Here is a 72,089-nt window from a genome sequence, read left to right on the forward strand (position 1 = left end):
ACGGTGTCTAGTTTATGTCATCATGATTAGTACGTTAGAGGTACACCCGATATGGCGCCATTTTATGTTTTCCCCTGTGGAGGACGTACCTTGCAGCCTTAGGCATATCGTTAGTATATGATGGATTAGGATCATAGCCATGAATGCGGTGGAAGTAAGAGAAGATCCAGCTCGGAAACACAAATACCAAAATATGTAAGTACAAATTAATAAATAATAGATTAAATGTAATACAATTGAAATGAAAGGTACCGTGAGGAGTGTGCAAGAGCCAGTCAACTGTCTTGTCCTCTAATTTGATGCTTCATTTAGCTTCCGGTATATGTATACCAAAATGGCGGCCCCCCATTTCCATTCATGAATTGTACTCAAATCCATAAAATACTGGAGGTATGTCACGTCCACGTTGGTTGCACTTTTGTCCATAAAGAGTGACGTGTCAACCAAGAACATGAACCAACACCGCAAAGCACAACCACGGTGGTACTCAACGAAAATCTCATCACCTTTATCCTCGGCCCCATGTGCTTCCACCAAGTGGTGTTCATATAGCACTTTCAAGGTGGAGAATCTGACATGCGCCTCGTTGGTTGTTCTACACTCTTTTACTATCGTATATAGATCCATACCCAAATAATCTACCATCCACTCAACCGACTCAACTTATTGTATTTGGGAGCGGTTGAGTAACCTCTCTCTGATAGGTAGGTGGAGCACACAAGCGACGTCATGAAAGGTGATTGTCAACTCTCTAATAGGAAAGTGGAAATACCACGTCTCCTTGTGCTATCTTTCGGAAAATGCCCACTGCATGTCGTGGCTTATAGTAACATAATCGGCACAACATAAGCCACCAAATTCGGATCCAACAACAACATCATTAAACCAATTCGTCTGCTGTTTAAATAGATTAAAGATTTTTCGCGAGTGGTTCACAAACTTAATGGGAAACCGTTCTTGTAACAAAAAATGAATAAACTCAATGTTAGTTGTTAAACTTATATTTGTGAGTAAACCGTTTAAATGAAAAAGTGCAAAAAAAAAAGTAATCTCTCCATCCCAAATATGCCGAACGACATGCTCATTATAGTATATCAAGAGGGAAGTGTTAGAAGGCCCTCTTGGGTAGCTGAGGTTCGCCTGCTCCATTGCTGCACCGATTTTGGTTGTATCCTAAACCTCCTCTTGAGGTACCTCAACATGCTCTGGTTGAACCTCCTCCTTAGGTACCTCAACATGCTCTGGTACCTCCTCTTCTTGAGGTACCTCAACATGCTCATGAGCACGAGAGGATGACGTCTGAGACAGTCGACTCCTCAATGGAGATGTGGACCCTCAAGGCATTTCCTTCTACCGGACTCGACCCTGTCCCCGAGTCATTTCTTGCTACGCAACTCTCTCCACCGAGTAGATGTTATCTGGCTTGGCCTGCCTTGTCTTAATCGGTTGTTTGGGCCCTGGTTGTCAGCCATTTTCTTAAAAAAATGTGACAAGTTAATAAATCAACTCATGGATGATTTTGCATGTGCATATTTGAAACTCGTTAAAGGGGATTTCAAATATAAACATTGGAAACCACATGCGAACTACCAATTTTGCAGAGCTTCTACTTCTTGCCCTAACTCATCCAAAATCTTATTTTTAACATCCAAACACTAACATTTAACTACTCTAACATCAACCTACACATTGTCCTTGATTCTAATAACAAGTTTGAGGATGAGTTGGAATGAATAGATAAAACTTACATAATTTTGGAGCTTTGAGGATGAGTTGGAATGAATAGGAAATGCTTCAATGGAGATTTTAAATCTTCAATGTCAATGTAGTATGAGTTGAAATGAGTAAAAATGGGTTATTTTAGTTTTGGTGTGTTTTGAGAGAATAAAAAGAGTGAGGGGAAGATTGTTCGCGCACAGTTTAAGTGGAACGACTTTGGATACGCATATCCGAAGTCATCTTTTTTTAAAAGAATTCAGTGACTTCGCATGTGCATATTTGAACGCACCTTTTGTCTGAAGAAAAAAAATGTGACTTCGGATATGCACATGCAAAATCATTTTTTTTTCCAGAAAAAAGACGTGTTCATATACGCACATGCGAAGTCCAGGAATATTTTGGTTTTTTTGCCAGAGACTCCTAAGAAGGTATATGGGTGTACTAAGAAATTTCCAAACAATTCTCATGTATTAAGCGTCTTAATGAGAGTATTTATATTGAGAGAACATTTGGGCAATTTTTCCACCTTTATATCTTCTTAGAATTTTTGGCGAAAATCTAAAAATATTTTCAGGTTTTAGAGATGTGTCTCTGGACACGTACTCATTTCTCACAAAATTGAACGCAAATGAGTGAGACACCGTATTATATTCGAAAACACCTTTTTTTTTACGAAAAATGATGTTTTCGGATATGCATTTCCGTAAGTGCCATGTTGTGTTTATTTGTAAATTTTAGTATTTATGTATCCGGATATGCAAACCTAGTATTCATGTATCAACAATGCAACCCATATGTATATATCAACAATGTTCCTAATGAGAAAAACAATTGGAAAATAGAAAAAAACGATTAAAATAAAATTATAAAAGTTTGAAAATAAAAATCAAATAAAATCAAATTAAGAGTCTACAAGTTTTTTCAAAAAAAATAATACAATAAAATAGAAAAACAAGAAATTTAGGGTTTTTAGGGTGATGTCCCTCATTTTTTCAGTGCACTTAGGAATACGTGGACAAAAAAATTTGAAATCTTGTCGAGCACAATAATAAAAAACCTAAAAGGAAACCCTTTCGTTTCTTTTGTAAATATTTGCAATAAGTATAAGACCGCAAGTATACATCACGCTAACACTCATTCGCGGAACTAACTAAATGAGTCCCGTTGAGTACAACATATGTGAGGGGTGCTAATACCTTTTCCTTAAATAACGGTCTCCCGAACCCGATATGATTGCGATGACCGTTTTCTTTTCTTTCGAGTGTTTTATCGATATTTCCCCTTTCCTTTTTGAATGAATAAAGTTCGGTGGAGACTTTGTTGTATTTCGAATGTGCAATAGGCTCGGTTATTTTTTGCGCCCAGACAGTGTGCTTTGAGCCGTTGTAATTAGATTTGGTTATAGTGAAATTCTCTTAGAAGTGCAAGCAGACTGTACTACTTCTAATTTGTGGGAGGAACCGGGATATATCTTTAGTGTTCTTCTTCTTTACCTCTGAACATTTATTCCACTGCATACTTCAGAATTTGATAAGATACTTGGTTGAGTAAAAGAAGAAAAAGTAAACACAATTCAACCTCCCTTCTTGTATTTTCTCCTCCTCCATCCACATCTCCTACTGCATGATTCTTATGTATGTTTTCTTTTCTAATTATGGTTATGAACAACTCCAACATGAGCTATAACACTATCAACTTCAACATCTTCATGGACATGATCATTATTACACACAAAATTATTCTCAGAGATCACATTATTATTCTTATTAAGAATTTAAGACATTGTCTCCAACATGTTGAACAGGATGTCAGACACATCTATATCAGCACTTAATTTCCCATATTAGTTTTCTGGGTCTCCTCGGAAAAATAATTTTGAATGAGATGATGGTTTCTTATAGTCCCATACATGAGTGGGACATCAAGAAAAATATGGAATTTTGTGGAGAGAAATATTTGAAACACACATCTCATGACTAAGATTCAACAAACTAAGAGAAACACCAATATTAGTTTCAACAAATCATGTTTTTGAATAGTGAAAATTCTATAAATATGAGAAGGAACCCCGATAGGGAGAGTTATGCCATAATCACTAATCTCTTTTAGCTTATTCTTTTGAACCTATGTTGGTTGTTCAATGTTGGGAGGACCATTAGCCTTCCCTTCAATGGCAACTCCTTACATGAGTATCATAAAACCCATAAGTGGTAATTCAGAACCATGAGTAAGATGTTGAAACATATTGGTTTGCTTCCCAACTTGACATTCCTCATAAATTTTATCTTATTCAATTTTGAGGTTAGACATACATATGATGTATTTCTCTATAACAAAGCTACTTGTACTCCCAAGCTTAGCCTCTTTTTCTAACATGTCATCCACGATGTCTGAAACATGATCTTCAACTTTCTACTCTACAGTGGAAGCAACCATCTTCATCTTTACAAATTCTTTTCCCATATGGTTATCACAAAGTGTAACATAATTTCTTTCTCCTATGAAGTGTTTATTGCAACTACTCTCAAAATGACAATCTTCACAAGAAAATACCTCGTGGGAGGTACAAGCAATATCAAAAAGAATATTACGCTTGCCATGCCAACGTTATTGATGACGCCTTTCATACTTCTCATACATATGATTATGATGTGATTGTCTACCATACAAATTATAATAGTATAGTGGAATGGAGTAGACAAAATTAGTGCACTAGTAATCGTGTGTGATAGAATGTTGAGACATGTTACTTGGCATTCTGCATTTTGTTTTCTGGTAAGCATGTTAGATAGGATGTTGAGATATGTTACGTGACATTCTACATTTTGTTTTCTGGTAAACATGTTCGACAGGATATTGAGACTTGCTTCCTGACATTCTGCAATTTGTTTTCTGATTAGGAGTGATACACATTTTCTTTGAATTTGATGGCTCATTAGTATTATAATATATTTCATGTCTTTGAAAGTCACAACATTGTTTTCTTGATTAAATATGCCTTCTTCATCTATCTAATCATTAGTCACATGGTAAAAAAATTGTTTCCTTGAAAAACTTGAGCATTTAGCTTGAATATGTCCAAAATCTTTGCACTCAGTACATTGTATCCATTTAAGATTTTGTCTTTCACCATCTTTTCCTTTACGTTAAAAATTACCCTTATTGAAGTTTAGAGGCTGATTGTTCTTGACATTGATAGGATAATTCCCATATCATATATCTAGTTTTCTTATGACTTTACTAAAGATCTTTGCAAACTTGAGATTTTCTTCAGAATCATAATCTACCTGGTCTTCACAATCTTCGTAATTACCTTTGGCTTTATTCTTTGGAGGATTCTTAATACCATATACAATATTTGGTTGATGAACTGCTCCTCCTTCATTGAAATTCTCCATCTTGAACAGAATAAGAGCCTTGAAACTCGCTGAAACAGAACAGGGTGCTTGCTATAATACCAATTGAAATTATGTTTGAAAAGATGGAACAACTAAACACAAACCAGTCATTTGTTCTCAAACTTATAGAATTAGTATCTAGGAATAAATTATTACAACTCAACTAACAAACCAATCTCTAAGCCTTTATATATGAAACTTTGGTGCTTAGAGTGATGCAAAAACAATAATAAAAACAAAGACTCAAAGTAGAAACCTTAACACTCGAATATTCAATACATGCACACCTCAAACGTAAGGTTTGAATCTCCTTAAATAACAATGCTTCTTCGGTGCTTTTTCCAATGGGCATAAGTAACTTTGATGTCGTCCAGAAATACAGCAGATTCTATTTTGATTTGTTTCTTAACAACCTCCAAAAAGATTTGATTAAAATTTAAATCTCCATTTAAATTGATTTGATCATGTCCAACCTAATCAGACAAATTTACATAAATGCATTCCTAAAAGATAGCAACAAATCTCATTGAAACCCAACCAGAAATATGTTCAGAATAATAATAATAATAATCATGACATATTGTCAAAGGTCTGATGTTGCACACGCGCTAGAACATTCAGTTCAACATCTGTCCTCGTGACAGAGTTCTGAATCTTGAACAAATCACATAAAATATTTACTTGATATAAATCACAATTCCAACTTCTCAAATAAATAATTTAGAATAAATCTCTGGCTAAAACTGAACCTCACTTCTAAATCTTGGATTGAAGATCTTCTCATCAAGTGCAAATCCATATCATGTAATTAAAATAAATCTCATTAGATATTTGTTTAATTAAATCTTTAGCACAATCTTGGATAAAACTGTACCAAATCCATCTTCAAAGCATATCCAATTAAATCTTTTTTCAATGCACATCCAATCAAATCTTCCAATTCTAAATCTTTTTAATTAATCCATATCTAATTAAGTTTTCTTCAAAATTATGGATTAATAAAATCTTTTGAGAAAATCTTAGTAAATAATATTTTCTAAAAGATACATCAACAAATCTTCCAGGAATCAAATATTAAAATGCACAGATCACTCACAAGCTTTGGTTTGCAGTCTAATGCCAGATTCTGGAACGCATGCTGAAATATCTTATCCCACAGATTGGCTCTATACAAAATACATATTTCATCTATAATGTGTTATCTAATACAGTCAATCAAAAGCAATAACAAAACACCATAATTTTATTGAATAATGAAGTGTCTTAATGGCACAATACTGCTAAAGCAAATACAATACAACTCATATTGCAAAAGAGATACAAACACGCAGATAATTGAATAATAAACAAATTACAAATAAGTGAAAAGACTATAAAATGTACATCCAAATTAACAAAAACATCAAAACAAATAAACTATATGATACAATAACGTGACCTCACTTTCAGAAAACCCGTTAGGGTGTGTTTGTTTCAAGTTATGAAATAACATTTTTTGGAATCATATTTCCAAAAATTTTATTCCTATGAATAATATTCCTATCCATGTGTTTGGATAAAATTAAAATTTCTCAGGAACATTTACACATTTTATTTAATTTAAAAATTATAAAAAATAAAAATAAACATCAATGTGAATACTAATGAGAAGTTGTAGTTAGTTAGCTTTATTCCTATGGGAATGTTGGATTCCCACCTTTTAGACATGAATAAGGGCCCATTTATTTTGTTTTTTTTAAATGATTTTTATAGTGTTACATAATTTTGTGCAAAAAAATTTGAGAATTTCTCAACCATCCTCAGACCCTTCTTACGCACCACCGAATTGGCCATTTTACCCTCGAGCTTCCGTAGATGCATCTTCGAAAAATCTTTTTGTTTAACGTTGTTATGTCCCGTAGATGCATCTACGGAAGACTTCCGTAGATGCATCTATGAAATCAGCCTAGCCCTAGAATACCATAACAGAAGCATTTTTCACCTTAAAAGACATTGAATTGATTCATTGATTAATCGGCATTACAGAGAAAATTAAGAAAACTAAGAGATATAAGAAATTATAACGGTTGAGACAATGTCATATGTTCCATGCATCATTTGAATGGAATCAATGTCGTATTTCACTTCATCCCGCCAACGTTCCGGTTTCCGGTTTCAAACGAGGTCCTTGTTCTAAGCCTCTGGATCCTTTTGATTTCTTCTCCGGATTTGTACTCCCCCTCTAAAAAATACATGATAGTCCTCTTGAGTTGGTCGAAGGAATGGATATTCCAAAATTTCACCGGCACGGGGGGTTTGACGTGAGAGAAAATGACATGCCCATCCCTTATGTGGTATTCCGATTCAGGATTGGGATGCTTCATTGATGTTCGGTGACATCCATCTGGCTTAATGCGAGACATTTTTGGGTTTGTGTTTAGGGTTTGTGCTTGTGTGTAATGCAAACCTAGAAACCCCAAATTTATAGAAGCCTTTGGAGACTATGGACCACACAATGTCTGTCATAGAACGTTCCGTAGATATATTGAACGAGGATTGTATTTCATTGTGTTGGTTCAAAATCATGTGATTTATGGTGTCTCATGCTTTACACAAATCACCCTTGCTATCACACAACCAATTTTTCAAAGTAGCATGTCCGATTCAACTCTATTGGTGGTTGTATTCCCAAGATGTCGGACCTTATCAGTCCACGCACAAACAAACTTCTCCTTCACTTTGTCAAGAATGGTGCTTTTAATGTATTTCAATAAATCAGGATATTTTTCACATATTTTCTGAAATTGCAATACGCCATCGGCATACAATTCTTTTATCGAAGAACTTGCAATGCGAGCCATGCATCCATTACTTGGTCAACAATCACTCCGGGCTTCACCGCTTTCCCACCTTAGGTCGCTACTTGTTTCATCCCCACAGCGGGTTTAACCTTATTTCTCACATTACATGATATGTGATATCGACAAAGTAATGCATCAGAAGAAGGAAATACCTTTGCAACCGCATTCATCAAAGCGGGGTCGCGGTCCGTAACAATCGCCTTAGGCATCTCGACTTGTTTTTTCAAAAGTGAGCGACACACCTCCAAGGCCCATCTAAAACTACCCTTTTTTTCACACTCCAAAAAATTAAAACCAACGGCAAATGTCTTCTCGGTGGATGTAACACCGACCATCTCGAATAATGGGAGTTAATACTTGTTGGTCTTGTAGGTAGAATCGAGAAGGAGCATCGTCGAGAAAGTGTTGAATAACTTTATGGAATCCGAATGAGTCCAAAAAATATCTCGGACCGTAACCTTGTCATCACAATTTATGTACCGCACCACGTATTTGTTATCATCCAACTTTTTCAATAAATGTTGCATCTCGCTCCTATCTACCATACTCGCCTTTTTATTGCGGTACCGTTTAATTATACACTTGCCTTATATTTGATATGTTGTCGGATTCCTTTCTTTTCAACGTGGCAAGTATATTTTTCAGTTAGACAAAATTCAAGGACATGTCTTTAATAGATGCCTTCTCAACCGGATTGAGCCGACATGCAATAGGATGGCCTTGTAATTTTGCGCAAAAATCATGGTTATGCAAACTACAAACAACAGAGCATCTCCACTTCGTGCTAGCCAACATGTAACAACGGATTTTAAATGGACACTCGCATTTTCTAGTACCCGTGTCATCTCTTTAAAAATTCTTTAGAGGAGGATGGTATTTTCCGCTTCTTTCGCACAATATTGTTACAAACGGATTTCTTCTTGTCGTACCATTATCCGATCTTCCTATCACCACATCAAAACCAAGGTTAGTTGAGTTCCTACGAATCCATGTTAGCATGCTTTCACGATCATCAAAGTCTTGCTTGCTACGAAATTCACCTCCGACATCTATCACAATTGCGACTACCTCATCGATACTCGTACAAGCATCGACTAAAGTAGCTAATTCTCTTGAAATATTATCTGGTGCACCATACCTATTTGCAAATAGCTGCCAAAATAACAAAAAATTACATAACTGCTGGAAAAAAACAACTCAGTGATTGTTCCGTAGATGCACCTACAGAAGTGTTCATCTTCAACACATTCCGTAAATGCATCTACGAAAGCAGTGTAACTTTTTTCAGAAAAATTAGATGCATAATGTGAACAATGTAGTGGTTGAAGATGGATATTTACTTGAAATTCAGACTCCTCTTGCTCCCTTTGATTTGTTGCACCAAAAAGTTTGAATGTTGGAGTGAAATAGGGTATTGATGATGTAGGGTTTTTAGGGTGTGGAGTATGAAAAGTTTGAAGAAATGAAACAATGGAGGGAGTGATCATTCTAGTTCAAACTATATCAGACACTTCCGTAGATGCATCTACGGAACAATGTGGTGCTAAGCGTTTCCGTAGATGCAACTACAGAAGCTTCCCTTAACTGATTTTTATGGGCATTTTCCCCCATATATACTAGTTTATTACGCTTCCGTAGATGCATCTACGGAAGGAATAAAAAATTTTCAAAATATGGGGTGCTTCCAGATGTGCATCTACGGAAGGAATAAAAAATTTTCAAAATATGGGGTGCTTCCAGATGTGCATCTACGGAATCTAGGGGCAAAATTGGAATTTTGCGTGGTGTGTAAGATAACCATGGGGTGGTTGAGAAACCTTCAAAAATTTTACAAAGAAACTTTTTATAAAGCTTCAAATGAAAAATTTGTTTGAATAGTTATTCTTAAAATGTGATTTTAGGTATTTCATCTATTTATGGAAAAAATTGAATATCAAAATTTCAAAAAATCACTTAATTTTGAAGCTATTTCAAATAGATTTTCATAAAAATTATTTTTAAATACAACTTCTTAAAAAAGTTGTGGTTTTGATTAAGTTTTGGTCTTCAATAATATATATTTATATTATAGGATGTCAAAATTAGTGTTTTATGTTTAAAAAATTGAATAAAAAAATTTATAATATTTTAAAAAACAATTTTGTAAAATCTATTTTTAAAAGTACAAAAAAAATAATTTTTTTAAAGCTGAAACAAACATGTGAAAAAAATCATATATAAAATAATTTCTAGAAATAAGAAGTCGCGAAAAACAATTTTGAAAAACTTGAAACAAACATTTATTGTATTTCCCACGTCACATTCCCAAAAATATATTTTCTATCAATAAAACAAACACACCCTCCTTATTTATGAAAGACATCAGCAGGATCTGGAAAGGCCACTTTGATACTCATCATTCAACCTATCAAAAATTGAATAATTTTGTCTTTTAATTTGAAAGAGGTGGTGCTCCTCATAGCCACACAAGTATAAATAAGGATGTAAACAATTACAATGCGGCAAAGGTCCATATTGCTTCAATTCTTCCCATAATGCTCTTATTCAGTAAATACTCAGATATTTTGCGGTTATCTTGTTTCAAATTCATTCTATCTTATTATGTTTAATCCTTAATTTTCATTCCATCCAATTTTTTTATGAAATGGAATAATGTTCTAAAGTATCTGGTGGTGTACAACTAATAATGTTCTTTTCCCTCCCCTACACTTCATTCTGTAATTGTCTCTTTTGTAATGTAAAACCCCAACAGTTCTTCTGCCACTACTCCAAAACGACAATGGATTCGCTCCGATCAAACCTTTCTCTGTTTTGGGATCCCGACCCCACCAATCGCTTCTACAACCAACAATGCTACTTCTCTTTTCATACTCCTGTAAATTCTTCTTTCCCTAAATCCCATCACTTTTTTTTCAGTTCAAGAACATGCAAGTTCACATTGTTTTTTTTTTTTTTTACTATATTGTTCTCCATTCTTGTAATTTATATGCTGGTCGATTTTTCAAAGTTTCTGTTAAAGTATATCCAACTCGCTTCTCTCTAGCCAATGGGTAGAGACAAATCTTATCTGTGGTTTTCAATGCAACCAGCAACAGCTCTATTGCAAGATTTTGAAGGATTGGATTGTTTGGTAATCAAGGTATTGTAGTGAATATTCCTGGGTCGGTCATTGTTAAAATCTCATAATAAGATAATTGGAAAAGCTTGTATGTGTACCGAATGAGACACTTTTTTCTAAAGTTGCACAGAGCACTCAAATTCCCAGAAATCACCTTTATTGTATTAAGCAAAGTCAACCATGCTATCTAATTGCAGTGGTAGAGATGCATATCAATTTTTACTATATATCATAATACAAGTATTTATTCAGAAGAAAGTCCCTTAGGACTCTTAATATCAGATTTTATTCAGAAGAAAGTCCATGGCAGCTTTTAGTTGGCAAACAGCAGCTCTAATGCCAATGCGATCATGTGGATTGTCTGTAGTGCAGGACATGCCAACTCCCATAATTGCATCCACACACTGAATTTGTAGATTGGTGTCTCTAGCAGAGTCCTCATCATAAATGAGGGATAGAAGCTGAGGGTCAACGACGTGAACAGTCTTGTTTTTGAATGCTGATTGCACCCATTTTGCTATGCTCAGGCCTCCACTGAAGCAATCATCTTGTGGACTCTTCCCAGAGAAGAGCTCTAGTATCACTATCCCAAAACTATATACATCTCCTGCTGCAGACGCTTTCTCTCCCCATCCATACTCTACATAGTGAGAAAAAGTACTTTATTAATTATAGTTAAACAAAGCATGAGAAAATACTGATTTCTGTCTTAAGAATGTACACTCGAATGCGTTAAAACATTTTTGAAACAAGGAAGTTAACGGAGTACTAACCTGGAGGTATGTAACCGATTGAACCTCTAAGGACATTAGTGGAACTAATGGAAAATTGATTGTTTGATCTTTGAATCAGTAACCTAGCCAAACCAAAGTCTCCAACCTTTGCAGTCATATCTTCATTCAGGAGAATGTTACTCGGCTTAATATCACAGTGCACAATTGGAGTTTCACTGTCATTGTGCAGGTAATCTAATGCAGAAGCAACATCTATAGCTATATTTAGTCTCTCCATAAGGTTCAAACCGTTTCCATTTCCATGCTTTCTCCTCTCCTTAATCCAATCTTCCAAGCTCCCGTTACTTAAGTACTCGTAGATCAAAGCCAGAAAATCATTATTTCTAAAATCAACACTAGAGCATGATGTGATTAGCTTAACAAGATTTCTGTGCCTTGAGTTCTTCATAGCCTCACACTCTGCAAAGAAACTCTTTAAAGAACCTGTTCTTAGTGTGTCAAGTACTTTCACTGCTATAATGTTTCCCTGACATAGCTGTCCTTTATAAACTGACCCAAAACTCCCAGTTCCTAATAATTTTTCTTCCCTGAACTCCTCAGTTGCCAAGCGAAGCTCGTCATAAGAGACCAATGGAGCCCGTGGCTTTAGCTGTTTAGATGCTTCTATTGCTGTTATCTTCACCTTTCGGTAATTCATATATAGTAGTAGCAAGCCAATTGTGAGACATAGTACAACAAATATTACCACTGTAGCTATGATGATATAAAGTCTGACATGTCCTCTTCTATGGACTTGAGGCACACATGCAAATTTCAAGCATAGCTTTTTATTGCCTTCTAAGTGGACAGCAGAGAGAATTTGGAAAACTCCACCACTAGGAATGGCTCCTTCTAAATCATTGTAAGAGAGGTTTAAAAGCTGAAGGGCATGCAGATTTTGAAGTTCAATAGGAATGAGTCCAAAGAGTTGGTTGGAGGACAAGTCCAAAGATTCCAAGGCTCTCACATCTCCAAGTTCTTTTGGAATGGAACCTGAAAGCATATTCCTAGCCAAAAACAATTTCTCCAAGCTCAAGCAACTGCCTATTGAGCTGGAGATGGTGCCATACAATTGGTTGTTTGAAAAGTCAATGGAGGCAATGCTAGTTAATTTCCCAAATTGAGGTATTGGTCCACTCAAAAAATTGTTTGATAAGTTTAAGACAATGCTTAAAGTTGGGAGGTTGAGGATTTCCGCAGGTATGTTTCCATTGAGTTTGTTACTAGATAAGTCCATGTAGAGCAGGTTTTGAAAATTTTGAAAACTGAATGGTATTTTACCAACAAGTTCATTTCTTGACAAATCAATCTTGTTTAACTTTATTAAGTTACCAAGGGGGATTGGAATAGCTCCTGATATCTTATTTCCAGTCAGATATAACTCTTGTAGTTCCTCTAACTTTCCTAACTCCTTTGGAATCTCTCCACTAATTGAATTGTAGCTCAAGTTAAACGACTTCAAGCCACTAAGACGACCAATGGAAGAGGGAATACTTCCATTGAAACGATTCCCTCCCATGTATAAAATTGAGAGATCCTTGGAGAGATTGCCAATGGTTCCAGGAATGTCACCTTCTAGCATATTGCCATTAATGTTTAGAAAGTTCAAATGAGTGCTGTTTGCCAATGATGTGATGAACTCCAAGCCTTTGATTCCTGAGCTGACTATCCTGTTATGGCCAATATTATACAGTTGAAGAAATGGGAGATTTCCCAAACCAGGCGGAACCGTTCCTTCCAAAAGGTTAGAGAGCATGCGAATGACCCTAATATTTGTAAGGTTGTGCAAAGACCCTGGAATTCTACCTGTGAATTTATTGTAGCAAAAATTGAACACTAGTAGTTTGGGAAGTTTATGACCAACATCATACGGAATATCACCCCAAAAGGAGTTTGCAGCTAAGGCCAAATTAACTAGAGAAGACAAATTATATACAACAGATGGAACAGTCCCAGTAAGATTGTTAATAGTGAGATCAAGCTCAATTAGATTGTGTAGCCTACCTAAGTCACTAGGAATCCAGCCACTAAGAGAGTTGGTGCCTAAACTTATATTTCTCAGAGATGAAATATTTCCTAGAGCTGCTGGAATTGTACCATGGAGGCTATTCTTTCCAAGTTTTAAGACCTGCAGCTTTTTCAAGCTGCTGATGTCTTCAGGAATTCTGCTTACAATCTTGTTTGAGGACAAATCAAGAATCTCGAGCTTATTTAAGCAGGTAAGGTTTAAAGGAAGCATTCCTTCTAATCTGTTAGAATTCATATTTAGAACTCTCAAACTGTCCAGATTGGTAATTTGGTTAGGAATGAATCCTGTGAGCTGGTTATTCTGCAATTGTAGGGACTGAAGAGAGGAGATGTTACCTATATAAGGGCTCAAGTTACCCGAGAGTCCAAAGCCTGAAAGATCTAAGGAAATCACTCTTCGGCTATGCTTGTCACATAGGACTCCGGTCCAATTGCAAGGAGATGAATTATGGCTCCAAGAGGATAATGGATGAGAACTAGTACTAGAACTAGAAGTGTCATTGGTAGTACTCAATTGAGACATTAATGAGATTAAGGCTTCTTTGTCTGTGGTGATGCTAAGAGTGGTTGATGATACACCAATCAAAAGGTTGTTGAAATCAAAGGGCACAATTAGGATCATTACTAAGGCATAAATATGAAGAAGTGAATGAGAAAACAAAGCCATGCTTGCTTCTTTGCTTTTTGGTTTGCATGCAGGTTTATGATATTCATATTATGCTGAGAAGATGTGTATTTATAGCAGCACCTTGTGGCAAGTGTAGCAGACACTGTTTACTTAGTTATGAAGCCTCTTCTTTTATCAGTTGAGTCATATCACAGGTGTCATTTTCATGTATGTATCTCAGTTAGACCCAGTTTTATGGTTATATAGTCCACTGATATAGCATTTCAACACCAAAATTAACGTTAGAAGTATTTTATTTACACGACAGGAAGAAAAAAGTGTGTTTTTTAAATTTTATTTTATAATAAGGCATCACTTTAGTTTCTAAATAATTAGTCATTAAAATTATTAAAATTTGTTCAATAAATATGATTTTTAAACTCTATAATAAAACTTGTTGGTGATTTTAGTATCATCAATCTATTTTGGTAGTAATGTGATTTACTATAGGCCGATGCAATTATGCGTTAAGTTTGAAACGAGTTAGGGTAGTGCGGAGTGCACGCTCGTCGAGCCAAACGTATAATTGAATACGAATAATTGAAACCGGATTCCAAAGAGCGTAACCTCTGGCGGGGTGCGGTGCAGTGCCCCGTCGGGGTCCAAGGGGCAGGGCAGTAGGGATGGCAATTTGGCCCATCCCCAATGGGTACCCACAAAAATATCCACAATGGGCAGGGTAAAAACCCACATAAATGGGTACGGGCACGGGCTCGGGTAATTACCCACTTAAATAAGCGGGTATGGATGCGGGTATGGGCAACTTAGTACCCAACCCGCTCCATACCCGCACAACATATATATTTATATATTTTGATTTATATTATTGTATTTAAATAAATGTCTATCAATTTTCAAAAATATATCGATGTTAAACCATTACATATGTAACATAAATGTTTGTTTATTTCATAATTTAACAATAAGTTTTTTGAAAATATTTAAATGATACTAAAAACTTAAAATGATATGATATTTTATAGTTGATATACTTATTTTTTATTAGAAATGCAGGTAACGGGTACGGGTATGGGTACATACATACCCAGAGGACACGGGTACGGGTGCTAAAGTTGTTATCCAAACGGGTATGGGCTCGGGTAAGGGGATTTTTTCTAACCGCGGGTATGGGGATGGGTACTATAGTACCCTACCCATACCCTGCCCATTGCCATCCCTAGCGGGCAGGGTGCGGAGCAGTGCCCTGTTCGAAAAATTTCTCTGATCGTTGTACCCTTTCCCAACAGACATGACCGTTTTCAGTTTCCGAACAGGTGTGTCTTTTCGTTTTTGTTATTGATCTCCTATATAAGGAGTCATTTGGCCTCAATTTTGGTTACACGAAATTAATACTTCCTCTCTACATTCTTGATCTGTTCTCTATTGTCAGAAACAGATTGCTCTTCGAGAATTATCCCCACAAAAATTTCGTGAACCCAGATAAGAATAGGGTCGAAATACTTTGTTCGGAAAGTGTACGAACACGATTTTTCGAAGTTATCCAAGATTATCATACCGAATTTCTAACAAAACTATATAATATTCATATTATTTAATATTTTTTCTCAAATTCACGAAATATTTACATGCAACATTGAGAGTCTGGCAATCAAAACACGATAATTTTAATAGAATGCATCTTTGTGAACAAACAGCTACCATTTACAAAGTCAGCATGAAATTAAAGGGCAATTGAATGCTGAACAATTTTTCTACCAAACCAACAAGACTAGCAGCTTGCTGAAAGGCATAGCAGAGAAAGACCGAGTCAACAATATGGTGAACATCTATTATTATATATAGGATTAAATAAGTTTTTGGTCCCTATAAATATTCCTAATTTCGTTTATAGTCCCTTAAAATTTTTATTTCAAATAATGATCCTCATCAAGTTTTCCATCTACAATTTTGGTTCTTGCCGTCAATCTTCATTAACGGAAGCTGAAGTGGCAAAGGCAGCTTTCAAAAATTTTAAAAATATCCTAGATTGCGAGGGTTACAAGCCTCTTCTTACAATCCCAGAAAATATTCTAAGAGCCGTTTAATCAAACACCTTTGTTGCAACCTTCAAAATTACAACATTGTTCTAAATCACAACTGTTTCATCAACAACAGTGAAGACAATTGTGGAGACATCTTCTTGTTTTCATGCATACAGTGAAGACAATTGAAGCTAATTTAATATGTTTAAGAATCTATGTTATCTAGTTGGTAAAAATAGTTGGCTATTGTTTGTTTGGTTGGCTTGTATTACCGGGGAATGAATATTCTATCAGTAGATGGTGTAGGTTATGCCTTTCCTAATAGAACTTATGAAAAAAATTCTAACTTTCGAGCATATAATTCAGTGAAAATTCTACAATCCTTCATAAAATTCCACAATGTAATCTAAAAGCTCCATCCAAAACATTCCTAAGCCTCCAAAAGATACACCCATGGTTTGTTAGTTAAAGGATTAGATGTGAAGCTTGTGTTGTCGGTGAGACATTAAAATAAATAAAAAATAAAAACATTATGGGAAGGGGAGGTTGGTGCTGCAAGACATGTGTTGTTGTTGTTGGTGAAACAGATGTGATGGAGAACAATGTTGCAATTTTGAATGATGCAGTTAAGGTGTTTGATGAAATGTTTCTAAGGAAATTTTCTGGATTTGTTAAAGGGGTTTGTAACTACTGCAATTTTAATTTTTTAAAAATTTTTCATAGGTGTCTTTGCCACGTCAGCTTCAGTTAATCAAAGTTGGCGACAAGGAAAATTTTAAAGGGACTAAAAACAAAATTATGTATGTTTATAGGAAACAAAAACTTATTTAACCCTTATATATATTAAATCGGACCCCAACATATTTGCACAAAAAATCATTTCTGCCACATAAAATTATTTTTGTCACATCATTTATAATTTTACGTGGCATCTTTTAAAATATATCTTCACTTTTTACAAAAGATGAAAAAAATATATATTAACTTAATAACTACTTACACATTGTAATAAAACTTATAAAATAATAATTTTACTTTTCTTGCAATTAATCTTTAATTATTAAATTAAAAAATAAAAATATATATTAACCTAATAAACTACTTACATATTCTCATAAAAATTATAAAACAATATTTCTATTTTTCTTTCAATTATTTTTTAATTAATAAAATTAAAATATTTGTTTTTGCTATTGTCTTCCATATAATATATCTAAAATAATTTTAACTTATTTAAAAAAAAAAGGTTATACTACTCTTTGATCATACCATTTACAACAACAAAAAATACTCTTATGACAAGCCAATCGTTAGTTTAACATTTGATATTAAAACTACTTTACAATAACTTAAATACAATATAATACATTTTTTTTTCTTATATTCCAAAAACTTGCTTGAGATTCAACTCATTACAACATTAGATATGGATTTAAAACTCATTTTGAACTAAAGATTCTAACAACACAATAATCAATCCGACTAATATACTTAGTTAACTGAGTATATTTCCTAAATTCATCGTCTCTCAATATATTTGCCACATATAGTCGTTTCTGCCACATCACTCCTATTCTTATGTGTCATCTTCTTAAATTTATCTGCACTTTTTAAAAATTAAAATCACATAAAGTCTCTACTTGAAGTTATAAGTTTGAATTCTTAAAAATGTAATATATATATATATATATATATATATATATATATATATATATATATATATATATATACACACACACATTAACCTAATAACTACTTTCATATTTTCGTGAATCTTATAAAACAATATTTTTATTTGTCTTGCAATAATTTTTTAATTATTAAATAAAAATAAAATTATATATTAACCTAATAACTACTTATATATTTTTATAAAATTTATAAAATAATATTTCTATTTTTCTTGCAATTATTTTTTAACGAATAAATTATTTTTACATATCCTTTTCATATAATATATCTAAAATATTTTTTTAAATAAAAAATAAAAATATTATACAACTCTTTCATTATACTATTTACAATAAATAAAACTCTTATGACAAATCAATTGTTAGTTTTAACATTTGATATTCAAATTACTTTGCAAAAGCTCAAATACAATATAATACATATATCATTTTCTTATAGTATATCCGTAACATATTCATGATTCAACTCATTACAATATTTTATTCTTACTATAAGAAATATTTTGAAAAATATAACTTTAAAACTCATTTTGAACTAAAAACTAGTAACAAACCCGTGCGTTCGCACGGGTTCTGGTATGAAACGCGCATTTGTTTCAGATGTATATTTTTTAATGGAAAAATGTCTGGTTACCCGTGAAAAAATAATAATTGAATATATAATTAATAAAACAATATTTTGATCAATAACTTCATGTTCCCGTGTACAAATATTATTTTTGTTTAGTGTAACTCGGTGAACTGACTTTTATTTGAAATGTGCAACCAATGTTGCGGTAAGCATGAGTCGCCACCGACTTTTATTTTGTCCAATGTTAGGAAAGGTAAAAAGTACAGAAAAATACCTTTTTAAAAGAAAACGGGCTCGAGGGGTAAGTTATGAAAAGGGAAGGTGCAAGCACCCTTTTCATCCGTAGTTATCTACGGGCTCTTAACTTGCTTAGCTCATGTTTGTTTGTTTGTTTTGAAAGGAGACATAAGGACTTTAGCGTAAATGCGTAGCCTTAGTTTTTCGAAAATATTGAAAAGATATTTTTACTGAGCTAGGCAGGTTAAGAGCACTACCCTAACTAATTGGTCTTTTTTCTGTAATTTTTACGGTTCCTAGGATTATCCATACTATATAGAAGTAGGAAATCCTTGTTTATATTGGACGTGTGGGTCATCGAAGGGTCATCGAGGTCGTTGAAGGCAACATGATAGAGGTACCTTTAGCAAATTCGAAGGGACAATCATCTTTTCGTAGGCAACAGTTCGAGGGACTAGATCATGTATTCGTAGGCAACATCGAGGGTCATCGAGGGACCATGATCTTTGATGATTTTAATCGAGGGACGTGTTGCTATTGGGTACCCCTATATTCGAGGGACACGACCATATAATCAAAGGCAACCAAGAGGGGCGTACCCTAGGGGTGAGTGTGTGCATCAATCACGTGAGTTGAATTCAGTTATGTTATATTGAATTAGGTGAGCTAACGTTCAATTATTTAGTCTTTTCATACAATCCTAATTACTAGCAGTTAAATATGTACAAAAAATAAAAGCGAGAAAATAAAACCTACGCTATTACATGGCTTCGGGGCGGGGATTACAATTTTCCGAGTGGGGATAAAAAATAATAGGCTAAATACTCTTTTTGGTCCCTTATGTTAACCTCATGGTTCATTTTGATCCCTTAATTTTAAAAAGTGTCATATTGGTCCCTTAACCCTTCAAAAGGTGTCATTTTAGTCCTTTTTGTCACATTAGCGACGGAAAAACTCAGAAATCAGTCGCTAAATCCGTCGCTAATATGACAAAAAGGACTAAAATGACACATTTTGAAGAGTTAAGGGACCAATATGACACTTTTTGAAGTTAAGGGACCAAAATGAACCCCGAGGTTAACATAAAGGACCAAAAAGGGTATTTTGCCAAAATAATATTACAAACTTAAATGAAAATTAAAATGGAAATAACACGATTAAATGTACAAAATTATGTAGTTTGCAAGTGTCCACGAAATTGTCCAAGGGCTCAATGATGGTACCTCACATCAAAATGAAATGTTAGTACGGATATAAATAAAATAATAAAGAGAAATGATAAAATATTAACAACTATTAATTAAAAGAAAAAAAATTAAAATAGCCTTATTAAATTATAAAATTAAACAAAACTATTTTTTTTGTATTTTATATATATATATATATATATATATATATATATATATATATATAACAAAATAAAAATCAAGCATTAAAGAAACACAATAGAAACGTAGAGCTTGGCCTTGATAAAAGAAATAAATATAATAGCCCGAGTCCCATATCAAATAACCTTAATTCAATTCACTAAAATAGTTAGTTAACTAAACATAATTAACTTATTTATTAAAAAAAAAAAAATTAAGTGAGATAAACAAAAATAGCCAAGGAACGTCCCGCTGTAAGTTTGTAGTTTATTGTATCATTAATTTTCTAAAAAAAATGATAATAACCAAAATAAAGAAATAAATTAGTGCTTTGACTTTTCAACCTAAGATAAGGACCATTTGATTTATGACACATGGCAATTCTTTTAATTAAAAAAAAAAGTTATAACAAAAAAGAATCCAACTTCTCTTTCTCACGATTACATCCACAGCAAAGTAACTGGTTTTCAATATTATATCCATTCATCATGAACAAAATACTTATTAGTTACAATACACATCAAAGATCGAGATTTTGAACAAGAGAAATACCGTTAATGGCGGATCTGGAACCAAAGCGATTTCGCGGTGCGGCCGGTTGAAGGAGAACACGCGGCTGACGGCGAACATCCGGCGCCGTGAATAGCAGCCTCGCGTCGGTGTTGTGCTAGCCTTGGAAGCGGTGATGGCGCAACCATGATGGCTGCTCCGTGGTAAAGAAGGTTCAGTCCGCTGCGGTTGGAATTTCGTCGGCGTGGCTTATCGCAAATTCGACTCCTCCTCTTTTTATTTGTGTTTTAGATGATGCAATAGCTGCAAAAGAAAATAGACATTGCAAATAGAAAATGTAAGTAATGAATTGATTGGATTTATGATTAATGTTGTTGGAATTTTATGTAATGGTGAATGTGTTTAAGAGTTTTGATGGTGATGATATGAATAGTATTTTGGTTGGAGATTTCGATTTGGGTAGTTATTGTGTTTGAAATTGGTGGTATATATCAACTATTAGTGAATGGAGATTTTATGCAGATGGTACGTATGTGAGAAGATAAAAGGTTTTTGGGTGTTAGAATTTTTGGTTTGTTGTATATGTGTTGTGTATGTGGGTGGATGGAGATTTATGGTGACTGTTTCTACTCGTGACGTGAGAGATAAAAGAAGGGTTAGAAAAGTAGTGTAAAAGGTGTACGTGAAAGCTGTGGAATCAGGGTTTATCCTTGGTTTGGTCGTGAGTGTCCTCTCTTATAGAATTGGACAGAATTGGACAAGTCAATCTACTCACATTAAGACCTTTGTCTACCCAATTAATTTCTTTCAATTTTTTATGATTCTTTGTCTTGAGCTTGTTTTGAAATACTAATGATTTTGTCGTGTAAGTGTTCGGAAGTGATGGAGAGGTTTGATTTTTTTTTTAGTATCATAATAACTATAAAACTAAAATAAGAAATAACATCTAATAATAATTTTTTGGGCTTTTTATGCTTTTTTTGAATAAAAAATGGATAAAAGTGAATAAATATTTTTTTTACAATAATAAATAAATACGAAAATAATACCTAAATATAAAAACTTATTTTTGTGGTTTTTTTTAGTAATAAGTGAAAATAAAATTAAAACTAAAGTTAGAAATAAATAAAAAGGGAAAACGTCAGAAATGAGATTCAAACCCGGGACCTCTCACTCTTATACCTCTTACTCTCAAATCCTTACCAACTGGACTATGTCACTTATTCGAAATAAAAATGACATTTGCAAATATATGAGGGCAAATTTTGGGGTATGACATTTAGGTATCGTTATAAAAAATATTTGAATCAATAGTAAATTTTCGTATATAAAAATATTTAGATCAATAATATATTTGTTCCCGTATACCATTTTTTGATTTAGATCATAAATACATTTTTTATATATGAAACACGCATTTAGTTTAGATTTATATTTTTTAATAATTTTTTTTTATTTTTCGTAATTAATAAAAAATATTTTGATCAGTAACTTTATGTCTCGTTAATAATCAATATTTTGATCAATAACTTTATAAATTATTAATAAAACTATATTTTCACATATTTTTATAAAAATATACTTAATTAATTTATAAGAGACAAACTTTTTTTCGTTAGAAGCAAAAAGTATATTTTATTAATCATTAAATAACAAAATGAAGATGAAAATATATGTATTTATTTGTGGCTAAAAAAATAAGGAAAAAAGTTCAAAGAACCAAAATCAAATAAATCAATAGTTTGCATTAAAATTAACATAAGGATACATAGTAAAATAAATTTGCTAGGATTATATAATTATTAAATTGGTATAATAAATATGTTTATTTGTCAATCTATCATTTTAATAAAGAGGAAGTAAAATGGGCTTCAATTATCAGACAAGTTCATTGGCTAATGGTTCAAAGTCAATTGATATTATGTGCGTTCGGAAATACATCTCCGATTAAGTTCATTGGCTAATGGTTCAAAGTCAATTGATATTATATGCGTTCGGAGATACATCTCCGAATACCATTGACAATATAAACTTTTCACAGTAGTGTGAGAGCATCTGTAAAAATAAAAGAGCATCACCTTTTTTACTACTTCAAACTAGGGCTGGACAAGATTTTTCGAACCGGTCCAAACCGCCCAACCCAAGTGATCCGTAAGCAAGTTGGTTGACCCATGCGGGTTATTCGGGTTAGTCGGATTGGCCAAAATGGATATTGTTGGTTAATGCCGGTCGGTTTCGGATGGATGAAACTAATCCACGGTAATCCAATTATAACCGATGTATAGGAAAAGATATAATTATACTACTATTAAGCTACTGCACCAAGAAAAAAATTAATTACAATACTGCTACTAAGCTAGTGGATAGAGAAAAAACAAATGCATAGTACTTTTTCTGCTTTTTTTTCCTATTATAATTATTAATTAAAGTAAATTATGAGCATTCTTTTCATACGTCAAATCTTTCTGCTTTTTCTGAGCAAGCATTAATATATAATTAAAAATAATTTATTAATTTCATTTAATCAAAATGATCACATTTTTCTCTGAGTTCTCCTTTGCTTCTACCCTTTCACTCACACTCTCTCTCTCTGTTATTGAACTTTTGTCTTTCATCTTCTCCCTTAGAAATCTCATCTTCTTTCATCATTTTCTTTCACCAGCACTTTCATATATTTCAATAAAGAAAATATTGTTCTATTGTTGGACTTGAGTTGTGGTTAATCTCTTTTCTTTCTCATATGCTGTCATTTAATGGGTTTTCACATCTAAGTTGTAAAGTTTAGTTTTTTCTGAATTTTTTCATCTCTCAAAAGTTCAAAGTTTAGTTTTTTCTAAATTATTTCATCTCTCAAACGTTCAAAAGGTAGATTGTTTCTAACCCGTTTGAAACCACCCAGCTAAACCGAAATCCGATAAAACCGTAATCCGACTTAACCGAAAACAAAAACGGGCGGAAATGGTCTCTTATCTTCCATCCGTGGTTTTCTTCGGATGAACTATTTGTAATCCGAAACCGATCCTAACCGACCGATGTCCAGCTTTCAAACTGAAGATTAATCGTGGCCTATTGGTTGTTTTTTCTAATAAGTGGCAGTGTGGCACGAAAAGATTAACAACTTACATCTACTTAATGGTGAGGGAACACTGACATTTAATAGCATGTCATGTCTGTTGCATCTGCCTGCCCCCAGAATCGTCTACTATTGCATCTGCTTATGTTCAAGTTTGATTTATTTGAAATCATTTGATAAAAGCGCACATGCATGGTAGAATTCAATGTACACATAAAAAAAAACATATAACTTCCAAAAGTGCATTTTCAAGAAAAATATATCATAAGACATACTTCAAAAAGATTGTGATTATTTAAAACATATGGTGGAAAGTTTTTGATAGATTTGTGTTCAATAACCCTAGATCTAAAATTGCATAAAGAGACAATAAGATAAAACAACTTTTCTTCTTCATAAAAAGAGGCAGCATACAATGATTATATAGTAGGGTTTTGACTTACTAAATGGGCCAAGACTAAATAACCCATAAAATAGAAAAAGACTTAATAAATAAACCTTGACTAATAACACCCCTCTTGGGGTCACACGAACTCTTTGAGCCAATTGGGCCTTCTTATAATTCTGCTGGCCTTTTTCCTAACATTACTCCCAGGCCCATTAGGAACCTTGTCCTCAAGGTTCAAGGGTAAAGAAGGCCCATTAGTAATTACTAAGCTGTCACTTGGCGGTAGAGGACAAATTGGCAAGCTATCACACACAACTGGTGGTGGGGACACACCCACGTGCTTTGGAGAAAAAGTGCCCGTTGGAAGATAAGGGCGAATCTGAGCCTTGGATTCTGATTGGTGGAGAGGGATTACATTATCGCCTCGGGCAGAGGAAGTAGCTGGCTGTGGGAAAGCGTGTTCATGTTTCCAAGGAAAAGTACCATTAGGATTAAATGCATAGTCAATAAAAGAAGACTCCACCGAGTCATTTCTGTTTGTCACATTCGGTGGATCTAGCAACTCGTTGCACTCTTCACCTTTCTTAACACTTTTGTACTCTTGTTTTTGTTTCACTTCCTCCACTCTTCTCTGATCTACATTTGAGCAGCTCCTTTTCTTTTGATGGTGTGTTTCCAAATCGCTCTGCACGCTGACCATGTCGACACCCTTCTCTTTATCACTTGCATGCACTCTTTGCGGGGAAGACAACACAGGTAAAACCTCCTTCTTCTTGGAATCCGGTTTGCTTGATGTTTGAATGCTAACGTCTGACTCTGTTTGTGGTTGACAGGTATCGTGTGGGTTATCCTCAAACACAACAAGGTCGGGTAAAGGAAACTGATGACAGTCTTTCTGAGGTTGGGTTCCATAATAAGCCTTTAACAGCGACACATGAACAATGGGGTGGATTCGTGACGAAGAAGGTAGATCCAGCAGATAGTTGACGATACCAGTGCGCTTGATGATACGGAAGGGGCCGAAATACCGTTGAGCTAGCTTCTGAGATACACGTCGGTGTACGGTCGTTTGACGATACGGTTGTAACTTTAGTAAGACCCAGTCACCTTCCCTAAAGGTAACGTGTTTGCGTTTCACATTAGCTTGTTTCTCCATGGTGATTCTGCTTTTTCTTAAGTGCTGTTTTAACTTAGCCAAGACTTCTTGCTGTTGTTGTAGCGCTGATTCCAGATCTACTTCAGAAGAGGAGTGTTGGACATAGTCCATGAGATTTGGTGGGTCACGACCGTAAAGAGCCTTAAACGGAGTCATCTGGATCGCTGAGTGAAAGGACGTATTATACCAGTATTCTGCTAGATGTAGAAACTTGTGCCATGTTTTCGGATGATCTCCAGCAAAACAGCGTAAGTAAGTTTCTAACGATCGATTTACCACTTCTGTCTGGCCGTCGGTCTCTGGATGATATGATGTGCTGTATTGCAGGATTGTGCCGTGATTTTTGAAGAACTCTTTCCAGAACTTGCTTAAAAATATAGGGTCCCGATCTGATACAATGGTTTTGGGGCTGCCATGGAGACGAAATATTTCGACTGTGAAACGGTTGGCCAGATCCTTTGCTGTAAAATGAGTTGGTAAAGGGATGAAGTGAACAAATTTGGATAGCCGATCGCAGATAACCCATATTGCAGTGTGGCCACTTGAACTTGGTAAGTGTGTGATGAAGTCCATTGTAATCTCTTCCCATACTTGTTTAGGAATAGGTAGAGGTTGCAGTAATCCTTTCTTTTTCTGAGTATCATATTTGTTATGTTGACATGTGAGACAATGCCTAACCATATTTTTTACTTCGAGGTGCACTCCTGGCCAACAAAAAGAAGCACGCAATCTTGCCAATGTTGCCTTGACACCAGAATGGCCTGCTGTAGGTGTTTGATGGTGCTCGAGAAGAATGTTCTGACGCAGATCTGCTATAGCAGGTATGAACAATCTGTCTTTGTAATAAAGTAAACCTTGGGACACTCTGTAGTCTGTATTGGTACTTTGGTGTTTGGCTAACTCGAGTAGATTCTGACCCACACTGTCATGCTGGTAAAACTGTTTCAAGGTGTTGAGCACATCTGGTAGAGGAGAAGAAAATATCAAAAGTGTTGATTTTTCAGGCTCAAACTTTCTGCTTAAAGCATCAGCCACAAGATTTGACTTGCCAGGTTTGTATGAAATCTCAAAATCAAATCCTTGTAACTTTGCAGTCCATCTCTGTTGTTCTGGTGTCTGTATGCGCTGTAGTAGCAAGTTTCTTAGGCTCTTCTGGTCAGTATAGATGTGAAATTTTTGACCTATCAAATACTGACGCCATTTCTTGACAGCTTCAGTGATTGCCAGCATTTCCCGGACGTACACAGATGATGCTTGCATTCTGGGGCATAATTTCTTGCTGAAAAAGGCGATGGGATGACCTTCTTGTGATAAAACTGCTCCGATGGCGACTCCAGAAGCATCAGTTTCTATTGTAAATTCTTTTGTAAAGTCTGGTAGAGCTAAGACCGGCATGTCGGTCATTTTATGTTTTAACTCTGTAAAGGCCCTGGTTGCCTCTGTACTCCATGTAAAAGTAGTGGAACGCAACAAATCGGTGAGAGGAGCGGCGAGTGTGGCGTAATCTTTAACAAAACGGCGATAAAATCCGGTGAGACCTAAGAAACCACGGAGTGTCGAGAGAGATCGAGGTGTTGGCCAATCTAAAATGGCTTTCACCTTTTCTGAATCAGGTGCAACTCCTGCTGCTGAAATAATATGTCCTAGGTAATCAATCTGAGTAGCTGCAAAAACACACTTAGATAACTTGACAAAAAATGCTTGTTGTGATAATAACTCAAAAATGACCTGCAAATGTGTGAGATGCTCATCAAAATTTGAGCTGTAAATTAAAATATCATCAAAAAAAACTAAGACAAATTTTCTTAAGTAGGGTCTTAAGAGATCATTCATCGCAGACTGGAAGGTTGAGGGCCCATTAGTGAGGCCAAATGGCATTACAAGAAATTCGTAATGCCCATCAAAAGTCCGAAAAGCTGTTTTATGCGTGTCCCTAGATGCAACTCTGATCTGATGGTATCCTGAACACAAATCTATCTTGGAAAAAATTTTAGCAGATCCTAGTTCATCAAGTAGTTCATCAATAGTGGGTATGGGAAATCTATCTTTTACTGTAACTGCATTGAGTGCTCTGTAATCAACGCAAAAACGCCAAGTCCCGTCTTTTTTTTTTACAAGTAACACGGGTGAGGAGAAAGGGCTAGTGCTAGGAATAATAGTGCCTTCCTGCAGCATCTCTTGTATCATGGTAGTCATAGCGTCTTTTTTTGAATGGGGGTAGCGATAAGGTTTAACATTGATAGGTGCTGTGTTAGGCAAGAGGGTAATGTGGTGATCATGTGGTCTTTTTGGGGGAAGGCCTTTGGGTTGTTGAAAGATATTTTGAAATTTGGTTAAGAGCTTGGTGAGTGGTGTGGGTAAGGGAGATTGAGCTACATCAGCTGAAGTAATCAGATTAGGTAATGTTTGAGCAGAATTGGAAATAGGTTCCATTAAAAGTAAATGAAAAGAAGCCACAGCATCTGTATGAATAAGGTGGCGCAATTGATGGAAAGTGGTTGTTGTGGGAAGAGATTTAGGGTCGCCGGTGAGGGTTAGGGGTGTGTTTTGGTGCTGAAAAGTAATAGAAGGAATAGAGAAATCTGCCTGAATGAGTCCAAGGGTTCTTAGCCAAGCCATTCCTAAAACTATATCTGCACCTTCTATTGGGAGTAAGTAAAAAGGTAGAGTGAATAGTTTTTTTTGTAGTGAAATTTGGACATCTGGGCAAATACCTTCGCATTGGAGGTGAGAACCATTACCAACCATTACGGAAAATTGGTTGATAGGAGTAGTGGTAAGATTGAGGTGGTGAGCGATCCTAGGTTGCATAATGTTATGAGTGCTACCCGTGTCTATAAGTACCATAACCGGTAAGCCCTGTATGAATCCTTGGAATTTCAAAGTTTGGGGTGAGAACTGCCCGGTGAGAGCTTGAGTTGATAGCTGAAAATATGTGTCATTTAAATCCTGTTCATGAGAAATGCTATCGCTAGGATTACTTTCCTCGGATTCCAAACCTTCGTCTTCAGCCAGCAAAAGAAAAAATCTGTTTGTGGTGCATTTATGGCCGGTAATGAACTTTTCATCACAATTGAAACAAAGACCTTGAGCTCTCCTCTCTTGTAATTGGGCTTGGGTCAGTTTGCGAATGGGAAATTTGGGTTGTTGTGGGTTGAGGCTTTTTTGAAAGGTAGGAGTGGGTTGGGCCGTGGGAAATTGGTTTTTGGGCGTGGGAGTACCTATGTTGGCAGCAATTGGTTTTTGGAAGGATGTGGAGAAAGGTTTAGTGAATTTCTGTTTGGAATCTTTTATTTTGGATTCAATTAACTTTGCAAGACCAATAGCATTAGAAATAGAGGTAGGTTTGTGTATGGCCAATTCATTTTGAATATCTTGTTGCAGCCCTGAAATAAAACAATTAAGCAATGCATCTGCTGGTAAGCCCACCACCTTATTACCTAATTGCTCAAATTTGGTTTGATATTCCATAACAGACCCAATCTGTTTCAACTTAAATAATTCAGCTTGATGATTTTCAAAAGTTGAGGGCCCAAATCGTAATTCTAACGCTCTTGTGAAAGAGGCCCAATCAGTCAACAAAAAATTGCTATGCATCCATTTAAACCAACCCAAAGCATCTCCTTTCATATAAAAAGAAATAAGTGATAATCGGTTTTCCGGTGGAAGATTGTAAAAACTAAAAAACTGATCCGCTTGAAATAGCCATTCCAAGGGATTGGAACCATCAAACAAGGGAAGTTCAAGTTTAGGAGAACGAAAAGGGGGTAAGGGTGGGATATGGTTAAATTGTTGATATGGGTTATGGCTGGGCATGTAGGGGGGGTGTAACATTGGAACAGGGGTAAAGGCAGAATGGGGCATGCCTTGGGTGAATGGCGGAAAATTCGGTACGGCAGTGTTATGAAAAGGTAGTGGAGTTGGGATGGCTGTATTGTGAAACGTAGAAATAGTGGGCTGGGGTGTGGGAGTGACATTAACACTAGCTGAACGAAAAAGGGCTTGGTTTGGGGTGGGTATAGGGGGTATGGTGGAATGGGTAGGTGTAATATGCTGGGTATGGCTAGGTGACGAAAAAGACAAAGAGGAAGGTAATTGTGTAGTACCTGAGTGGCTGCCACCAGATTGTGCAGCTGTTGCAACAGTAGCAGGCTGTTTACCTTGTTGGATAGTGACTTTTCTAATAGCTGCCATGAGAGCTTCATACCTATCATCTTCTACATTTCTTTCATTTGCTAACATGGTATGAATTTTTCCCACTTGCTGTGCTATATCTTCATGGACTTGAGCAAATCTTACATCCATTTGTTCTTGAGTTTCAGCCATTGCAGTATTAAGGTGTAAGGTAGACATTTGCAAAGCTTCTTCTAAAATTTCTTTAGAGGAAGGGTTAGGAGGTTTTGGGGGAGCCATGGGAGGGCAAGAGAAGGGAGAATGAAAGCACCAATGATAGATTTGTGTTCAATAACCCTAGATCTAAAATTGCATAAAGAGACAATAAGATAAAACAACTTTTCTTCTTCATAAAAAGAGGCAGCATACAATGATTATATAGTAGGGTTTTGACTTACTAAATGGGCCAAGACTAAATAACCCATAAAATAGAAAAAGACTTAATAAATAAACCTTGACTAATAACACCCCTCTTGGGGTCACACGAACTCTTTGAGCCAATTGGGCCTTCTTATAATTCTGCTGGCCTTTTTCCTAACAGTTTTTCTCCCTTTTCAAAAATTACAAACACCGTGACATTTCTCACATGATCAAATTTTATGTTTATGCTAACAACACCAAGGTCCCATTTTCTCTTGAAGGTCTATTTTCAAAAACTATAGAAAACTTCTCTTTTATTTTTGGTTGAAGAAAAAATAATACAGCATATATATGTAATCAAACTAAATAATTTCTCTTGCTAATTATGCATATATAACACTTTTCCTGATAAAACTCATGCAGAAATGACACTATCCCTGGACATTCCAGGAAATAACTGAATGCTACAATTCAAGCCTATGTTCGTCCATATCAACTACATAACTTCAACAATAATCTAAATATATGAAAAGAAACTTGTGTGCATGTGCCCCTAAAAGATGCATAGACAGTTTGCACACAAGTGTGCATGATACAGCTACATACCACTTTAACATATATTACTCAAACCAATTGGTGAGTAAAAACATTCATCTCTTTATATACAACAAACATTCTAAACTGCAGAAAAATTCTTTGTAGGTTCATTGATAAACTTTGAACCAAGTTTTGACCTAAGCCAACTTAGAACATGTAAGACCAACAACAAACGATCAAATAGAACCTCAACAGAAAAGTCTACAAATGCAGCAGAAGCAGGACCTTCTTCAACTGTTGCTCCGAGCTGAAATATCAGCAAACGTAAGTAAATCAGTGAGTTTGAAACTACAAAGGAAGCATCAGCGGCAGCGTGAGATTAAAGATTTACCTTTCGCAGATTGCTATCATTCTTTCTGTTTCTTTAACTCTCCAACTTGCCACTGAAAAATAGAGGGAATACAGAATAAATGAGTTTATATGCGAAAAACAAGTTCGATAAATAGTTTGACAAACAGATAAACCGTACCGGCTCCAATAGTAGTAGGACCATTAGCAAATAGTGCAACATCTGGCATCTTGTTCATGTTGACATCAATTCCTTGCAACACTTTCCGACCGGAGGAATCTCGTGGAGGCCCGGTAACTGTGACACTGTTTTATGTTCTTGTAACTTTAGCTCCCATCTTTTCGTGAACTTTAGCAAATTTTACATCTCAATTATCTACCATATAAAACAAAAGAATTAATTATACTAACAGTGAAGTTCATGGTGCAAGATTCAATCTGGGTTTCCATGTTCCAGACAACTTTGCTCTCGACTCCGGGCAACCTCATCTCGGAACCTGTACGGAATACGTTCAGGGCATCACTAAACAATTCATCAGTCAATTTAGTCCCAAAATCAAGTGCAAATTCAAAGTTATATAAATGAAAAATGAAGTCATATGCACTCTCAAACTTTTCGAACAGGGCAACATCAAAATACTCATGAAAAGCCCTACAACAACACACAAAATCAGTCCTATAAGCATCAAACCTAATCCATACAGAATATGCAACCCAACACAAAAATTTAGAAGAAGAAAAGAAGGATCATATATAAACAAAATTCTTTTGGAACTTGGAACTGTTATTGGAAAGTTAGTCATGTTTCATATCAAGATAGCAAGCTTACGAAAATTCCCAACCTGCACTTGATGAAGCAAAGCCGACACCGAATATGCTCCCACCATTAAAGGCAATTTCAAAGATGCTGCAAAGACAGTTTTAAAGTTGTACCTCAACAACAATTAATGCAATCAATATATGATTTGTTTGAATCAACAAACCGAAGGACCAACCTTGTTTACGACCAACAACAACAAAACATTGATTTTGTGGACACTATAACAATAAAACAGCCACAATTTTCAAACCTTCATAAAAAAATAATTAACAAAACATTGTAAGCAAACAAAAAAAATGTCACTTCGTTGGCAAATCGAAAATAAAGGTTGAAATCAAACTTGTTTCAGAATACTCACCGGCAACCTCTTCGACCGAACACCGATGATAAATCTATAAAATTAAAACCGTAATTTTCCCGTTATTGAACCCTAGCCACAAAACCAAAACCCTAATTTTAAACACAAAACCAAACAATTCAGAAACAGATACAAATCGAAGAAATTTCATAACCGATACTCAGAACATACCTTTATATACTCCAAATCCTCCCTGCACAAAATTCACCACAAACCCTAACATGAAGAGTGACATACAATAACTACAGCATCTTCAGCAGTTTCGAAGCTCCGTAAGTTTCCGTGGACATACCAGAAACGCTCCAAGAGTATCATAGAGTACCATCCGGTTTGTAAAGAAGAAAGAAAGAAAAAGGAAAGGGAAGAGAAGAAACGTGAGAGAGAAAGTGAGAAAGGAAGAGAGAGAGAGAATGAGAGAAAGGACTGAGAGAGAGAAGAAATTGAAATTTTGAATTTAAGATAGTGAGATACAACTATTTGGCAATTCAAAAAGATATACTTTTTCAGTAACCATTAAGTTGTAGTTCCCCCATATGACATCATCAATTCATTCATTCCTAAAGAGCAAAGACACAAAACAACAACTATACAATTGGAAGTCAAAATATGACATCATTAGTTGAAAAAAGTAAATTTATGACCAAAATTGCCTCCATTTTGGAGAGGTGGCAAAATTAGAAGGAAGGGTATTTGGGTGTTTTCCAGAACAATTTCCTTTCTTATATTATAGATTCTAACACGAGAATCACTCCAACTAAATATACTTAGAATCTGTTTGGTAAAAATAGCGGTTGGTTGATAAGCTAGCTGATAGCTTATAACTTATGGCTGATGATTGATGACTGATAACTTATAGCTGATAGTTGAGACTGATAGCTGATAACCTAATTGAAGTGTTTCGTAAAATTAGTGGTTCAACTAACTTATAAATATAAAATTACATAAACGTTATTTAATACATAATTATTTCATTTTAAATTAAAATAAATTATAAAGGATAAAATTGGGTTTTTGTTAAAATAATAAGGATTAAAAAGGAAGAAAAAATGATAAGCTATAAGCTAAAACATTATTTAAAATGACGTCTAAAAAATAAGCTATAAGCTATCAAAATAAGTTATGAGCTCGTGATGACAAGACCGTTACCAAACGGGTCTAAATTATCATTTGAGCTTATAAGCGATAAACTCAAAATTTTGTCTTACCAAACAGACTCTTAGTTAACTAAGTATATTTCTTATAGTTCACCACTTCTCAAAAGACAAACTCAGGCATTGAATTTCTGTTTGAGGTCATAAGTTCAAATCCTAACAAATGTAAAGTATATTATTTCAATTCCTAATAAAATTTATAATTTAATCGTCATATATCATTTATATAAAACAATTATACTTTTTTGAGAGACAATTTAATTTTACACCAATAAAATCGCATCTAAAAAATCATTTTAATTATTTCAATTACATAAAATATGAAAAATAGATTAAACATATTCGCGCAATGCGCGTGTCATATTCTAGTTATAGTTAGTTTTCAAATAAGTTCCAAATGGACAACATAATTTGGATTCTCACAGACTTATGTTCTCATCGCATTTGAGTAGAAAAAATTACTTGTTACCCGTACATAGTAGATTGACATATGTGCTCTTGAAGAACAATTGTTTTTTCCTTAATAAGCTTGACGCTTAATGGATTGGCATGAATGACCAAAATACCTAAACTTTGTAACACTTTGACCATTTAAGTCAGACATGGGTCAGCTTCATCTTTCAATATGTTAGCTCAAGTCACATAGAGCTCTACCTCGGTCTACTATACCAACCTCTTCATCAAAGTTTTGCTACTCATGGAAAGTGATTCATGGTATGTCAAGCATGCTTCACAAAGTAGCATAAGTTATATGTGCTCAGTGTGAATCATATTTTGCAGGTTACTTAAAAAATTGATCAAAGCTTGATAATGATAATGGGCTTTTGATGATGACAACATGTATGGCAACTTGTAAAACAATTATAAATAATTTTTACAACCTATGAGGATTCAAGTATGACAAGTTTCAAAGATGCAAGTAGACGAATTAGGGGTTGGTGATCACTTCAAACATCCTCGAATGATAGTACTCAACTTGAAGATATCTTAAGACTCGTCTTCGAGAAGATTCAAGCAAGTGTCTATATGATTGATTTACTTGACAAGTCTTGAAGATTCAAAGTGTGAAAGAGAGGAAGTTTGAAAACTCACTTTGTCGTGTCTGAGTGAATCATGTTTTGTAAAAACACAAGGGCTTTTTCATCAAGTTATATGGCTAAAAACACACACACACACTAAAACATGTTTTTAAGCCTCTATTTCTTTAAAAAAAAATCCCTAAAATGTTTTGGAGTCGTGCTAGTTGAACCAGGAACTGTCATAATAGTTTTGGACAAGTTTTTAAATTGTCTAATTGATTGAAACTTATACCCAATCGATTGGGTTAGTGCAAGTGATATCCATAAACGATTATTACACTGTAGTGATGATTCTGATCATATAAGCACTTTAATATTGAGTCTCTTTCTATTGATGATGTATGAGATGTTTCTCTGGTTACGTCAACATCATCAAAGAGTTAAGCTATTGCCACCGACTTTAATCACCGTTGTCATTATCAAAACTTCATATGGATCTTCTACGGGATTTTTAACTTTATGCATGCAACCATATAGATCCACACAAATTTCATCTTGATTAACACATCTTGATTTTCAAGCATCATCACTTGGTTAACATGTTAAGTGCCATCAGTTGATCCATATATGAAGCACCATTATTTGATCAACATATCAAGCACCGTTACTTGATCAACATATCAAGCACCATCATTTGGTTGACATATCAAGCACCCTCACTTTATCAACATATTAAATGGTATCATTTGAACCAACGAGCCTTGAGTAACACGACTGATGAAAACTTCTCTTAAGAGCATTGTCAGCATGAAAACCAAATAGATCGCTACATATTCCATACCTGCAAACACATCAATCCACGTTCTCCCCTCTTTTTAATAATAAAAATGCATCTTTTATAAAGGTGAACAAACAAAGAAATAAAGGTGGTAATCTTTAAGTAGTTAAACCTCCCTTGACAAATATAGAGTAGACCTTTTAGTATACTTCTTTTCCTTTGGCATATCAAAAAAGCAGCAAAGTAAATAAACAAATATAGTAGGAATCAAGCACAAATATCACCAAAGACATGCATAAGCGTTTAAGTAAAATCATACATCATTAGTTAAAGATAATTGAATTCAAATGCTAAAAGGGAAATAACTAGGAATCAAGAACTAAAGCATGAAATACATAAGTGAGACAACTACTCGTTATCATTGATATCATAGGTGTTATAGGCCAATGGCAGGAGAAGATGATGAATAATTAAAATTTGATCCACATTATAAAACAGCACCTAATTATAAGTGTTATAGGAATTTGACTAATATGAATCGTTCTGATAACTATTACAACATATAACCAAAAAAATCAATCATAATTGCAATTTAGAACACTGAGATCCAATTTTAGTACCGTGGATCTACATGTATTTCAACATTAAAGAAATTAATGTTCGAATCTTTTAGTTATTTGACAAGAGTGTGAACTAAAAATCATCTAATTATTTTATTTTAATTAACTTTTCACTAGAACAATATAAGTAATCTAAATTTAAATTTGCTAGAGTTTATCAAACCCATCAAAATGAAACCCCAATTTGATCATCTTCTTCCACTTCACTATCACTAGGTTGTAACATCGAGAAAGTTAAAATATATCATTCTACTCATACTTGAATCCATATCAATTAATTAATTAATTAATTAATTAAAACTTTAATTAATCTTATTACTTAATTTAATTATTTTTTAATTAAAACTCCTAATTATTAAATATCTAAAATAATTTATATAAAAAATGTATATCATATAATGATATAGAAATATAAAATAAAATATCCCAATAGTACATTGATTTCATTAAAACATTGATCAATGGACCACAATTCCACATGAGTCAAATTTGTCCAAAATCTAATCTATGATTGAACCTTTGTTTATTGAAATGACATAGTATGATTGAAAAGAATAAGATATTAAGAAAGAAACCACTCAACCAAATAAGTACTCTAAATAAATTGTATAATGCAAATTTGAGAGAGATGTTTTTTTCAAAAGAGAGATCTAGAGTGGCATATAGCCTATATAAAAGATGTAGAGTGTCATACTTTGGCCTTAATGTTAAGAACTTTTCTATAGTTTAAAATGGTTATCTTTTTCCAATCCTTGTTCCTAATTTTGATTACCTTGATAGTATCTACTTGTGTTTTCCACAAAAGAAAACAAGCTAGCACAAAAAACTTGCCACCAGGTACTTTTGGTTGGCCATTAGTTGGTGAAAGTTACCAATTTTTGTTCAAAAACATTGAAAATTTTATTCAAGAAAGATCAAAAAAGTACTCATCAGAGATTTTCAAAACAAAGCTATTGGGAGAAAAAACAGTGGTCATGTTTGGTCCTAATGCTAACAAATTCATGTCAATGAATGAATCAAAACTTGTCAAAGTTTGGTACTTGAAAACTCAGTGCAAGTTATTCAATCTTCCCTATCAGAATCAGAATCAGAATCAAATCCGAGTAGTTGTAGCTTCTGCTCCGGTGAAAATTTTGGGGTTTCTTAAGCCCGAAGGAATAGTTAAATACATGAAGAACAACAACAAAATTGAATCAATCATACACAAACATTTCATGACACATTGGGAAGGAAAAAAAGAACTAAAAGTGTACCCTTTGGTGAAATCTTTTTCAATTTCATTAGCTTATCAATTCTTCTTAGGAATCGATGAGCCTAATTACGTAGCAAAATTTGCAACCGAGTTTGAGAATTTGTATTCCGGGATTTATTCGGTTCCTGTGAATTTTCCGGGCTCTACATTTCGTAAAGCAATGAAGAGTGCATCTGAAATTAGGAAAGAGATTCAGTTTTTGATTAAAGACAAGATTGATAGTTTGTCGAATGGAAAAGTTATGGATGATTTATTAGCATATATAGTTGATGCTGAGATGAGCGGAAAATATGTGCCTAAAATTGAAATAAGTAATATCATCATGGGGTTGATGAATTCTAGCTTTATCTCAATAGCTATCACTTTGGCTTTCATGATCAAACATATTGGATTGAGGCATGATATCTACCAAAGAATTCTATCAGGTAATCTAAAATAGCAATCATATTATAAATAATATTTTGTAACTTAGTCAACAGAAGGACCTCGTTGGCGAGTGAGTAATCTGTGAGTACCTCTATAAACGCTATCTGATATTTGAGGTCTATTCTGATACTGATGAACGGAACTTTTTATTTGAATTAGAGCATTCTGAAGTTAAAAGATCATCGAAAGGAAGTGATACATCAGTGCTAGATTGGGAGAGCATACAGAAGCTGAAATATACATGGGCTGTTGCACAAGAAACCATGAGACTCTACTCAGCTGCACCAGGAGCATTCAGAGAGGCTAAAACCGATATCACCTATGAAGGTTTTACAATTCCAAAGGGATGGAAGGTACAAAGTTTTACACTATCAATCAATTATACGTCTGAGTTATGATTAAAGTTAAATGTTTTTATTGATACGTCGATTACTATTTCATTGTTACTAATAACTTTACTTGAACAGATATTTTGGGCGTTTGTTGGAACAAATAAGAATCCGAAATACTTTAATGAGCCGGAAAGTTTTGATCCTTCAAGATTTGAAGGGAATAATGTTCATGCACCATATAGTTTTATACCCTTTGGAGCAGGGCCAAGATCTTGTCCTGGAAAGGACTATACCCGGTTTGTGATTCTCACTTTCATTCACAATCTTGTAACAAAGTTTAAATGGGAAGTTATAGTTCCTGATGAGAAAGTATCTGGTGCTTTGATACCTATCCCTGCTGAGGGAGTTCCTATCCGTCTTTATAAATTGTAACATTTCATGTGAAAATTAATTATGTATGCTTGGTTGTGCACTGAAAATAATCAATATAATGGAGTTAGGAGAAATTGTACAAGCAATTGTGTCATGAAATGTAAGGTAATGAAATGAATATAACATGTAAATCGCATTGGGTCAAAGACTCAAAGATGTAACTCTATTATACACAAATGTATATGTTTTTCTTACTGTGAAAAGAATGTGTAATGTAAGGGTGTATATGTTACAAAAAGTATTTGAGAGAAGCTTTCTATATCAAATAGGAATTCGAGTTTTGATAATTTTATCATTTTCTTTTATTTAACTCAAACTAAATTATATCATGATATAAAAACATATCTTAAGTTAAAAAGTAACTATAATTATTTCTGTTTTGTATTATTTCTGTTTTTTTAGCTCTTTTTAATGGTGGCGTCTATGATGAGTCATTCATCAGGTGGATAATGAATATTGTGCATGTTTTAATTTTTCATGTGAATATTATACATGTTGAACATAATACTATGATTCGTTGTACCCTTCAAGTACCTTAGGACCCACTTGATTGCTTCCCAATGCTGCTTTCCTGCCCCGGACATGAATTTGCACACTTGACTAACTGCTTGTGCCCAAATGCACTGGCATAAGAAATCTTAGACATACCTTCAATCTCTGAGTTTGTCTACGGAGATTGTTCCAAAAAGAGCTTAAAATGATTTTCCAATGGAGTACTCAGAAGCTTTGCTTTGCTTATGTCAAATCTGCTCGAACACCTTCAATATAGCTTTTCAAAGACAACCATAATTTATTAGTTCTTCTATCCCTGTGAATTTCCTTCCCAAGAATCTTATTTATAGCATCCAGATCCTTCATATCAAACTCCTTACCTAACTTGGTCTTCAACTCATTTACATTATGCAAATGGTTGGCAACAATCAACATATCATCAATATAAAGTAACAGGTAAATAAAAGAGTCATCATCAAGGCTCCTCACATAAACACAACATTCATAATCACACCTTCTATAGCTAATCCAGAGCATGTATGAATCAAAGCGTTTGTACCACTATCTTAGAGACTACTTCAAGTTATACTAGATCTCTTCAATTTGCAAACAAGTATATCATGTCCAGTATCATTGAATCCCTATGGCTGCTCCTTGTAGATTTGCTCCTATAGATTACCATGGAGGAAATTTATTTTCACATCCATCTACTCTAAATGCATATTCGTGCTAGCTACTAGAGCTAATACTTCCTGGATAGAAGTTTGTCTAACCATCAGACTGAAAATCTCATCATAATCAATCCCTTTGTTATGAGTACCCCTTTGTAACTAGGAGAGCCTTGAATTTTCCCCCTTATTTTTCTGTTATTGTTGGTTTTTTCTTGTACACCCACTTGAAACCAATAGCTCTCTTTTCTCGTGGCAGCTGAACAAGATCATATGTTTCATTATTTTTTTTTAAAGAATTCATCTCCTCCACCATAGCACACATCCACTTATCTTTCTCCTAGCTAGCCATAGCCTCTCAAAATGTAGAAGGGTCTCCTAAACTGGTAAGAAAAGCATATGCTACTAAGTCTTCAAACTCATATCTCACTAGAGGTGTAATACGATGTGACTCCATATCACGCACAAGTGTATAGTCTTGTACTCCATCTGAATTTTGTACTCCGCCTGAATCTAAGTCTGGTTCATCTCGCTCTTGGGCTATAATCTGACTTGAACTTATTGGTGGCTCCTCAATGTCCACATGAATCTTGTCCTTACTGGAATTTTCTACCTTAATTTCTGGCACAATTGTAACATCTGTCTGTTTCAACATCGACTGCCCATCAAATAAACATTTTTGCCGACAACCACCTTCCTCTTAACTAGATCCCATGATTTTTACCCCTTCACACATTTATTATAGCCAATAAAGATGCATTATTTTGACTTGGGATCGAGTTTAGATTGATACTCATTGGAAATATGCACATATTTTGGACACTCAAAAATCTTGAAATTACTCAGATCAATGGGGTTACCTGTCCACACCTCCTCTGCAACTTTGCCATCCAATGAAGCTTGTGGTGATTTATTGACTAGATATCGTACTATATTAAGTGATTCTTCCTAGACACCTTTTGAAATACTAGCATTTAATCGAAGGCACATTGCCTTCTGCATCAGAGTCTTGTTCATTCTCCCTGCAACATCATTTTGTTGTGGTGTCTTCCTCATAGAAACATGCATCTGGATTCCACTCTCCTCACAGAAATGCATGAAATTCTCGTCTGTGTATTCATTTCTAGTATGAGACCGCAAGTAATTTATTTTTCTTCTTGTCTGGTTCTCAACCTCATCCCTCCACGGTTTGAACTTGGCAAAGACCTCAAATTTATATTTCATAAAATAAACTCAGACCTCACGAGAAAAATCTTCAGTGAATATCATAAAGTACTTGGAACCTTTAACATATGGATCTTTTGTAAGCCCCTGGAATCAGAATGGACATAATCTAAGATTCCCTTTTGACTTGTATTGCCCGATCTTGAAACATAATCTTCACTATTTTCCAAGAACATAATACTTGCAAATTCCAATTGTGCAACTGCGAACACACTTTAGCAAATTTCTCCTATGTAGTTCCATCATCCAAGCACATGTGCCACATTTTTTTGCGTCATTATCTATTTCAACAGATGCTACATCACTCATAACTATGCTCCCAACAACTTATAAATATTGCTTGTAGTCCTATTTTCCCTCATTATTTTTATTGCACCCTTGCTAACCCACATGATATCTTTATCTCCATCTGATTGAAATGAATAGCCATTCGCTTAAAGAGTATCCAAAGAAATCAAATTCTTCTGCAATTCAGGAACATGACGCACCTCACTCAAAGTGCGCATGCCACCATCATCCAAAGCAATTTTAATTTTCCACTTTCTAGTGATGGTACAAGTTTTATCAATACGTAAATAGAAAAAACCAAAATCACCTGATTTAAAATAGTTGAACCACTGTCGTTGCATCATATGGTAGGAGCACCCAAAATCAAGAATTCATGCATCGGTGCATTTTGCATATGAAACACAAAGCAAACCCTCTTCATTGCAGGAACCTTCGGATTGAACTACTATTGTCCGACTTGCTTGGACAATCCATCTTCCAATAGCCAATTTCCTTGCATCTATAATATTTTGTTGTTTTTATGTCCTTGTACTTGAACCTCTTTTTCTTTCTATAACTCAGTGTCTTACTCTTTCCTTTGCCAAGGTCTTGACATCTCATCACAAACAAACCTTCACTTGAATTTACTCCACTTTTCTCTACACTTTGGTGATGTTATGTGTGTTGCAAAAGGATAGAGGAAATTGAATCCAATGTGATTGTTTTCTTCGCGTTTGTAAGAGCGATCACCAAGTGATCATAAGAACTTGGTAAATAGCACAACAAATAATAGATTTATCCTCATCGTCAACTTTCACACTAAGTCGTGTCAAATTTTGTTTGCTTCTTCTCTTTCTTTAAAATTAGGACATAGCTATCAAATTATTTGTCAAATTTTAAAATTAAAACATGACCTTCAAATTATTTGAAATCACATCTACACCATTCAACCAAAAATCACTCTAGTTAAGGGTTGCATTTGAACCCAATACCATTAGTTAAGGTTATCATCTCATCCAATTACTCGTGAGTAAAGTTAACTAATTACTCCCTACGTTTTTTATTATAAGTCGCTTTAGAAAAAATTTATATTTAAATATAAGTCGCTTTACAATTCCAATGAATAATTAATGAGATTTTCTTATTATATCCTTAAATATTTATTATTCTCTCTCCTTTCAATTATTTGAAGTTATCTTCCACATGTCTTTAATGAAGGACAATTTTGTAAAAACCTTCATAATTTCTCATGTTTATACAACAATTATTATTTTTCTAAACATGTGTGAAAAATCTAAAACGACTTATAATAAAAAACGGAGGTAGTATTTCATCGTTAATATGTTATTAAATTGTATTATACTCCTTCAATTTTAAAACGATTATCATTTTAAGAAATAAAATTTATTTTAAAATGTATTTCATTCTCACTTTTTAATCTAAAAATAATTATTATTTTTTTAATTGTCTACTAACATTATTCTGTACAAGTCATTTTAAGAAATAAAATTTATTTTAAAATGTATTTCATTCTCACTTTTCAATGTGAAAATAATTATTATTTTTTCAATTGTGTTTATTAATTTTACTCTGTAAATTATTTTTCACATGTTAATTTAATAAAAGTATAATGCCTAAAATAATGGAGTATTATTGTATTTTTTTTAATTTGGATGCAAAAACTTTAAACAACATTCATTTTAATTCATTTTAACACTGAGAGTATTTCTTTCCGTGCAATATGTAATAGATATTTTTATTCAAATATTAATTAGTTCCTTTTCTAAAAGGTAAATTTGTAGAACTACACAATTATCAACAAATTTAACATAATCTTTTTAAATTCCATAATTTATTAAAGGAAGAGACACTACAGTTGTTGTTTTCTTAAATGCAAATGCTCCGTACAACTTCTTATTATAAGAGTTGTTAATATCAATCAATGTTGAAGTTAATTCCAACAATGAAATAGGTTTTTGTTGCAATATTTGATGTTTGATTATAATCGAAAGCAACATGGCTTGTACTCAAACAATGAGTAAACGACATATTACAGGACCACATTTATAAACCAAAAGCGACAGATGCAACACGTAAGACACCTTCAAAAGTCCTTCTATCATGACATGCACATGCACAAAACCAATGTACCTTAACAACATTAAATTACTGAAACAAGACATGTGAGAGACATCAGAAAAACAACAAAAGTTAGCAACAGTTGCAAGGAAAAAACATGCATAAAAAGTTGGAGAAATGGTATATACCATAGCCTCGGCATTATATTATTGAATCATACTATATGGTCAATAACACATAATGAATGGACTATATACCAATAACATCTAATATAGCGAATAAAAATGCAGCTATAACATAGATGCTGCTGCTATTGCTTACTTCTAATCTTCTACTATTTTAGAATTCTGAATAATTCAATATACATTTGGAACCCCGTATCCGTCACGATGAGATTTCTGCCATCTCCATGCGGTTCGTAAACTCTCTTCGAGATTCGTGCGTTGTGCAGACCATTTCAGTTCACGGTTGATCTTTGTTGGGTTACTATATACTTCGGCGTAATCACCGGGACGACGAGGGAGGTATTCTACTTTGATGTTCACTCCTGTAGCCTTTTTGCAAGCTTCGACAAACTCCTTCACTGAGCTGCCTGGTAAACAGAACCGAAACGATAACCTTGAGATAACAACTACTGAGGAAATCAAAAGATTGTATTCATATTCGAAAGTGTTTAATCAACCTACCCTTTCCAGTGCCAACATTGTAGATACCAACTTTGGCAGGTTGTGCTTTTTCGAGAGCCTTCACGTGAGCATCAACCAGGTCTGTTACATCTATATAATCCCGTATGCAAGTTCCATCGCTCGTCTTATAGTCTGTCCCTCTAACCTGCAAAGTAACAGCAAATGCAACGGCAACATACTCAGTTTCAGGAACTTCATTCATGAGTTTTTTTTTAATGACTCGGAAAATAAATATCATCATACCTTTAAGCCAGGAATAATACCACGAGCTGCATCAAAGCAGGCACCAGATATTCGACCTTGCTCTCGCAATTCAGGTCTTGGAGCCTCGCCCAATCTTCCTTCAGGGTCCGATCCAATCACATTGAAGTATCTAATTCAAAAGTATAGCCACAATATTTAAGAGAAGAAAAAACTTAATGTAGCTTAAGCAACAAAAGAAAGATGAAAACACGGGGAAAATGCAAATGTAAAATACAAACCTGAGAATCATTATTGCCATCTCTGAATTTTTAGAAAAATCAAGAATGATATCCTCTGCCATCTTCTTGGCTTTCCCATAGGGATTAATCGGGACCTGATATATGGAACAACAATGTTAACACTAAACTTTATCTTCACAAGCATTAAAGCAATCGAGGATGCAACGAGAAAACAAAAATGTCACAACCACAGTTAGATTTCCCACCTGCGGTGTTACTTCCGTAATAGGCATCGTTTCGGGTTCCCCGTATGTTGCACATGTACTAGAATATATAAATGTCTTCACATCATATTTAGCCATAGATTCCAATACCAACAAGGTATTTGAAGTTATATTGTGATAATACCTAACAAACATAAAAATTAGAAACCGAAAAAAGTGCCAATTTTGTTGTCTTCAACAGAGGTTAATGTGTATGAAAAGAAACCAAACCAGAAGTGCTTACTTAAGAGGATCCACAGTGCTTTCCCCTACATATGCAACAGCAGCAAAGTGCATGACAGCATCGAATTTGTTCTCCGAAAATATTTTATTAACCTGATAATGAGTTAATAAAACAAACCATCATGAGATTTCCTTACATATGCACTAATAGAAATAAAATTGTCACGGCAAAATATTTCGTGTAATTACCGAATTTGCGTCTCCCAAGTCAGCGTATATAAATTGAAGCCTTCCGGGTTTTGGAAATAAGTCTTGAAGAACCTTAACGGCACCCAAATTTCCTCGTGATAGATTGTCCTGCAATAAATAAAGTGAAAAATTCATGTTTGTGGCGACCAAATTGATAGGTGCATTTGGCTTTTATGAGAGAACCATTCTATTTTATGAATGAAGAGACATACTACTATGGTGACACGATAGTTATCCTTCAGAAGTCGAAGAGTAGCATGTGAGCCAATAAAGCCTGCTCCACCTGTTACTAAAACATGAGGGATCCCAGGTTCGTGGACGGCAAACTGAAAAAAGGAGGAAAATATAGAAATAAAAAAGATAATTAGCCAATGACAGAGTAAAATTACAACAGATTTTAAAGACTTAAATAACAAAAACTGGAAGAGAAAATTGTAACTGATAAGAAAATGAATCCTCTATTTTATTTTTTAACTGCGTAATCGATAAACATAACCCTTCAATAGGTAATGATAGAAAAGACAGAAACTAAACCGAACTAGTATATCTGCAGAAGGCCTAACAAATTTCTCTTCTATGAGTATGATCCTACACGATCGAAAAAAAATTTGACAGATTATTCTAGTCAAGAAAAAATGTTTCAAATACACAACAGAATTTATACCTATATCTTCCAAGTTCAATTCTGATTCCTATGTAAAAAATCTATTAACACAATGTACAGTAAACAATGTATGGACATTTTAATGGTATCGAATGGATGATTACCGGATTAGGGGAATTCAAAGCTGGAGATCGCTTGATCATGATAATACATATTGTCGTTAATGCAGCAGCAAGAAAAACTTTTCCAACAAAATTTCCCTTCCTTTTTGGGTCTGCATAATCCATACCTAAAAATAAAGAAAATCATAAGAACCGCATTTTCAAACACAAATTACAAGCTAATATTTAGTCAATGGTTATTAAAAAGGGTAATGCATAGCTTTCCAATCCCATTTTTAAATTGATTAATACTTCTTTTATCTGTAGACGAAGTGGTAATAATAACCACTAAAAACTCACACAATAACCGGAGGTCAGGATTCGAATTGAACCCTGGTGTTGGCTTTTAACCTAACAATATTGGTTTTTGCCATTTAAGTTAGGATTTGTGGACAAATTGATTACTGCTTTAGTTTAAGTAACCAATATCCATTCAAAGCTTTGAAACATGCACTAAAATACTTGAAATATCAAGGACAGAATCTTACTTCCCATTGTTGTAGGTCTGGTTGTCCTTGCCTGAGTTCTAGACCTGACAAAATTTAGCATTTGAAAAATCCCTATCACTTAGTGTCAAGAATGAACTCTTATTCCTTGATACCAATGATCAAATCAAACTCCACTCCTAAACAGATCTTGAGAGACATACTGCAGTAAAAATCAAACCATATAATTATAACACACTTTCATATCTAGAATTGTAAAAAACCAAAACAAGCAAGAAAAACACCACACACACAACCAAATGATTGACCCTATAATACACATATAACACTGAATTCAAATGAAATGACCATAAAGCTATAAAGCTGGTACTGGTACCATCAGAAGAAGAAACCAGTGATGATGAGTAATTGAAAAAGCAAAATTTCATAATTTGCAACACTAGTACTAAAAGACATGCAAATCCATTACTATGATTCAGAGCATTTAAAGCACATATAAATTAAGAAAAGAAACAAAGAAAACCGAATCCCTAGCCTCTCCCATTCTTAACAAAAGGACCACATTCCAGATTAAGGTGCAGCAATCAATAGTTGAAAGCAACAAAAGTTATGCAGAACATAACAAACACAGAAAACTCAAGATCCAACACATGGCAAAACCAAACAAAACATCCGAGAGATATAGTTCATGCGAAACAGACCCAAAAAACGTCGTGGCAGTGACGAGATCTTAATGGATAAAGGGGGAAATGGTGTAATTGAAAGGTGTTTGAATGTGTGGCAGAAAAAGGGAAGATAGTGTGGAAGAAGAAGGAGAAAAAAGGAAAATGGAAAGGTGAAAGAAAGAGGGAGAGGGGGAGTGAATGTGAATGGACGATGTGGAGAGAGAAAGAAGAGAGAGATGGAGAGAGAGAAACGGGGAGTCAGTTCTGTGCGTGGAGTCCATGTTGTTGTTGTGAAAGGCGTTAGAGAAAGAGAAAACACGCACAATGCACGAATGAGAGTGTAACAACAAACAATAACGACATTGTCCTAGGATGATTCATTTCTTTTCTTTTTTTTTTATTACAATTTTTCTCTTTTATTTTTTCTATCATTTATTTTGTCAAGTGTTCTTTTTATTAAATTTTTATTATTCAGTCTTGAAACCGACTAATTCGAGGGATTAATTTTATCGTCCATTAGCAAGACTCATTTAAAGTCATTTTCTTAATTATTATCATGGTATCGGCATTCTAAGATTCTCTATATTCCCTTATTCTTATCTCATTCTATCTTTTATCGAAATCAATATAACAAATCTTCTTTCATTTTGTCACTTTCATTCTCTCTCTTTGAAAATCAACTTATCAGTCTATCGTCATCTTCATCTTCTCCGATAACAAACATTATTGACGGTGTCATCATCATTCATCCCCTTACCCACTTCCACCAATACATACTTTGCATGAAATTTTGTAAGAATGCCAAGACAGATACCATTAAGGTGATACTTTTTCGGATATATGATCTATAAGAGGAGATTTGTTCATTTAAGCAAAGAGATCAAAATATTACACAATTGTGTACCACTTCGATGAAACTTTTAATGGACCTTAATAATTTATTTCCTATACCTACATGTAACTGCAAAATCAAGTGTTCATGTCTTCTTCTTCCAACATCCGAGAATTACATATTAGTTTTCTTAAGGGCTTAAAATGAATAGTATGCCCTTATTTGATCCTAAATTATGCTTATGCATCCCGTACAACCCATTAACATGGTCTTGTCTCTCCTCATTCATCAAGAAAGAATACATACAACACTCGTTGAAGAAAACAAAATCATTGCTCAACATCCATCATCTCAACACCTCTTTCTCATCACCATCGGGTACTCCTAACTCCCTTTAGTCTATACAAATTAGAAAAGATCATAGTTGGATTTTAAACATTTGGGCCAAAGACCATGTGTGTCATTCCATGCAAATCTCTACTCATATAATTGAAACTAAAACCATACATATCAGACTTCTTAATGGATACATTATCCGTACCAATTTCCTAGCATAGTCATTTTCAACAATGACTTATATCTAAATGATGTTCTCTACATACCTTATTTCCATACTACAACATTATTTATATTCTTAAGCTCGTTAGTTTCCTTAGCTGAAACATCATATTTAACAATGGTAAACATTATTTATATAAAGAAGATTATTGCAATTGAGTTTCAACATGTTTTGTATTTGCTCGCCTTTCCTCATATCCCCAATGATAATTCTCTTAGATTTAGCCATATATCTAATACCCCTACCACCAATACTTGTAATTTGTGGTACAAACATTTTGTCCACTTATCTCAGGATACTATAACTCACATTAATGAAAATTTCCTCTACATAGCATATCTAAAACTCCTAATTAACCCCGGTGATACTTTTCTTAATGATAAACACAAAAAGCTTCCTTTTTAGGATAGCACATTTTCATATTTAAAATCTTTTTACCTCTTACACATGAATATATGGGGCCTTTTTTTTACTCCCTCCATGTTAAGGAATAGATATTTTTTAAGTATTGTTGAAGACCACTGTCGTTTTTGCTAGATTTTCCTAATGAAATTAAACATGAAATTTCTACTCTTGTAAGATCTTTATCACTTATGTTCAAAATTAATTTCAAACTTCTACCAAAATATTAAGGTTTGATAATGGATCTGACTATAATAAAAAATATGTTGATGCTTTGATGCTTGCAGGTAACAACTGACTGGAATTTCACACATTAAATTTGTTTCAAATACAACTTCCAACATTAAAGATTTAGGAAATCTAAAATATTTATTAAGATTTAAATTTTCCAAATCTTCCAATGGGATATCCCTTTGTCAAAGAAAGTATAGCCTTGATATTTTATAAGAAATATATTTGATATTGGAAATTAAAAGCTTTAGAATAAATTTATTTTCTGTTTTGTCTTATTGTTTGACGTTGGAAATTCAAATCTTATTGTGACCTACAAGGTTGTCGAAGGTGTATTAGTGCTCTTTTTTGTGTTCTTCTTTGAGTGAAAAGCCTAACGATTCATTTGGGCGGGGAGATCCCCCCTAAGACGACAAAGGGTTGTCGATACTATCCTTTCTTTGAGTGTTTATGGATAAATCCTCTCAAGAAGTGAAAAGTTATACGTTTTTGCAAGCTACATAGTGAACATCTCCCAAGTGCTAAAGATTTTGTAGAAGAGTGGAAGTGAGGGAAAAGGTGGAACTATTTTTCTTATCTTAACCATTATCTCCTTGGCGTGGTTAACTCAAAAGTACATGCGCAATATTTGGGTTAATACATTATTGGAATGATCCCGTGGAGGGTCTTTTTCCCTTGAGTGCACAATCTGGATTTTAAAAAAATTAGAACATTGTTTAATGTTTCTCGTAAACGGCGCTTGTGATCTTGTGGAAACCTATGTGATTTACAAAGAGAGTAACAATCTTGTATCGGATGGTGAACTCCAATATGTATCTGGTAAATGATTGCTCAATCTCAATGTTATTGGTGATACATGCAAACACTTTGACGTCCAAGTTAGAAACTGTTGAAGGTGAGAGTTATTTTAGAATTAGAAAGTGCGTACATGATTTATGAGGCCTTTGTTAGGATTTATTGTGGGGTTTTGGGGTTTTATGTCTTGAACCTTATATCCCGAGACACTTGTACTAAAAGAGAAATGTAAATGATAATCCTTTTACTTGATCTAGCGGTTCCAAGTGCACCGAGAAACAATTTAGGCATCCATGACCATCTACTTTATCCCCTTATTGACCAACTTAAACTTGCATTCCATGATGGTCTTCAAAATGGTCATTCGAAAAACAACACAATTAGCCGTTGTAAGGTTATATAAGCTATGTCAAATGTAATACCTTATTTTCATTGATTTCCTTGAGTGAAGGAATCTTGTGATCATGTAATGGAGAGTTTTCTTATCTTTAAGTAGACAATCAAGCTTTTAGTTCACTTTTGTAATATCGAAGGCGCAATTTATCTCATCCTCTTATGAATTGGTGTCAATCCCTTTAACAAGTTTCAAAGGAGGACATAAATAGTTTTTCCTTTTAGGATTTCATATGCTAGTATATTTGTCTAGCATGTTATCATCATATTCCTCCATATCAACAATGGAGATCAAGTGTGAGTCTCTTCCTTGACTAACACATTTTTCTCCCTTTTTTTGGATGAGTTAATTGATGTGTGCTGCTTTGAATGTCAGTATAAAATCGTGACAAACATACTCAATTATTTTATCTTTTTTTGGTCAAGTAGTCTATTGGCTAAAATTTCACCCTTTTTAAAGGCGGATAAGAGAAATGGTGTGGGTTCAAACATGCACCATTAAGACAATTTCTTTATAGACCCCACTAGGGGGAGAACCCCTACTGAAAACCCCAAAATACCCCTAACTTCGGAGATGCATCTCCGAAGTCTTTTTTTCCATATTTTTCCAGAATTCGGATATGCATCTCCGAAAACACCAATTTACGGGTGTTTCCGGAGATGCATCTCCAAAAACACTCATTTTTGGATGTTTTCGGAAATGTATTTTCGAAAACACCCATTTCCGAAAATGAATATTGTTGCGCCATGGATAAGATTAAATTGTCAATAGCATATACTATTGATTCTCTCCGTCAACACCAACAAACAATCTTCTAATTAGAGGAATCCTATTTTTTTTAATTTAAAATAACTTTAACTTCTCGGATCTGTTCTCAAAATCTTCAATCTCGCACTGCAACCAAATCATCTTCAATCTTAAAAAGACCCAAAATCTTCGTCCATAAACAACCTTTAAAAGAATATTGGCAAGAGCAACTAAGAACCAACGAGGCAGCAAGACAGTGATTCCAAGAGACGACGACATCAATTGGGATTTCAGAATTTTTATTGTAAAATTACATAAACTTCTTATCTTGAAAATTAAAATCCAACAATCTTATGTTACAACCTAAAATGAGTTACAATAAAATTTTCTTTAATCTTCCTCTACCTTCTTCAAATTCAAACTACAAATTATTGCATAGTGGTGACACACGTGCGTTTAATAAACTGGTATATCGAAGTGTTTTATAACTGGAGCATATCTGAACTCAAAAGGAACATGGAGTGCAGACAGAGAAAAGAGAGAGTGAGAGGGGACCTCAAACATTAAGAGACCGACGTTGGGACTTGTGGCCGGTGCAGCGGCGATGATTGTTTGAACGGAGAACGGAAATAGTGCCACACGGCAGTGTTATGGTTAGGGGTGGCAAACGGGCATGCCCGCCCCGTTTAGGCCCGCCCGCAAAAAAACAGGGCGGGGCGGGCTTTTTTAAGAGTGCGGGTCTAAAACCTTGCCCCGCCCCGCAAAAAAGTGAGGGCGGGGCAGGGAAAGCCCGCGGGCATTCGGCTTTTTAGGCCTAAAAATAGTAAATTTTTATGAAAAAACAAATGCCCGCAAAAGCCCACAAAAAAACGGACGCGGGGCGGGGCGGACACATTATAGAGAGCGGGCCTAAAACCTTGCCCCGCCCCGCGAAAAAGTGCGGGTAAAACGGGCTTTCCCCGCGGGCCGGGCCCGTTTTGCCACCCCTAGTTATGGTTGTTGTTGGTTATTTTTGGTTCGTTTATTTTTCAGATAATATTTCGGAAATACATTTTCGAAAACACCTTTCTTTTCTAAAAGTAAGGTGTTTTCGGAAGTGCACTTCTGAAATCAACTTTTTTTTTCAGAAAAAGTGCATTCGGAGATGCACTTCCGAAATATAGGAGCGTTTTAGGAATTTCGCGCGGGTTTCTAAGAAGGTTGGGGGGTGGATAAAAAAATTGTCACCATTAAATTTGATGTCTCTAGACAACTATCAACTAAGCTGACTTAATTGGACCAACCATTTTCTCTTTTAGTTGTGAATGCATCTTCTTGATGGTTATTAATGCATATTCAAACTTAAGAAATTGGATTGAACATTTTGTCAATATATATTTTTTAAACTCTTTGTAAAATCAATCGCTTCCCTTGTTTTTTTAAAATCAGTTTCCCTTGTTATTTTAGATTCATCATAATGACTATTATAATTTTAAACATAAGTAATTACTATAAATCTAAATATAAGAGGAAAAAAAATAAGTTAAATTGAAATTGATGCACACAACGTCAATTAAATATATGCGCAATTAAAATTAAATGAAAAATAGTATAAGCAAAATTTATTTTTTAAGTTCATTGAATAAATAAATACATTTAAACTATATACTGCATTCTCTTTTATAAATAAATTTGACTTTTTATATTTATTTAATAAATAATATATTTAGATTATATATGGACTAAATATCCATTATTTATTCAATAAATTTAAATAGTTAAATTTTATTTATAATAAAGAAAAAAATATGTAAGTTAGATACATTAATTATCTAATGAATTTAAAAAATTAAAATTTATTTATAAATATAAATAACAGAAATAAAAGAGAATGGAAGAAGCATGCTAAAATTTATTTATGCATTACAAATATTATCAAACATATCCAAAGAAAAAAATTCATCATTTTTCTCAAATTATAAATTAAAAAAATCATTTTTATTAATTTAATCGGTCTTTTTCAAAAATGCATCTCTTTTACAATAAAATTAAAATAAATTATATTTAATTTATTCTCTTTTTTATAATGAAAATTAATTAGAATAATTTTTTTACATTCTTTTACGAAATTTATTTTAATAAAAATTTCAAATGATTTTATTATACTATATTTTTTCTAATAAATGTAATGTTTATTTTATTTTTAAAAAAAATGGAATGGAGGGAGTACTATTTATGATTGAATTTGCTTTTTAGTTGTCCAATGATATGCTACCATTTGTTGTACAATGCGCGATGAACGCGGCAGTCAGTCTCCGCTTAATTACAATCTGCATGCCATGCCGCGGACTGTACACTTTTGGACCTACGTGTCTGCCTCAACTTTTATTCCAGTGGGCCAATTACTTTGAATTTGAGATCTTTTCTCATAAAGAGGGAACTGCGGAAATCCTGACCACCATTAAGGACTATTCATTTTTGTCTTTCTATATTTATAAGGAAAAATGGGATGTGGACTAAGAGCGTAAATTATTTTTACACTGTCAACTTATAAATTTTAAATTGATGTAATAATTTGACACTTTAAAATAATTTGATTTAACGTGATTATAAATTTATAACTATTATGCATAGACTCATAGTTTTTATTTGATCATAGTTCTTTTTGTATCATTATTTTTTATAGATGACACAGATTGAAAGTATGAAGTTAAAGATATTAGCGAGTTAATTGTTCAGTAAATCATTTTATTTGTAGTCGTTTTAATAATAATAATAATAATAATAATAATAATAATAATAATAATAATAATAATAATAATAATAGTGTGTCTCACGTTCGAAATCCATTAGGTACAAATTATTTATTAAAATAATAATAATAATAATAATAATAATAATAATAATAATAATAATAATAATAATAAGGAGGTTTAAATAGTTTTTTTTCTCTATAAATTAATGAATTTTTGTTTTTTGTTCGGATATTTTTTGTGTGGACAAAATTATTAAATTTCATTTAATCTTAGCTTTTAATATCTTGTGAGATGAGATTGATTCTAAACCCTCTAGAAAACTTATGGCGATCATGTTTAAAGTGCGGTGTGCTTGCCTAACATCACGTCTTTTCCCTTAGTTTTTATTTCTTATTGGTTAAGGAGTTATCAAGTGATCTTTCCCTGATTTGATTCTGGTGGTCTTCTTTCTTAGCTCAATGAGTTTCCTCGTACATATCTCCGCTAGTGGCCCTCTTGGATAAGCCACTCTATTTTTCTCTTTAAGCAGTGGCAATTAATTGTATGGTGTCTTCCAATCTTGTGGTAATCACATCACTTGTTGGGTTCAACATTCATTACGTTCCCCGTTGGGGTTGGGAGCTCAAGAATGACCTTGGTGTGATATACCTTTTGTAGGATTTGTTCTCTTCGCGTGTTTTATGGTGTATGTTTTTCTAAGATCCATCAGGATGGCTTGAATGCACTCTTCTCTCATTTGTGATCTAATTTTTCCGATGGATAGAAGTCTTATGCTTCTCGCTCCTTCGCTCATTTGGATCTCATTTCAGCATTATTATCTTCTCCCTTAACGTAACATTCCGCACTTACCATAATTGCCTCCATTTAAGTTGTCGGCTTCTGGGCGATGAACTCATTGAAGTGTCCGGCCTTGAGACTGTTTTGGAAGGCTCTAACGAATATTTCTTAGTTTGGATTGACGAATTTTATGGTCTCCTCGTTTAACCTCGCCAAGGAGTGGAAATGGCCTTATGGTACATTGAATAGGCTTGTTATAAAAGATCTATTGATGCTTGTTGGTGGAAAATTGATGAATCATCTTCCTCACGAGGTCCTTATAACTTGACACTGAGAATCTAAGGAGATTCACATACCATAGTAAGGTCGCCTCTTTCAAAATCCCGACAAGAAACTTACACTTGAGTGAATCCATTGCATTAATAATCGTCATCTAAGTGTTGATAGCGATGATGTGCGCATAGAGATGACTCTTGTCATCGAATGATGTTAGAGACAAATAAAATTTGCAGAAAAATTTGCACGTTTTCTAAAGGTTTTCTTATGAATTTTAATTTTTACGGATTAAAATTAAAATGATTTTAACATTCAAAAGTTATTTTAAAATAAATACAAAGACAAAAATTAAAAACACACAAACTTACATGAATAAAAGACTATTAAAACCTATAATTTTCATTTGATAGATTTTCAACTTTTCACTATTATTTAACTTTTTTTACTATCTATCTCTTTAGGATCTCTTTTCAACTTCTCACTATTATTTAATATTCTGACTATCAAAAGGCTATTATAATGTGAGTGATGAAAAATTATACATAAAAAACTATACTCTTTGAGACCAAAAGAGGCATCCACGGGTGCTGATAACAAAGTAATGTGCCATAGGCTCAATACTATTGCAGGAGGATTCGTCGGATGCAGGGAGACTAGCTCTACCTGTAGAAGGTATGCTCGCCAAGTGTTAAACATAGAAGACATATCCAATAAAGAAGGCGAAGATGAGATGCAGACGCCGAAAGCTGAAATCGCTTTCTCCAAGAAGGAGACAACTAGCATTCACCCTCACAATGATGATCCCATGTTCATTACTGTTAGGTGTGATAAATAGGAGATCAAAAGAGTTGTCGTATTTCAAGGAATTTCTCCGTGGTGATTTCCATGAAGAGGTGTATATGAAGGTTCCCCCAGGTATTGAACTACCTCAACCTAACCTTGTATGCAAGTTACAAAGATCTCTGTATGGGTTGAAAAAGCTAGCCGACAATGGAACACAAAATTGTCTGACTTTCTCATCGTATTTGGTTACTTACAGTCCAAGGCAGACTATTCTCTCTTCACCAAACAATCAGCTCAGGGTTTCACTGTGATCCTATTTTATGTAAATGATCTGGTTCTAGGAGGTACTGACCCTCAGGAAATCATATGCACCAAAGCCTTATTAGATGTTAAATTCAACATCTAAGACCTAGGAACCTTCAAATATTTCCTTGGTTTTGAAGTAGCTCGCAATACACAAGGGATTTCCATTTGTTAGAGGATATATGCCCTTGACTTGATTAATGATGCTAGTCTTCTGGGTGCCAAGCCTTGCACCACACCTATGCAACCTCACCTATAGCTTCACTAGCATTTTGGTGTTCCCATATCTGAACCCTCTACTTACAGAAGACTACTTGGCCGCTTGTTGTATCTCACTCATACTCGCCCAAAGATAACTTATGTTGTAAGGAAACTCTCTGAATTCCTTGTAGCTCCTAGATACAAACATATGCTTGGTGGTATTCATGTCCTGAAATACCTCAAAAATAATCCTGGTTGGGGGCTTCTATTCAAATCCACCTCTGCACTACGCCTCACAAGTTTTTCTGACTCAGACTAGGGGACTTGTCCTGACACCCGTAGATCCACATATGGTACTTGTTTTTTTCTTGGTGACTCTCTTATCAGCTAGAAAAGCAAGAAACAAGTTGTAATTTGAGATCATCATATGAAGCTGAATATCGAGCATTAGCTCATGCCACATGTGAAGGAGTTTGGTTGCTCTCACTCCTTAACAATTTTCATATTAATTCTACATTGTCTACATTCTCTACTATGACAACAAGTCAGTCATGCATATTGCTGCAAATTCCGTTTTTCACGAAAGTACAAAGCACATTGAGATATATTGTCACGTGGTACACGAACGAGTCTTAGATGGAACCATACACTTGATGCCAGTCACAACACAAGAACAAATTGCAACTATATTCACCAAATCTCTTCATCCAGGACCCTTTAACCATCTCCAATCCATGCTTGGAATGATTGATATTCATTCCAGCTCGAGGGGGCTGTAAGTGATAAAGCCAATGAAGAAGAAAACGATGACACGTGGTGTATTAATAACTAACTTTCCAATAGTTAGTTAGGTGTTTGTTTCTATAGTTAGTTAGTTGGTTGGTTTTCTCCCTCTGAGCTAGCTATATAACATTCACTGTAATCATCATTGTATTTTGAGATTGATCAATACAACTTGCACCATTCTTCTTCCTTTTCTATCGCATACAATTCATGCTTTCTTGTGCATTCATCAATGGCAGCCACAAGACTTTTTACTCATGAATTTGTATGTTCACAAGCAAGAGTTTCCTTTAAGATTAAGAAGCACACAAGACTTTTCTTCAAAGATGAATTAAGCATATTCTTCTTCAAAATTCCAACTAGCTTCTACTTCACTAGCTCCAAAAATCCGACACATGCAAAAATTTTCCTACTTTGATCAAGTTGAATCAATAATTTTCTCCCCTTTCCCTCACCCTCTATATACGACCTCTCATTCTCTCCCTTGGCTCTTTCTATCCTTCCCTCACCCTCTATATACGACCTCTCACTTTCTCCCTTGGCTCTTTCTAGGTTCTGATTTTGAGAGTGACACAAATGAGATGGAAAATAATGGGAGTTCTCATGAAAGTGGCTTATATATGCACAAGGAGAAATGACTACGAGGCCTTGCTACTAGCCTTAAATGAGAGCAAACCCGGAAATTTATAAATATAAAATCTTTATATGTTACATCAATATTCTCCTAAATATTCACCTTTAAAGTAGTATCAAGCCAAATAATGTGACCACTTTATTGTTGTTTTTATATTGTATCAACTCTCCAAAATATAAACAATTTCTTTATACCAGCAAAATTGAATTTATAAAATATAAGAAACTATCTTATTCTTATATAAAAACAATTAATTTCTATTTAAAATATGGAGAAAAGGTAACATTGCATCACTTTTTTATACCCTCCCTCAAACAAACCGTTTGATAAAATTTTAACATGAAACAAATCATCATAATAACATAATCCATCGTAACTGAAACATAAACACCTTTTAATAATGTGATTAATGTCTGTAAATAAGGTTTGAAATTTATTAGAGGTACAAGAATTTAACACAAACACATTTTAAGATACACTTAGACAACCATAAAAATTCACAAGACATGTCTATAATTTACTATTGCTACATATAATTATTTCTTTGAAATACCATCTTGTTTAAGAAGAATTGCTCCAACCCCAATTTCATTTGAAGGTATGAAACAATTGACATTTTCAAACAACAAAACTTCTTCTGGAGATGACTCATCTGGGATATCCTCATATTTCAGCTCGTTGAGAAGTTGTTCATGAAACTTCTCCATTGATGTCTTCCTCTTATAAACAAACTTCAGATTATGCTTCTTTGAAGGAATTCTAGACTTGTGTAGGTAAAAATCTTTTTCATCTAAAATAAATAAATATACTAATTAACAAATATAAAACAATTATGATACACATAAACACGTACATACATAAAGTCAATATTCTAAAGAAAAAAGGAAAGTCTAATAGTAATATACGCACCATCATCTGAATCTAAAACATTGGTTGATGAATTTTCACTGAAATCATTGTTTCTATAGCTGAGTTCATTTGGAGGACAATGCTTTGGAAAATAGTTGTCAAGATTTCCCCTAAGTCTATATCTTGTCCCACATGCATTGCACAATACTGGCTTCTTTGTTGGTCCTTGGCGCCATAGTGGAGTAGCTGGTGATGAAACAATGTTAGTCACCAATTTAAATTAATTAGGAAGAAAACATTGGAAAAATTAGTTTAAAAAATATTTAAGTCTGTTTTTGTTTATGGATCAAGTGATAAGTCATGTATGTGCACATATTAAATTAACGAGAGGTGCCTAATTGCAAATTTCGTAATCAAAATATTTTTAACCTATCTCTTCATCTCAGAAAAACATATTACATTTCACATAAACTCAATTCCTTCTAGGACGCAAGGCGAAATATATTCAAGTGTTTTTTTTTGGAAACACACTACGCCCCTCCTGACACCTTTAAATTGTCATTTTCATCTCTTGATACAAGAGGCATATGACGGATGTAATGGTAAAATTTTAGTGAGAGAAATTTAGATATAACAATAGAGTTTCTTAGGATTTAAGGATAAGACCTTTGGAGTATTTAAAAGGATCGCAAAATACTTCTAAATACCTAGTGTTTGTGATTCGTATATTAAGAGTTTAATAGGTTGAAAAATACTTAGGTAGAAAATATGGTTTCTTTTCAGAAATTTAAAAGGATTTTTTTATAACTCTTTGTAATATCTTGTAACAAATATTTAAGTATAGTAAATTGGATATATCTTGTAACAAATATCTTATTCATCTTAATTTGTGGATTTTCTAACATTATCTTGCATGTACATTATTATTTCCCCCACACATAAAAATTATTGGTGTAGTTGAACCTTTCATTTTTACAACAAGTAGCACCTACCGCTGGAGAAAGGGGTTAAATTTACAAATGAGTACCATTAATTCTAAATGGGATATCGTGAAGTTTTCTAGAGACAATAGTTGTAGGTTATGAAAAAGAAGATCCAAGAAATGTGAACTCAAAAATGGCGTGTAGAAGCATTAAGGGATGAGGCATTGATGCAGGCACACCTAACACAAGTAAAGAGCAATGAGATTTTGAATAAGGCCATGATTATTGTTATCTTATGCCATAGAGATAAGTTTTAAGGAAATTCTTCAGGGAAAAGAATGTGTCTTTGATAGGGGTCATACTTGAATCATTGTATATAACCAACTCTTTTTCTCACACATTACATCTGAAATAACAAATTTACTCATTATGAATGATATATAACAAATGCCTTGTGGAACTATTGACAAGATTAATGGTGAAAAAATACTCTACTCTTTTTAATCTCATTACTCATATCCTCATAGAATTTCAAGGATATGTCTTGTTATGGTAATGAAGGTACTATCACCTTGGATGAAGTTGGGATGAATGTGAGGTTCAAGGAGATTTCAATGATGAATCATTTGAAGGTTAACAATAATGATGTGGGATTGAGTGTCTCAGTAGGAGAGAGTTTGAGTATAGGAAATTTAAAATACATGTGTTTTAATAAGTCAAGGTTAAAATTATTTATGTCATAAAATATGACATTTCAAAAGGGAATGTCATGATATGGGGGCAACGATGATTCTGTTAAGACCGCAGTTGCCTTAGGCGAGGATGGTTATGAAAGTTTAAGTACGCTAGTTCAAACGAGTTAGGATACTAAAAAGATTTGAGTCATGGACTCAAGATGCTCTTATCCCATGTGATAAGGAAGGAATACTTTGAGAACTTAGAGCTGAAAGCATGTGGAGTTGTTTGACTTGATGACAATAAGGCTTACAAAGTTCATGGTGTTGGTACAATTAGACGTAAAATGTATGATAATCATAAATTCCTTCTATGCAATATGAGATATGTTCACGACTTAGACACTTTTTTTTACCCAACATATTTGATGATCTAGGCTATTGCACTAGAGTTGAACATAGGGTGTTAAATTTTTAGCATGATGCATGGATTTGCTAAAGGGTCTAAAATGTGTTGGTTATATACTTTAGATGGTTTTATTATTATTGCTCATGAATCATTAGCTAATGGATACTTTCATGACAAAAACAAGCTATGGTATTTAAGATCAGTGCATGGTTAGTAAAAGGAGAACAGACAAAATCCAGAAGGTTTTTTTCATACCATTTTAATGATTTTTGCAGAAAATGGTATAAAGATGCATAAAACTGTTGTTGGAGTGTTTCTAAGAAGTGGGTTATCGAGGAGTTTCTAGGGTAAAGTTGGTGTTAAAACATATCACCTCATCGAGATATGTCCATTCACAAGAACATAATTCAAGACATCAATTGAGGTTTGAGTAGGGGACCAATAAAGAAGTAAAAAATGGTTGAAGAAAGTTAATGGTAAAAGTAATTAACGGATGAAGAATCATACTTGTGGGTTTTGCTAGTCTACCTTAGCAAAAAAGAATGGTTGGGTGCAAGTGGTGGCAAGTGTTTATATCAAGGTTCAATAATTGGTTTTACTTAATCAAGTTTGTTTAATAATGATTCAAACTTTGAAAAAAAAAAGTGGCTGATGATTAAATTGACATTATAATCGATTTTAAATTCAAGGTAATTATTTTTTTTTGGAGATTAGCTTAAAAACCAAATTGGTATTAAAAAAACTCATTATGTTTGGCATAAAAAATGTAGGATTTCACATTAAGGACACAAAAGATACTAAAAAAACACACACAGGACCATCACTTATAAGAGTGCTCCATTTTCCCATATCATAATTAATTTTGAAATACAAATAACAATCTGTATTTTTCGGGTTAATATCCTCTCCATTTTTATCTCTCTACATTTACTCCATTACTATACTTTTATGTATAAACAACACGCATATCGAAAACATGTGACATATTTTTAATGATTATTTAATTTTATACACCTAAAACTATAGTAATGGAATTTTCCATTTCTTTAAGGAAATGGAGAGGATCCACACCCGTATTTTTCAATATAGAACTAACTATAGTGACAATGCATATCTTTGACCTCCTTTAATATTCAAATACTCAAAATTTAATAATCAATACAAGTTTGACAAAAAATATTAAAATATTGAAAAAATTATTATTTCTTCAAATTTCATATCCTTCTAAATTATTAATTTTTTCTATTTTTTAACAAGATTTAAACCTTTTGTAGTAATTTGTAAAATAAAAAATTTCAAAAATTTATTTTATGTTTCAAATAAGTTTAATTTTTATTTATAAATATAATAATTTGATGGTTTTAGTAGAACGAAATGATAGTACAATATAATTTACTTATTAAAATAAATAAAATTGACCGACAAGAAACTAATATAAACTAATATTGCAACAATCCTGATTAAAAAGATAAGTACATAGTTAAATATAATTTTATATATATATATATATATATATATATATGAGATAAAAAAAATTTACAATTTATTTAAACTATTTCACTCATATAATTTTTTTTATTATTTACTCAATAAAAACTAATATTTTCTAATGAATTCTAATAGTATTTATAACTTCTTCATATATTTTGTCAAAAAATTTAGAAGAGAAGAGTCCTCAATAGGGGTGTAATCGATTCGGTTTGGATGGATTTTTGGTTAAAAAAAGTCTGAATCGATGATATTTCCATCAGTTTGATTTGGATTGATTTTTTTAAATATTTTTTAAAAATCAAACCAAACCAAACTAACCGGTTTGATTCAGATTGGTTTGCTTCGGTTGATCTATTTAAAATATTTTTTTAAAATAATTATTTTCGTATTCTCTACTATAGTATTTTTCGGTGTATTTATGCTTTTATTTTTTGAAATAATAAATTTTATATAGTTTATTTCATGTTCTATTTTTTAAAAATAAATTACAAGTTTGCCTGTAATCCATATGAAACAATGAAATGATTTACATTGCATCATAAAATAAGCTCATCATCAAACACAAAAGTTGACACTTGATATCTAAAGGTTGGAAAGGAATTTGAAAGTTTACTCTACTTTGTTTGATATGTGATGCACCAGATAGAAAAAAATATAATTTCTATTATAATATTTTTTTATTGATATATAAAATATTAATATTATATTCATAAATCAAAATAGTTAATAATGAGAGAGATAATTAAAAATAAATAAATTGTATTTTGATATTTTTTTTAATAATTTGTGCTTGAGACAAAAGTTGTCCTATAGTTTGGTAAGGGACAAAAATTCATGTTTATGTCTAGCCCCTTACCACATGTTTTATCCAATCTCATGATAACTTTCTACATCAAACAAGGTATAAAAAATATTCTGTCCAGTCCCTCGTTTTTTAACAAATTAAACGCATCCTAAAACTATTTTGTAGAAAGACTAGAAGAAATTTTGTTGAAGAAGAAACAAAAAAAGGTAAAAAAAATAAATATGAAAATTAATGAAGAGAACTTGAACATGAAGAAGACAACCATAACATTTAAGAACAATGGTAAAAAGAGCAACAATTATGGTGGGCAGCGAGAGGATCAGTTCAGTGAAAGTTAGTTTTTATGACTTGATTTCTACTTTTTTATGTTTTGGAGTTTGGTTCTAAATGCGTATTTTGCTGAAATGAATGAAGTGTAAACTAAGATGAAGATTGAAGAATGATCGGGCTGATATAAAATTTGGGCTTAATTATCTGTGGAATATAAATTTTATAGTGTAATTATATCCATTGGTTCGGTTCATAGGTTTAACGATTCCTAAAAACTAAAACCGAGAACCAAACCAAACCACATTAAATTTTATTGATTCGGTCGATTTTAAAATCGAAACAAAAATATTCAATTTTATTTTAATTTAGTTTAGTTTGAATTGTCAATTTAATTAATTTTTTATGATCCGTTTACATCTCTACTCGTCAATATAATAGTTAGTCATTGCTATTTTATATGTAGGGAATAAAAAATCAACAGAAATTTAAACAAAAAGTGAAAATAAGATAGAAGGAAAAATAAAAGACTTGTAAAAAAGTAAAAAACTAAAATCGATGATATTTTTTTTATGACTAAAGTTAATAAGATTACCTTTTCTAAAAAATAAAATATTTTATAAAAATAAAGTCAATCCAATTGTAATAAAAGTAAAGTTTCTATTACTTTAAATATATAATAAGATAAAGAAAATACTAACGAATGCTTCTGAAGTATTGATTAAGATTTAGACATTATTTAAGAGATTTAAAAGATAAATATTTTTTTAAAAATACGTTTATTTAATTCATTTCTTTTTGACGAGAATAATAATTGTTTATATATATTTATTTGCCATTCAAAATAAAACTTGTCTTTTATATTCAAAGAATTCGTTGTCGTCTCATGAATAGAATTATTTTTAAATGGAATTAAATTTTAGTTATTTTAATAAAGTTATTCTATATTAACTTTTTTTTCTAAAATTAATTAAAAAATTCATTGAGTCAAAATTAATAATATCATTTAAAAAAATCGTTGCAAAATAATTTCTTTAATTAATTAAAATATGATTAATAATTATTTTACAGTTGTCTTAAAAAAAATGTAAACACAATAATACTTTAAAGATATAAACTACTTTTAGAATATGATTAATAATTATTTTACAGTTGTCTTAAGAAAAATGTAAACGCAATCAGGTGTGGTATATGTACACTGCAATTGCTACACCGTATCTTTTACACCGTAATTTTTCAATTTCAATTTAAGTGTGACACAAAAACCAATGCACATAAATATAATAAAAAAAAGAAAAAATAGATTGTATAGTATAAAATACGGTGTATATGTCATAATCGGGTATAATTATATCATTTATGAAACACAATAATACCTTAAAAGATATAAACTACTATTATCATTAGACTAGTAATCAACTACTCTAAGTTCTTACAAAGGATAAGAAAACTTACAACTTATACCGCAATGAAAGCATGGACCTGTTCTACCCATATCTTTGTATCTGAAACGGTAGTGATTAAAATAATCAGTTCTCCTAAATCATGAAAAATGAAAAATGAAATTTACAAGTACAAGACATATATAAAAAAAACTTTATACCTACATTTGGTTCACGTTTGTTGACGAATAAAATAATTAGTATTATTCAAAGAAATTCAAATAAATCAGAGAAATGAATGTCAAATCATAGCATAATTACTTATATTTTAGTCATACCGAGTAAAGAGAGAATAAATTCAAAAAGACGCACTCATTAGGGAGAACCACCTATCAGCTTAACCATTTAAAGATCCTATATCACACAGCCAAAGGTAAATAATTGGTGACAAATAAATGAGAAGCTGACTCAATCAAACTCTCACACATATGGCAATAACCAAAATCTAAATCAACAATCACACTCATACTCGGTTGAAACATGTTCTCTCTAGAGGAGAACCTATATTGCAAAAGTTGTCAAGAAAGCACTACCATCTTATAAGAGGTCCAACTAACCTAGATAAGAGGTAAGGTCAAGTTCTCAATTAGAAGAAGGTAAAAGAAGAATTGATAAGACCTACGGAAGAAGATTGATAAGCAGAAGCAAATAACATCTCTAGCCTAAATTGTTCATGTTCATAAAATGGTTTCATCCGACCACCTAAAATTTAACTATCCTACCGACCATTTGAACCAGTTTTTTTATAATCCCCTCCAAAAGATTAGAGATGACAAAATTTTAAAAATTTAATTTTTGAAGTTTATAAAATTTTAAAAAATATAAAAGTTTCAAACCTCTCTTAAAATTATCCACAAATTAATCAAAAGGATCGTCCTCTTTAGACTTTAAAAGAGAAGTTATTTGATAATTTTTTTCCCTATTTCAATTTCTTAAAAATCATTATAAAGATATAAAAGATTTCCATGATTTTCATACCTTCAATTTGTCTTTTTCTTGTGAGTGTTTGACAATTTGTCACTTAGCTTCTTCTTACTCTCTATCTCTCTAACTTATATTTCTTATTTTTATGAGTTTTTTTTTTCTATTAGTTGTATAGCCTCTATTATATGTATCTTTGTATATATAGACCCTTTAAATGTCTCTATCTACCTATTTAGGTTAAAAAATATTGATTCCGAATTGATGTGGTATTCTAATTAATGGAATAGTAGCGAAATTAGTTATTAAATTTTAGGGTTTAAGTATGTTTTTGGTCCTTATATATATTTTAAATTTTAATTCAAAATATGACATATTTTGGTCCTCACAAAATTATTATGCATATAGTTTTAGTCCCTACTGTTAAATCGATGTGTATTTTTGAATGATTATTTTACAGACATATTTAGAACGTTATAAAAAGTTCATCGAAAAAAATGAACTCAAAATTTAATTTCTAAATCGAGATTTACATTACTTTTATCATTATCTTTTGAAATTTAAAAAATTCATATTTAATTGTTCTCATTTTAAAAAAATTATATAATTTGGTAAAGAAATATTTTATAATATTCTAAACATGTATGAAAAAATTTAATCAAAAATTTAAAATTTCAAAGGTAATTAAACAATTTTCAAAATTTTAAAAATTAACAAGGACTAAAACTGCATGCATAAAATTTTTATAGGGACTAAAATATGTCCTTTTTTTAATATGAACTAAAAATGAAATTTGATATATTTATAGGGACAAAAACATATTTAACTCTAAATTTTATTAATTAAGATTATATGAATTTCATTATTATATAATACAAAGTAACATAGAAAAAAAATACTACAAGTGTGAAGTTTTTGCTTGTAATAAAAAGAAAACCATTTTCTTAAGTTATTTTGATTTTATTTATTCATAAATCCCGTGTTAATATTTAGTAGCTAAAATATTTGTCTTGCAAATTCTGAAACCTCGACTTACCGAGAAGAATCTATTAAATCCTGGGAGATTACCGTATTAAGCGGAAAATCTTTGAGGATAGCGCAATCATCGCGTCTTAAATTATTTAATCGATTTTTATTTTGCAGGTCTTCGTAGCACACTATTCAGTCATCAAGTAAAAAGAGTTTCCATTCAACGTACTCAAATAAATGTTTATTCTCAAATAAACATTAATTTATTGAAAAAAAATTGTTATCATTTTTATTCGAACCACAAACTCTAAATAAAATTTATTTGCAATTAAATCAAAAATAAAAAAATGGGTTAATGAACTTTTTCGTCACTTTGAATATTTTAAATTTCGTTTTCAGTCCCTCCAAAATTTTCCTTCAAGAAATCGTCCCTTCAAAATTTTTCTTTCAAACTATTGGTCCCTAACATCAAATTTCCTAGCTAATCGGTGGCTAAAGTCGTAGGTAATCTCTAGCAAATTTGACGTTAGGGACCAATAGTTTAGACAAAAAAAATTGAAGGGACGATTTTTTAAAGGAAAATTTTGGAGGGATTAAAAACGAAATCTGCAATATTTAGAGGGACCAAAAAGTTCATTAACCCTAAAAAAAATTGTCTCATTAAGTGAGTTCAATTGATAGCAGAGACATCAATTATAGAGGCGCGAGCTCAAATCCGCGACATTCTATTTGTTCAACTTTAAAAAGTGAATTTCATCTACTAAACTATTTTAAAAAATAGAAAAATATGTTAAGAATAATTTTTTGCACCATTTGACTTTTGTTAATTTTAATAGTTTATTTATTATTTTGTGTATTAATTAAGTGATATTAATAGTCATTTTATAATCAATTTCAAAGAAATGTAAACTTTATTAATAATAAAAATAAATTTTAATATTTTTGAACTAAGATCTCATAAACATTAGTAGCATAAATACTTTCACTAATTTTTATTTGATAAGTAACGTAATTACTGAATAATATTTTTTTTCTCATTCAAAACAAATAAAAGAAATAAGATCTAGTTAGGTGATATATGATTTTTTTGCTTAAATATTTTTTTTCTGTAAGTTGTCATATTTTTTATGTTAGTTCATAAATCTTTTTTTAATGAGGTCCTTATATGTTTAGTTTTGTTTGATTTTATCCCTTGACGCTAATCCTCTGTTACGAAAATACTAAGGTGACATTGGAGGACGAAATCCAAAAAAAAAATGTAATTTTACAAAACATGTTATACTTCTTCAATTTATCTCTAAACTCCATTTTTTCTCACCTTCAAAAGTCCATCTCCAAACTCCATTTTTTCTCACCTTTAAACTCCCTCTCCAACTTCCAATTTTTCTCACCTTCAAACTCTATGTCAGTTCTGGATCAAATCCATTTCAAAGACCATGATATTGTTCAAAGAAAAAATTTTGGTTTGAAAAATACTGAGTTTGTATAAAGGTATGAACACAAAACCAAAATTCTAGATAAAATAGTATTTTTGTTCCTGTAGGTTGACACATTTTTTGTTTTATATATAATCTATTTTTTTTTGTTTTAGTCCTTAATTTTGGGTTTGTGTTCATATCTTCATCTTTAACCTTCATACAAACTTTAAAAAAATTCAAATCGATGAGAACATATGCGCTTTTTTTTTTCAAAGTTTGGATGATGTGTATAATCATGAAATAAGGGTTTTGATTTTGTGGGTCTGAGTGAAGGTTTATGGGTTTTGTGTAATGGCGAAGATGGTGATGATAAGTCAACTGAAAAATATTTTTGGAATCATTTAAGAGAGGTTGACGATGATTTTGGATGAGGTGTTCTTAATGTTCTTGGTTTGCCTAGTTGAAGGTGAAAGGGAAATCGAGATTTTCACGGTTTTGAAAGTTTTCTGGATTGAAGCTAAAATAAAGTATGAAGATGGATGGAGATTTTTTGTTTTCTGGCTTAAACATTAAAGAAGGTTCGTAGTTTTTTGGATTAAAGTTTAAATAAAGGTTGAATCTTATTGAGTTACTGGGTTGTTGAATGAACACGGATGATGAAGGTTTGAAGAAATTCAAAGTTCTAGGTTTAAGATGATGGGTGATCACGAGAGGAGTGAGAGATTGAAAAAGTTGAAAAGAGGGACTGAATTAATGGAAATGAATATTAACTGTGTTCTTTGATTATTTGGGAACAAAATAAGCTAATATGTAGTAAAAGAATGACCAATGAAGAAGCAACATGCTCATAAAGAAACATAAATGTTCTAACCGATTTGAAAAAATTATGGGTTTGTATGAAGATTGGGGATGAAGATATGAATACAAACCCAGAATTAGGGACTAAAACCAAAAAAGGATTTATATTACAAGGACTAAAACAATAAATGCACCAACTTACATGGACGAAAATACTATTTTATCCAGAATTTTGGGTTTGTGTTCATATCTTCATCCCCAATCTTCATACAAACCCAAAAAAATTTCAATCGATTTGTTTCAAGACATTGTCTCCCTCAATTAATTACAAATATCTCATTATCAAGATCTAAAATCAAAACAAATGTTGAAGAAGAAAGAAATTCGATTGCAAGGATTTTGAACTTTTCAAAAGTTAGAGGAAGTTGGTTTTCACAGAAAATCCCAAAATTGATTATGAGATTCATAAAAGTTGTTAACTGGTGACAAAATGATTTTATGTGCTTGAGATTAAGCACAAAAATGAATGGAAAAAATTGGTTAGACTCAAATCAAGAACATTTCAAGATTTGAGTCAAATGAGCTAGTGAAGTGGAATAAGAAGGAAAAATATTCTTTACCCATTTTTCATCTGATTCGAATCAAAAACAAAGTCTGATTCGAATCAAAGGTCCGTGATTTGAATCAAGTGTAAATCCTGAGTCGAATCAACTACAACAAAGTGAAATGGAAAATGCTAAAAAACTGTTTGATTTCAATTAGGTGTAAAGTCTGATTTGAATCAAATCAAGCAGAGGTGACCAGAAGGAGCTTGATTCAAATCAGGTGTGAATTCAGATTTGAATCAAAGTGTTTGAAACTCCATGGTTTTTCTATGTCCAATTTGATTTGAATTAGGATGTGTGCTTGATTCGAATTAAACACACAAAAATCTCAATTTTTTTTTATAGTTTTCAAAATACTTTGAGATTTTTCTTTGCACCTAACTTGAATAAAAAACACATATGTTCTTATTCCACTGACTCATGCAATTGACTAAAAGCATCATGATCAATTTCAAATATTACCATTGATTTATGCATGCTAAAACGAATAACAAATCGATTCAAACTTGATTCAGAGATGTGCAATAATGAGGGAGACACAATAAACAATAATAAACGAAAGCGATAAGAGAAACATCAAAATAACTGTATTGAGGGTGCTCCTCCTGAATGTGTTAGGGACATACAACTACAAAACCATCCTACTTTATGATGAAATGTATTGTTATATTTACGTTTATGATTATCTATGTAATGTTTCATTTTTAATGTATGTCATAATAACAATTGATGTTAATTTATGTTACATTTTCTGCATTTGTTTCTGATTTTTTAGTATATGATTATGTTTTTGAAAATACTTTTTCAAATTTCTTCTGAGGTTTGGGTGCGTCCGAAAATATATTTATGAATTTGAGAAACATTTTAACTTTTTCACAAGAGTGCGGAAGTAACACGTAGAGTGAAAAAAGTAATCATTTTTTTTCCGAAGGCTTGTCATAAACTCCATATGAAAAATAAAATTGTTTTAATCTAATAAAGTACTTTCAAATAATAACTCAGACCGGTCTCTTCTAGAGAGAGATGCTCTCTCTTCTCTCTAGAATACCTCCTCCCAAATCTTTAGGGTTTGTTGGTGGCTGCCCCCCACCTTCATGGTGGCTCTCATCTACCACTTTTATGGTGGTCTCTCCTCCCTCTATGAAGGGTAATCCCTCTTTCACTCAACCCCACTCTCATACGTCCATCAAATCTACCCCCCTCATCGGATTTTCCCTCTTTCCACTGCAAACCACCACTCAACCATCCTCCTCTCTGTTGAACCGGCCGCCTCCTGAGCCACCACCACTACTAGAAGATGAAAATATCCTCAAGGTTGGTCTTAGCATCTCAAAGTCGCCCCTCTCCTCGGTTTATGCTCTATTGGCTACAATTCGTGCACCCCCAAAGCCACTGTGGTTTTACAACAGGTTGTATTATGTCCCTCTTTTAGATCTAGCCTTTTATGTCCTTGTGTTTTCTATTTTATGCTTTGGTCATTTGGGTTTTAAGACTGCACTCATGGTGTTTGATAAAAAGCCTCAAAGGATTTTTGTGTTTTGGAGTAACACTATCTCTAGTCAACAACAAAGTTTTGAGCTTTCCATGAAAAGGGACAATTTTGAGAACAAAGGAAGTCGATATGCGCATACACAAGTCAAAGAAGTCATCCTTAATTGGATTTGGAAAAAGACAATAGATTCTCATTCTTATATTGTCACTAATGGTGCTCTTACAAGAGTTGGTGATTTGATGATATGTTGTTGTTTCTGGTTTGGTTGTATTCCTTTAGCTTTTGATAAATCTATGTGTAATGTCTTAGATACTTCTCAAATATGGATGGGGTTTGTCCTATACCATAAGTCTATTGGTGTTTGTAATGTCTCTTGGCTTTTCTCTTAATGAAATAGCTTTTCCCATAAAAAAAAAGAATAACTCGGACCGAGCCGAAGAGGATAGCTCCCATCAAAGTAAATCCACCCCGACCTTTTCTATAACAGGAACCTCAATAAGCTCGTTTAGCCAAGATTTCCATAGTGGTCCCTTCGAGGTCGCTCATATCTGAACCTAACACCAACCCATCCAAATTTGGTCACGCTAGATAGCGCCCTTAAAGATCATTAAAGTCATATTTAACCGTATTAAAGTTCTGTTTCAAAATTGGTTTTAGAATTATATGGTTTACTTGATTGATGGCTATGAAATCAATGAAAAACACGGTTCTTAAGAGATAAATTTCAATTTCGTTAATTGTCAGCTACTCATCTTATCCAACTGATTTTGTTAATGGCCATTGCTAGCATACAGAAGAACAGTAACCCATATTGTAGGTCGAGTTTTGCAGAAGAATAAAAGTCTCATTGGACAAGGTTGAAGGTTCCAAGGTGTGAGCCCAGTCATACAGTTAATATCTGAGCACTGCAGATGCTTAACTGAATCGCACAACTGCTACTCCAGAAAGTTAAGTTGTTTCAATGAATGCTGAGGGAACCTATAGGTAGACGAATGTATTGGAATCAAGTGATATCTCTCAGAAAAGAAAGAATTATAGCGACAAGAGCCTTCATTAAAAATGAACAACAATGTAAAGTCCGCGATGACAAATTTGGCCACAAGATTTCCGGGACCTTGAAAGGAAACCTTTTCAACTGACGCCACAATTAAAAGATTATGCAGGGGCTGAGTCAAGTCGGCAGCCAATTAATGCATGTTCTGTCTTACCAGGGTCATCTCTTCTTTTGAAATCAGAAGGCTCCCTCCCTGTCATGAATGACTTGATGAAGATGGTTGGTATAATGTCGGCAGCAGTCACAGCGAGCTACGTTAGGATTCGAAAGGGAGCTTGGAGGCGCGAATTATGAAGCCTCCTTCTAGATTCATGGGCCATCTCTAGTCTGTCTCACAAATTTATCTACCGAGGTAAAAGATTGTGGTGGTACGTTCATGAATCTCTCTTAACATAATTATTTACCTGCTAATGAAAGACATTTAGGAGAATATGTCCGGCCTGGTTGTTATCATGTTGTCAATGTTATGTGCAATGTAATACTTATATGTTTGTAACGGTTTTGTCATCGTCAATGCTTGTGAAAATCAATATGTCCTGATGTTTTATGTTTGGCTTATTTGTCCCAGTTGATCCACTCTGCTATTAAAAAGCTGGAGAAACAGATACACACTGCTGACCCAAATTTATGGTGTTTGTTTTTGTTTATACTTCATAGTCTATGTTCTTGTAATGAAACATCAATTTTCTACAACTACAATACGCTTAGCGAGAATTCACATCACAGTTTTGCTGTTTGCAATTTTTCCTTCTTGTGTTAAATACAAGCTTAGTTGAAGAAAGTGATGATGATTTTATTAATTACACAGTTGATAATTTTTCCTCCATGTATTCGCGGACATCAGGGTATGGTCATCCTTGGCCTGTTGGTTTTCAAAATCTTTTCATGAACTGGCCTAGGAGAACGTCCAAGAGCATCCGGTGTCATGATAGGGTGTGACACTGTGTAGAACCATGTCACACATCCCTCTACACAATGTCAACTATT

General features: G+C 33.2%; 5 protein-coding genes and 1 long non-coding RNA gene across 8 annotated transcripts; 1 reads left to right on the forward strand and 5 right to left on the reverse strand.

The window, feature by feature from the left end:
• Nucleotides 1-11,193: 11,193 nt before the first annotated feature.
• Nucleotides 11,194-14,556, reverse strand: LOC131607843 (putative receptor-like protein kinase At3g47110). The gene is made up of 2 exons (XM_058879798.1): nt 11,849-14,556; nt 11,194-11,715 (listed from the first exon to the last, which is right to left on the reverse strand). Exons 1-2 carry the CDS (start codon nt 14,541-14,543, stop codon nt 11,354-11,356), a joined length of 3,057 nt encoding a protein of 1,018 aa, XP_058735781.1. The 5' UTR covers nt 14,544-14,556; the 3' UTR covers nt 11,194-11,353.
• Nucleotides 14,557-24,498: 9,942 nt separating this feature from the next.
• On the reverse strand, nt 24,499-29,931 carry LOC131605768 (uncharacterized). The gene has a single exon (XM_058878084.1). It carries the CDS (start codon nt 29,929-29,931, stop codon nt 24,499-24,501), a length of 5,433 nt encoding a protein of 1,810 aa, XP_058734067.1.
• Nucleotides 29,932-30,840: 909 nt separating this feature from the next.
• On the reverse strand, nt 30,841-31,252 carry LOC131607844 (uncharacterized). Its single transcript, XR_009285423.1, has 3 exons — nt 31,118-31,252; nt 30,980-31,031; nt 30,841-30,895 (listed from the first exon to the last, which is right to left on the reverse strand). It is a non-coding gene; the product is annotated as an uncharacterized LOC131607844 (long non-coding RNA).
• Nucleotides 31,253-36,394: 5,142 nt separating this feature from the next.
• Nucleotides 36,395-38,322, forward strand: LOC131607845 (beta-amyrin 28-monooxygenase-like). The gene is made up of 3 exons (XM_058879799.1): nt 36,395-37,359; nt 37,520-37,713; nt 37,828-38,322. Exons 1-3 carry the CDS (start codon nt 36,414-36,416, stop codon nt 38,122-38,124), a joined length of 1,437 nt encoding a protein of 478 aa, XP_058735782.1. The 5' UTR covers nt 36,395-36,413; the 3' UTR covers nt 38,125-38,322.
• Nucleotides 38,323-43,023: 4,701 nt separating this feature from the next.
• LOC131607846 (UDP-arabinose 4-epimerase 1-like) lies at nt 43,024-46,844 on the reverse strand. Of its 3 annotated transcripts, none has more exons than XM_058879800.1 (11): nt 46,570-46,844; nt 45,911-46,070; nt 45,426-45,550; nt 44,870-44,983; nt 44,658-44,765; nt 44,470-44,561; nt 44,229-44,370; nt 44,023-44,117; nt 43,784-43,913; nt 43,541-43,685; nt 43,024-43,446 (listed from the first exon to the last, which is right to left on the reverse strand). In XM_058879800.1, exons 2-11 carry the CDS (start codon nt 45,969-45,971, stop codon nt 43,211-43,213), a joined length of 1,248 nt encoding a protein of 415 aa, XP_058735783.1. In that variant the 5' UTR covers nt 45,972-46,070; nt 46,570-46,844; the 3' UTR covers nt 43,024-43,210. The 3 variants fall into 3 exon arrangements, with proteins under 3 accessions (XP_058735783.1, XP_058735784.1, XP_058735785.1); XM_058879801.1 differs by having other exon boundaries at nt 43,024-43,442; nt 43,537-43,685; XM_058879802.1 differs by lacking the exon at nt 46,570-46,844 and adding an exon at nt 46,245-46,552 and having other exon boundaries at nt 43,024-43,442; nt 43,537-43,685.
• Nucleotides 46,845-57,515: 10,671 nt separating this feature from the next.
• LOC131605769 (GATA transcription factor 27-like) lies at nt 57,516-58,111 on the reverse strand (the record flags this gene model as incomplete). The annotated part of the gene is made up of 2 exons (XM_058878085.1): nt 57,516-57,775; nt 57,895-58,111. Coding segments are annotated over 2 exons (471 nt in total), but the record flags the coding sequence as incomplete, so codon positions are not given.
• Nucleotides 58,112-72,089: the final 13,978 nt, after the last annotated feature.

The sequence above is a fragment of the Vicia villosa genome, linkage group LG5 (assembly GCF_029867415.1).
Source record: "Vicia villosa cultivar HV-30 ecotype Madison, WI linkage group LG5, Vvil1.0, whole genome shotgun sequence".
In the NCBI taxonomy this organism is placed as follows: Eukaryota; Viridiplantae; Streptophyta; class Magnoliopsida; order Fabales; family Fabaceae; genus Vicia; species Vicia villosa.

Excerpts from the sequence above, each read along its gene's own strand:
- LOC131605768 (XM_058878084.1), bottom strand. The coding sequence starts at position 29,931 with ATGGCTCCCCCAAAACCTCCTAACCCTTCCTCTAAAGAAATTTTAGAA.
- LOC131607845 (XM_058879799.1), top strand. The coding sequence starts at position 36,414 with ATGGTTATCTTTTTCCAATCCTTGTTCCTAATTTTGATTACCTTGATA. Across the intron at positions 37,360-37,519 it reads CTACCAAAGAATTCTATCAG|AGCATTCTGAAGTTAAAAGA; the intron begins GTAATCTAAAAT and ends TATTTGAATTAG. Across the intron at positions 37,714-37,827 it reads CAATTCCAAAGGGATGGAAG|ATATTTTGGGCGTTTGTTGG; the intron begins GTACAAAGTTTT and ends TTACTTGAACAG.
- LOC131607843 (XM_058879798.1), bottom strand. The coding sequence starts at position 14,543 with ATGGCTTTGTTTTCTCATTCACTTCTTCATATTTATGCCTTAGTAATG. Across the intron at positions 11,716-11,848 it reads AATCGGTTACATACCTCCAG|AGTATGGATGGGGAGAGAAA; the intron begins GTTAGTACTCCG and ends CTCACTATGTAG.
- LOC131607846 (XM_058879800.1), bottom strand. The coding sequence starts at position 45,971 with ATGCTAAATTTTGTCAGGTCTAGAACTCAGGCAAGGACAACCAGACCT. Across the intron at positions 44,118-44,228 it reads TTACGGAAGTAACACCGCAG|GTCCCGATTAATCCCTATGG; the intron begins GTGGGAAATCTA and ends TCCATATATCAG. Across the intron at positions 43,914-44,022 it reads ATGGCAATAATGATTCTCAG|ATACTTCAATGTGATTGGAT; the intron begins GTTTGTATTTTA and ends CTTTTGAATTAG.